General features: G+C 41.5%; 2 protein-coding genes across 5 annotated transcripts in view; both read right to left on the reverse strand.

Moving 5' to 3' along the window:
* LOC132210504 (signaling lymphocytic activation molecule-like) overlaps nucleotides 1–6,853 on the reverse strand; it is a 16,422-nt gene extending 9,569 nt beyond the window's left edge. Inside the window, exons 1-3 of the mRNA XM_059650861.1 lie at nucleotides 6,555–6,853; nucleotides 2,947–3,228; nucleotides 370–465 (exon numbers count right to left, since the gene is read on the reverse strand). Coding sequence (XP_059506844.1) covers nucleotides 370–465; nucleotides 2,947–3,228; nucleotides 6,555–6,666 — 490 coding nt within the window. The 5' untranslated portion in view covers nucleotides 6,667–6,853. The remainder of the gene's footprint in view (nucleotides 1–369; nucleotides 466–2,946; nucleotides 3,229–6,554) is intronic.
* A 27,593-nt stretch (nucleotides 6,854–34,446) lies between these two features.
* LOC125457881 (SLAM family member 5-like) lies at nucleotides 34,447–58,917 on the reverse strand. Of its 4 annotated transcripts, none has more exons than XM_059651031.1 (7): nucleotides 58,858–58,917; nucleotides 44,250–44,352; nucleotides 40,658–41,017; nucleotides 40,006–40,365; nucleotides 38,610–38,891; nucleotides 37,711–37,795; nucleotides 34,447–35,977 (listed from the first exon to the last, which is right to left on the reverse strand). In XM_059651031.1, exons 2-7 carry the CDS (start codon nucleotides 44,296–44,298, stop codon nucleotides 35,938–35,940), a joined length of 1,176 nt encoding a protein of 391 aa, XP_059507014.1. In that variant the 5' UTR covers nucleotides 44,299–44,352; nucleotides 58,858–58,917; the 3' UTR covers nucleotides 34,447–35,937. The 4 variants fall into 4 exon arrangements, with proteins under 4 accessions (XP_059507014.1, XP_059507013.1, XP_059507012.1 ...); XM_059651030.1 differs by lacking the exon at nucleotides 58,858–58,917 and adding an exon at nucleotides 47,436–47,729; XM_059651029.1 differs by lacking the exon at nucleotides 58,858–58,917 and adding an exon at nucleotides 47,378–47,729.
* Nucleotides 58,918–60,948: the final 2,031 nt, after the last annotated feature.

The raw sequence follows: 60,948 nt of genomic DNA on the forward strand, positions 1-60,948 counted from the left end.
TTAGGGTGATGGCTTTTAGTGTATCAAAGTTTTGTCAGTGTGTGTTTTCTAAAAGAAATCTTTGTTTTGAATCGATATCTGTTGTTTTGGAGCATTTAAAATGTAGTGATGTCCAGGAAATTAACACTGTCTTTGTGTGTTATTGTTTCAAAGTTAGTGGTGTAATATTGAATATTGAGGACATTGGTGAATTTGACCAATTCTGAATCTAAATAGCTCAGAAACGAACACAAATAAGAAAGGTAATTCCGCTATATGACTACACTGCCGAATAAAAGAGTTAATGAGAATATTAGAGGAGACCTTAAAATCAAGTATCAATCAGAAAACATCAAATTGATGCATGCTAACTTGTACTGTAGCACTTACCTCCTTTACAACGGTGAACATTCCAGAGGTAAACAATGGCAGAAGACAGAACTGCCATCACCACAGAAACCAGTACCATCAAATGATTTCTTTCACCTAAAATTGATTCACAGAATTTAATGAAATATGGGGAAACTATTCAGTTTGGACTTGAGACAGTTCTTTGAGAATCACTTGAGAATTATTTAATTCCACCCACCTTACACCGCTCAGTTTTAAATCCTTTTCCAACTTTTCTCCATGTCTCTTTTAAAACCACTCTGAAGTTCCCTTCCACCAGTTTCTGGTGAGACATTTTATATCCTCATGCTCCTGTTTTTACTCTTTCATGATAAGCCTATTTAATCTTTTACTGATGAATGTAAATGTTCCTTACGTAATGTAAGACGTGTGATTTATATACATATTCATACTGCTTATTTTAGTATTTGAATTTTGAACGAGAGAGCATAGAATGTGGGTTTGGTCTGTGAGCATGAGGGGTTTTATTAATTAAATTGTCAGTATTTCTGGAGCCATGAATTTTTTAAACTCGTATGAAGAGTTAATGCAAATTTGTTTTCATTTTCAGAGTTTTATGACTGGACGGTCATTGAAAAGCATAAGCTTGCTTTTGCCTTCAAAAAATGACGATAAACTTTAAATATTTATTGGAAAGGAGAATACGATGTATGCTGTAAATCTGAAATAAACAGAAAATGCCAGATAAAAGACAACAGGTTAGGGAACACCTGTGTAGAGAGAGAGAAAAAGCAACACTATGTACCGAGAGCAGGTGTGCTGTTGTCTGAAAAGAAAACTGGAACATCAAAGAAAAGGTAATAATGTGGGTCTGAGTTTATGTGCTGAATTTGTTGACCTCAAAGTGAGTCCAAAGAAAGTGAGTTTCTAAATGTTTGCTGTTCATTAGGGGAATGGCACAGGAGTTCTCTCTGACAAGAGTCCTCAATAATGCACTGCAAGAACAATAGGCATCGACATTTTTAAAACAAGCTCTTTCCTGTTACTGCTGTTACTCCAATAACTCAAGAGATTTCAAAGTTAGAAGTTTCAGTCTTCTATCTTCAGCTTTCAGAGCACCAACTCTGATGTCGTAGTCACAGCCCCATGCCAGGGTTCCTTCCAATGGGTGACCTTGTCCAATTGTCGTCCGGTTCATGACTTATCCCCTCTGCTCCTGAATGCCTGCCTTCACGAATGGGATGTGTTGCCCTCGATTGCACACTGCACTCTCTGGACCCAAAACGTTAACTCCATCTTCTCCAATCAGATACTACCAGACCTGCTGAGATTTTTCCAGCAGCGTCTAGTTTTGCTTCAGATTTCCAGAATTCACAGTTCTTTGCTTTATTGCGCTCTGCTTTTAGAGCTTTCCTTTGGGTGATTAATTGACCATAATGTTATATCTAGTGTGTTTAAAACGCAGGAGTTGGGGTCAGCAATCCATGCACTTCTGGAATGGACTCCTGCCTGTAAGTAATCCTGGGATTTAGATTTTAGTTTAAGATTTTGCTCACTTAATTTAGTAAGTTTAGAGACTTTTACACATTCATGGACTTTGCTTGTCTAACAAAGGAAAGAAATCCTGTGCTGGCACACAGCCAGAATTAACAATCCCAAAATGGTGAAAAATAAATTGAGTAACAGCCAGTAGTAAAGCACTTCAATGATACTATTTTTTACTAATCATTTGTGTATACTTGATGTATTGTTATTAATTATTACAAGTCAGTTTTAGTAACTGTAAGCATTTTAAAGTGGAGGTTTAAGTGCAAACAAACAGTCTGAGAGAATGGGAGTGACAAGCAGCACCGAGAATCTTATTAGCTAAAACTGACCTTGTGTCTGAAAGTCTTTTTTTAAAAACAGAGAAACTCAATAGGTCTGGGAGCATCTATGGAGTGAAAGCAGAATTAACATTTTGGGTCCAGTGACCCTTGATTAGAAATTAATAGGCAATTTACAAATTGAGTTTTAAGAACAACTTTTAATGAAGTGGGATGAAGAGTTCTAAGTGCCCTGTTTTGAGTAACTGCGCGTATCCTCATAGTAATTGTGGTCTTATACTAGGTTGGTTTTAGATCGATCTACAGATGAGGACAGGTGGTCAGGCTTTTTAGTCTGGATTTTATCAGCTTTCAAATGCTTAAGTCAGGGACTTTGTTAGTGTGTAAACTTAAGGTATTTCATCCCAAGAAAAGAAGAAATTTCCTGTCCAAAAGTTGGGTTTGGACTCAGTAAAAAAGTCTGTTTTGAAGTTCTGAGAAGTATAACTCTGTGTCCTTTGTAATGTATTTGCTTTAGATTGTGAGTTGAGTGACCTACTTGGTGTTGGGACACTAACCTTTCCATTGTTCAATCTGTCCTTTCTTCTATCCTCCCCATTGACATTTCCCACCCTTTGGTCAAAATCTATCATGTCTCTAACATGTTCCAGTTTTGGTGAATGATCAGTCCAAAAACATTAAGGATATTTTTCTCTTTGGGTTTTTTATATGGGTTTTTTTTCCAGCATTTTCTCTTTTTTAAAAAAAACAAAGATTTATGATAGTATCAATCATTGCTCCAATTTCTCACCCTTGGGATTGATTGCTTTGCGTTCGTTGAAAGTCACTTGGTTGCTGGTTGCATTACTGACTGGGTTTTCTGCTATGCACCTGTACTCATCTTGTTCCATTTCATTCACACAGTCTATCACAAGCACTCCTCCATCATATATTTTGCTGCAAATCCCAGACAAGGACACCTTTTCCCAGTAAATTGTGACATGTGTTCCTTTGGTGACAGAACAGCTTAAAGTGATATTTGATGAATTCTCACAGTTGTCACGAATCTCTATCACAGGCTGGGAAACTGGTTCTGAAATATACGAATGACAATTAACTTACACAACATAGTCATCACACTTCAGAGAAATTCATTGAATATTTTGTCTAATGAGCCATTCCAGAGAGCTATGATTTCCCAGAACACAAATGTAAGTCTTTCCTTTTTGTTTAGGGTCTTGTTTGAACCAATGTTAAAGACTGATGATCAAATATAACAGAGGTCATAAGATGTGTGTGTGGGAGACAATGGGCAGAACGCCGTAAGGCCCTCGACGACATGGGCTTTGGGGAGAAATTTGGGAGAATTGCTTGAGAAGTCAAATGAGACCTTTCTTGATCCCTCGCTCAGGAACAGAAAATTGTCGATTAATTGGGATTATTGTTCCTTATCATCCTCAAGAGTACCAAATCTTTCCTCATTGAGTATGCAACTTCCTACTCAACCATCTGCTTCACGGAAACAATCCATTGAGAATTGCTGACATGAAAGTCAGAGCACTTACTTCGAGGTTCCATCTTATCACCTGCTCCTGATTGCCTCCATGGACGCATGGAGTCACAACCCAGCAAAAAGATCTTTGAATCCCTAAGATTGTGCCAGTCAAAAACAACGACCTAATCATTCTATTTCTATTTTCTAGGTCTTGACTCATAGCCTTGTATGCCTTGACATCCATCTTGGACACCCAATACCAACATTTTTGGGTGCATTCTGTAGCTAGTGACTGGCTATGTCCCATGTTCTTGGATGCTGGCATCTGTCATCTGCCAGTCTCTCTGCATCACGGCCCATCTCTACATCACTTACAGACGCGCGCTTCTACACCATACAGATGCACCTTGGGGCATTGGCCACCATCATAACATAGCTGCTGGAATAATAATTTGTATCCTGGGACAGACTAGACTGCATCTCAGGTTGCTCACTTGCTCTTTGAGCACTCAATGAGCACTTAGTGGAATGCTCACAATATTCCTGCCCTGTTTTGCCCTTTAGCATGTTGTCCCCTCAGCCAGTGCTTAAAGGCTCTCATTACTGCCATCTCGACTTTCTCTTCATGCAAACACAGAGTCAGGCTGCTTTTAATGCTTGTCGATGGTGATCACTCCAGGGTTGGGGAACTGTGCAGTTGCATGGCACTGTGCAGTGTAATCTCCTGAACTGTTTCCATATGAAGAGGTCACTCTGGAGGTACATGAGGCCCTATCACTCTCAATGTCATTTCCTCCAGATAAGGGAGGCACAATATTGCTTCAAACTGAGGGTGCCCAAAGCACAGCTACTGACATATACTAATTGCTGGAGCAGGCATGCAACATGAAGGGGAAGGAGTCCATCCACTACTGGTGGCATTGAACTTTTCCAAAACGGGCTTCTTTTGAGGACCCACTAGAGACCCTTGTGGATAGTTTCAATTATTCAGCCACAAAAGTGTCAATACTGTTACTGATGCCACTTGTGCCAGATCACATTACTTTGTTTCCCCATGATAAGGTCAGCATTGTAGCTTGGCCAGTCGAGTTTGGCAGCATTGCTGGCTTTGCCAATGCCTAGTGCTTGATGCATACATGCATTGCATGGAAAATTGATCAACAGAAAAGGGATCAATGAGAAAGTTATTTGTGATGAGGAAATCTGCCGCCTTTACCATGGACTTGCTATGATGTATATTTTTGAGAATTCTCCTGTTCTAGCTGCATTTGAGGGGCCAGATGCCTTGCATGGACAGTTACTAAAGGTCATGGGATTTCCTCTGTGATCGTGTTGATGACTCTGTTACGTCACTCCCTGATTGAGGCTGAGAAGAGATACATTGCAGCCCATTCTTAGACCTGAACCCTGGTGAAAGAGATGATAGGCATCCTGAAGATCAGTTTCTGACAGTTGGATATGTCTGAGGAGGAGTTGCTTACAGTACACTCTGGCCAGAATATGCTAAATAATCCATGCATACTGTGCACTACTGGAACACATTTAGAGGGAATGTAAGAGAGGCTCATGAGCTGGGAGAGCAGGAGCAGTCAGAATTCCAAGGAGTTAGATGATGGCATGGAGGAGGAGGAGGAGGGGCATCATCTTCTGCACATAATGCAGTAGCATTAAACATTACAAACCAGACTAGATTTCATTAACACCAGGTTCTAGAAGATGAGAGCAGGGTGCAGTGATCATTCATCAAATTGTGGTGTTCAACAGGCACGCAGTTCCTTTCTGTTCCAACAGGCAAATAGGGATTTTTTTTTCTGTTAGCTTAAGCTGTTAGTGAATAATAGTGAGTGCTTTAAAGTATTTGGAAGTTTTCCTGTATGTGATGGTCCCACAATGAAGAACAGTAAGATGCTGGGCTACAGGTGGGATTGAAGAAAAAAAGAGTATTGGTGATTTAGAAAGGGTTGTAAGATGGGATGTACCCAGCTAAGGTTAGGTAAGCTGTGTGTCTTGGTGAGTAGTGTGATATTTGTGGGAAAGTGCCATTGTAGGTGTAATGATGTGGCAGTCATGTCACGTATGTGCTCTGAGAAGCACTGAGTTTTGGTTGCTGTCCCACTCTTTGAACAATGAAAGGCAACTCCACACTGCCAATTATTGACCACGTGCATGGCTAGGTTTCAAAGATGGCACCAGCCTCAGGGATTTCAGGGTATCATGGGATACCGTTAGAGGAATCATGCATTTTAATATGGTGAGTTTGGGACAATAGCATAGGAAGACATGTTAGGGCTGGTACAGACGTTCAAACTCGCCAAAAATTACACATAGTTAGTTTCTGGAAGGACTCAGCCCATAATCCAAGTTTGAGTAGGAATACCGAATTAACTTTTCTCATGAAAAATATTTTCTCTTTTCAGCTATTATGTATTTAGTAACATCAATGCTCAATGTCACTCCCGATGGAACAATAATAGATTCGTCATGCTTCTTTGTTAAATTAATGGCAATTTGCTCAAGGGATTTGTGGATTGATCATTGAAGCGTGAAGGTTCTGGCTCACAGGCAAAATTCAATAACAGCTATGCTGTCTGGTTTTGTAATTGGGACAAATTTTGGTGGGTTTGCATGAATAAGCTAAAATCCTGCTGAATCTGATTGTATGAAATAGGATATATAAAGATTCACAGGAGCATAGGCTATGAAATGACTTCTTTCTAAGTTTGTGGCAAATGATAAATTGGTTCAAATGTACATATTTCTCGACTGATATTATGTACAGCTTTTGATTCATTTCTTTAATTAGTAAAGAAATAGGTTTTTAAACATCAGTACAGTTTACGTCATGAACCCTTCAAGGTTTCAATGAAAAGACAACATTTCTAAAATGATCAAATTTAGCAGACAATCAAACATTAAACACTTACCAAATACTTGGATCCTGAAAGTACTTTGATCACGGTTTTTCAGTTCTGTTCCAAAGTAGTCAATGTGGATTTCAGATGCACCAGTGCCATTAACTTGGACATTATAAAGCATCACAAAGCCTTTGTGGATTTTAACTCTGTACTTATGCAGTGGGTGCACAATGTGCAATTTCTCCGGATTACTGGACTTCCATGTGAAAATTTTAAAATTTAGTGGGAATTTCAAACCAAAAGTTACGTCATACTGATCACTGCCTTGGTACTGTATGAGGAAACAGGAGTATTTCTCCAGCAGTGGCATTAGAGATTATATCAGGTCTGGTGAGCAAAGATTCACACAGTACGAACAATTGGACCACTGTAAAACATAAACATAGATTGCGCAAATCATTTTTTGATGGTAATCTAAGAACAATAAAATGCACTATCAAATCCTGACGAGAGAGGGTGGAGGAACAGGCAGGAATATAGGTTTATTTTAGCAAGATTTTGCTTTAAAATGGAATATTACGATGGAATATTAGCATACGCTAACTCTCTTATGAGAGATACTGTAATTTAGCAACTAAACCAAGGGGATGCTTGATGAGAGTTGGAAGGATTTGCTGGTTGATGGAATCTAAATGTAGCTCTGGTACTGGTGAGCAACAACATTGGAGTAGTTTTGATTCTAGTTGCAATGCTATGGATATTTGTGAAATAAGTGGAAGGGATGTGAGTATGACAGGTAATCTCCGAGTTTTCCATTCAGCAGCCACATTTTACTGGCTCAGTTAAATACTTATATTTGTATTGACAGATTATTGGGTTAAGCTCCCTTGAGATGAGCATTGTAAACCGTAGGATGGGTTGTCACCATTAAAACTATCTGAGGCAAGTTTGAAGTTGTGAAGATTCAATAAATCTGAAGGTTTCATTTTCCACTTCTGCATCATGTCAGTTTGTACTTTTCTTCATCGAGGAAGGCTGATCCTATAAAAGAAGAATATATAACTATCGTCCCTCATTCTGCTCCACTATCAGTAAGATCCAGATGACTATTCAATTGCAACACCAGTTCCCCATCCTCCAGATTCAGATCTCTCAATCGCCTTTGTGTCCAATTATCGAACAATCTCATACCTGAAAGTATTAATTAGCTGAGCAAAGAAGCATCTGTGTTAGAGAACTTTTAAGTATTCACAAACCTTTGACAATATTTCTCACTATCTCAGTCTTGGTTATTAATCCCCTATGCTGAAACTCTTCCCCCTCACCCCTGTGCTGAGGTTATTCTCTCGCTCTACAATACTGAGTCTATTTTCCTTGTCTATACTTTCCAGGACGGAGGGACACCCTCTCACATTTTGTCTACAAAAGTGATAACCTCTCGCTCTTCGAAATTCCAGCACAAACATAACAATTCAACTAAATTTTATTTATAGCAAGTCTTATTAACGAAAGAATCGATTTAGTGCATCTTGCATTCCTTCAGGTAAGGAAACGGTAATTACACACAGTACTCCAGAACTGGTCACACTAAAAACCACTGGGATCTAGATATAATTTCTGTCACAACCCGACCCACCTTCAAAACAGAATAACATGGCATTTTCTTTCTTCTTTGTGTGCAGCATTTACACACTGTATTTCTGCAGTTCCCAGAACTTGGGAGCAGTTTAAGTTGTTATGGGCGAATGCAGCTGCCTTGCTGCTGTTTGCAAAATCCAGCCCATTCACGTCTGAATGAGGTGCAGCTCCCACTGACATGTTGCCACATGGAAAAACGAACATTTGGAATTAACTTCTGGTGTGTGACTCACCGGCAAAGCAAAAATCGAAAAATGCTGCTGATGTTTGTCCCTTCACCAGAAAGGTCATGTTTTGGAGCTATGGCTCAGTTGGTGACACTCTCACTTTTCCATCAGAAGGTTCTGGCATCAGTGGCTGGAGGACAAAAATCAAAGTTTTCACATTCACACACTTGCATCATCACACACATTTACATGCTCAAACTCTCATTTTACAGTCTTACACAAATTACCGCTCTCATTCTGGCATGCTGTCTCTCACACACACAGCAAGGCGTATATGGTTGATTACTGGAGAATGCAGGTTTAGGCTCACAGTCAATTAGTTACGCTGACACAAACTGTACATTCAACAAACTGTTGATGAAAGAAAAACAATTGCTGTATTTGTTTGATTGTATCAGGTTTATTGAACAATGCTCCACACACTGCACATTCAACAAACATTTTAACAATTTCTTGCATAGAATGGGACACAGAACTCTCCAACAACCAAGCCGTGGAATAGCTCTATATGGAAATTTGACACAGGAATCTTATTCTGATGGAAACAACAACAGTCATATCATCGAGACAGTTTGATGTTGTATTTTCTGCTTGGGTTATGAGACCTTGTGCCCCCAGCCAACATCATCCATCAAAGACCATAAAGAACATGTTGCTAAATATTTATAGTTCAAGGTGAAGGGGAATCAGTTCATTGTCTTTGCAGCCTCTTAAAAATACTTCAGACAAATGCATAAACATTGCTAAGAGAAAATTATTAATGCACTGATCCAATCAACACTTCTCTGGCTCTCACTAAACTTACATGATACCAGATCTTACCCATAACATCTCACTTTATTGTTTTATGTTTTCCCTTCCTTCTTTGCTCATACAACCTACATATCACTCATATTATCCAATTTCACACATAAGCATTGAGGAACATGTCCACTCTAAAAACCACATTTATTTCTATTTTTCAGGAAACAAATATTCTGTCTGACTACAGCCAGTGACATCTGTTGATTACAAATGAATTCACCCTGTACTATGAAAAGACCTAATTAATATAATTGAAATGACTTGATTGAGTATTACTCTGCTTATTTCTTTAATAATTAATCTACCATCAACAAGCATTCTTTTGCCTTGATTATAGCTGTGTGGGTCCAGGCTAGTTTGAAAAAAAAAGCTAGTGTTCTTCATACCACAGTGCATTCGTATTTCACTTTTAAACATTCATTGTGTCAACAAATACTAAATGCTTTTGAAGATTACCTAAACCATTCTTAGAGCTTCTATTATCCCACCTTGCTTTCCATTGCCTCATCATTTTTGTTGACCCTGCTTTTTTTTCTCGTGCTTGTGAATTCCTTAATTCCTGAGTAGTATGATCTGCACAAACTTTGCACTTAACAAAATACCAATGTCCAATACATGACATAAATAATAAAAGCCCATTATTATTCTTCATTACAACAGAACTGCAAATCATGTCAGTCAAGCACATCCTTTATCCATGATCAGAGCACTGTCAATTCTCAAGCTATTAACATGCAAGCAGATACAAATAAAACAAATTATATGTTTATTTGTTCTTTGCCTTAAATAGTGTAACATTTTAGGAGTTAGCCTATGAAATCATTCTAACAGTTTCCAATAAATCATCCCAACTTTAAGTAATAGTATTGTTGCCTGACAATTGTTCAATTTATTTTTCCTCAAAATAAATATTCTATCTTGATACTCAGAAACCCGTAAACCATACAAGACTGTTTGTAACTAATTCATTCTTTGAAATTAAACATCGTATCTATCACATTATAACTCAAATAAATTATTTCTCTTTTTAGTGCATGGAAAGCAGTTAATATCAATTATCAATTTAAATATCAGAAACAATGATCAGACTTGGTGTTTATTTTTATGACATAAACTTGTCAAAGACAGAAGTGTCTATAGTTGTAGGGAATTGAAATGCAACTAATTTACAAACACTTCAAATCTCGAAAGATAATGAGTAAAATGCCTGATATCCCACATCTGAAGATAACTTTTTGTTTGAAAGGCAAAGCTTTCAGTCCAAACTATTATAATGAAATAAAGTTTTTTGACTCTTAAATCTGTTCAGGACCTGCTTGTTGTGCTGCAATAGCATATTCCTCCTATTAAAACAAACAAACTTTATTTGGTTCAAAACCAAATCATTTTGTTCAGTTGTAAAGATAGGTGGAGCTGTTCAACTGAAACAAAGAAACTACATGGTTTGCTCTTAATCAAAAAAGCTTCTTTTCCAAATTACAAGCATTTTTTAAAAAAAATCTATATTTCCAAATTGTCTTTTTCATACCAACTTTTAAATCCTTTTCACCCTAATTATCCTTTTCTTCCTCTCAATCTAAGCTTCAAAACAGATTGGATGTTTTGAAATAACATTTAACAGCATACAGATTGAAAACTAACTCTATGTGTGAATTTATATTCAGATTAGAATTCCCATATGCCTAATGAAGCAAAATTTCATTTGAATAGTCGTTTTGAGCAGAAAATTCAACTTGAATTTATCGTTTAAATTATTTTCTCTGTTTCAATTATAGCTTAAGCTAAAATTTTGATTGTGAAATTTCATTTAAACTCAAGAGTACTAACACTCATGACTAGAAAATCACATTTTCAGAATACAAAAATTTAACAGCATCCACACACAATATTCATTAAGCATTCTCCTGTTTGAGGATGTTCTCCAATCTCAATCTGCACAGCATTCATTTAACTTCTTAAATGAAATCTTCAAGCCTTCAGAAGCAGCTAATCTAAAAGTAAACTCAAGCCGTTCTTTCTTCATGGTCCCATTTCTAACAGCTATGGGTAAAAATGCAAGAAACAAATGTGAATTTTCATACTAAATCCATTTTAATTTGACAAGAAAAAGTTGTAAAACCTGTTCAGTCCAAAAACAAGCACAGTCCTCACACTGTAGGGAAGATTCAGTACTGAGGTACATTTGTGCCTAAGGTGGTGCCATAAGTGGTGACTTGTAAACTTTGAACTGCACTCATGTGTACATGTGACAATAAAGCTAAACCTAACACTGAGAGTGTTTGACTGGTTTGGTTGTTTACAGATTAATCAAAGTGGCAAAATTTACTATCAAAGCAATACAGTCTTGTTCATTAACCTCCAAAAAGACACCTCCATCTTTCTCTCATTCATTCAACCAGAAAAGCATAATGGTGTTTTTAACAATTCACTTCCTTTCTATTACAACTTTAACACACAGGTCACTGTCTTAAAAATGCACAAAATCAAATAAAATACTCTCATAAAATTTGCAAACTAAACCTACTCCATTCATACACAGCTCTGGTTACTTCCAATGGTTTTTATCTATTGTCTTTAACTTCAAAGATTATTTTATCTCTCTCTCTTTTATGTGTACACAGTAAATAACTACAGCTGCCAAGCGTTGTCACTGTAAACTGACTTTTAATCCTTTCTGCTGATCGGGTGTGTTGCCAAGAAATGCAAATTCCCTCGATACCACCTGAGGCTTTTTAGGATTCATTTTCAGCTCTATCTTCTCTAATAAGCCCAAAAGTTCATTTAAATGTTAATATATTCTTCCACTGGCAAAATAACTGATAATAACTGATTTATATCCTCCAATACTGCTTCTGGCTTAGAGAAGGCTTTCATTGGCAGTGCCAGATGGTGGAATTTCAGAAAGGTGTTGTAAAAACCCTCATTGGCAAAGGTCCAAGTCTGTCCTTCACTTTCAAACATAAAGGCAAATCTACATTGGTCTTTTTCTACTACTAACATCAGAAGGTATATCAATTGTGGAAAGGCAATGTGTGACCATGTTATGGCTTTAAGATAAAAAGGTATGGAGCTGGATGAACACAGCAATGAATTTCTGAAGAAGGGCCCAGACTCGAAACGTCAGCTTTCCTGCTCCTTTGATGCTGTCTGGCCTGCTGTGTTCATCCAGCTCCACACTTTATCTCAGACTCCAGCATTGGCAGTTCGTACTATCTCTGATTGAGTTATGGCTTTAAGAGTTGTATTTTGTCCTTTTTTTGTGAGAAAGACTGAGTCAGAGCATACAGCAGTCTGTTCAAAGCCAATAAAGTAAGCAGTTTGAGAGACCTTGTTTTATTTTAAAGTTGGAACAGTAGAAGCAGCCTGAATAGGCGAGATCTAGCTCCCACAGAACCAGAATTTCCAGTTTTTGCTTTCTGCATTTGCAGGGGTCTTGAAGCTTGATGTGGCAGCTCTTATACCTCTCTCTGTTACAATTAAAAGCTGGAGTTCTCTTCCTGCATCCACAATTACAAGTGAGACAATCTATTTTACTGAATTTGCCTTTGCCGAGGATAGGTTTATGGGGTGGTACTATATTGGAACAGTTAATTATTAGTAATCAACATATACAATTTTGTTAAGCTTTTCGATAGAGTTACTGTGAAGACAATTCTTTTAATTTTATTTTATCTGCATTTTGACAGTAATAGAAAAATAAAGTGTGTTTTGCTTAAAGTTGAGTAGTTTGACCAATCAAATGACGTCTGAAACACAATGCCTTATACTTAGCTTTAAAATAAGAAAAAAAGTTAAGGTCTAGGCTATCTCCTTAATATTTTGAAGAAGGTCTGGCCTCGTCCACAACAAGTATCATGGGATGGAACAACTGACAGTGGGACTCTGTTTAACTGTGACCCTATTAAGAACCATATAACAGTCAATCGCCAAGTACCATCCACCTTCCAAACAGCCCAAACAGGGGATAATGGGAACTGCAGATGCTGGAGAATCCAAGATAACAAAGTGTGAAGCTGGATGAACACAGCAGGCCAAGCAGCATCTCAGGAGCACAAAAGCTGACGTTTTGGGCTTAGACCCTTCATCCCGAAATGTCAGCTTTTGTGCTCCTGAGATACTGCTTGGCCTGCTGCGTTCATCCAGCTTCACACTTTGTTATCTTAGCCCAAACCGGGCAGCTGACTATTTTTAAAAAATTCTCCTTAAAACCCCTTAGTATATTAGTGAAGCAGTCACTGCCTGGAGGCAGGGGGTATTTTCCCTTAAGAAAGGATATTACTTACAGTAACAGGCCAGTGTGGGTCCCTTTTAATTTGTATTACGGAATTAAATCATCCTCAATCATATTTAGAGACCGTAATAACTTAGGTATTTGGCTCGATCACTCCCATGCTTTTAATTCTGGTAAGATTGTGTGTGACAGTGTTTCAAACTTCTTAACCACATTATAAGCTGAATGAACATGTAGTGACTGGAACCATGTGGACCATATTCACTATGACATCCTTGACTGGGGTTGTTAACCTGGGCCAACCAGGAAAGAGAAACAACAACAACAGATAATAAAGTGTGAGGCTGGATGAACACAGCAGGCCCAGCAGCATCTCAGGAGCACAAAAGCTGACGTTTCGGGCCTAGACCCATCTCTGATGAAGGGTCTAGGCCCGAAACGTCAGCTTTTGTGCTCCTGAGATGCTGCTTGGCCTGCTGTGTTCATCCAGCCTCACATTTTATCTTGGAATCTCCAGCATCTGCAGTTCCCATTATCACTGATACAACAACAACAGGCCAGGGGAAGGGTCACTGGACGGGAAATGTTAACTCTGTCATTTCCATCACAGATGCTGCCAGACCTGCTGAGCTTTTCCAGCAACTTTGTTTTTGTTCCTGATTTACAGCATCCACAGTTCTTTTGTTTAGTTTTACAATCAGGAAAACCCTGACTGACCAATATTAATAGGAGATTTTGAGGGCAGACTCCAAGCTGGCTGACCACATCCAGTGTGCTGTGTACAAGTAATAAAGGGTGACCTGATGACAGAATACCAGCTTCTGTGCAGTTATTTCAGTGGCGACAAGAGAAAACAGCACCTGCCTGAAGAACTTTTGCTTACAACAGTCATCTTGGAGTTAGGGTAAGCATTTCTGCCATGATGTATTTATTTGGGAAGCATGACTTGTTTTATCCTGCTGTCAAAGACTGGACCCAGTATGTGGAAAGAATACAATATTTTTTCCAGGCTAATGACATTGGGGCAGATGAAAAGCAACAACGGCTTGTGGACCGTCAGCATTTTTGGTAATAAGGGGCTTAATGTTCCCAGAGGCACCAAACACTAAAACATTCTAAGAGTTGTTAAGACATATTACGACCCCAAACCTCCTCTAATTCTGAGACATTATCGTTTTTTTTTTCTGGCAGTTGGAGAACCAGGGGAATCTGTGTCGGGATTTTTGGCAAGATTGAGACATTGGCACACTGCAGGAAGGATGTAATTTTACAACAGAAGGTGCAGTGGGGATTCACCAGAATGTTACATAGGTTAGAGTGATTTAGTTTCAAAGAGAAGCTAATTAGGTTGGGGCGGTTTTCCTCAGAGGAGAGGAGACTGAAGGGGATCTGATTGAGATGTACAAAGTACTGAGGTGCATAGATAGACTGAAACTATTCTCCTTAGTAGGGAGGTCAATAACTTGGGGCACTGTTTTAAGAGAAGGAGCAGGAGGATATGCGGGGCTTAGAGCAGCTTTTCCACATAGACAATGCTGGCTATCTGGAACTCTGCCTGTAAAGGTGGCAGAAGTGGGAACCTTCAAGACATTTAAGAACTATCTACAGTCATACAGCACAGAAACAGACCATTTGGTCTAATCAGTCCATGTTGCCCATAATTCCAACCTAAACCAGTGCTACTTGCGTGTGCCTGCCTGCCTGCCCTGGTCGACCCATCGTCTCAGCCTGCTCCTGCCCCACCGAACTCATCTCCACCTATCTGGACTCCATTTTCTCCCCTTTGGTCCAGGAACTCCCCACCTATGTCCGTGACACCACCCACGCCCTCCACCTCCTCCAGGACTTCCAATTCCCTGGCCCCCAACACCTCATATTCACCATGGACGTCCAGTCCCTGTACACCTGCATTCCGCATGGAGATGGCCTCAAGGCCCTCTGCTTCTTCCTGTCCCGCAGGCCCGACCAGGCCCCCTCCACCGACACTCTCATCCGCCTAGCGGAACTCGTCCTCACACTCAACAACTTCTCTTTTGACTCCTCCCACTTCCTACAGACTAAGGGGGTGGCCATGGGCACCCGCATGGGCCCCAGCTATGCCTGCCTCTTTGTAGGTTACGTGGAACAGTCCATCTTCCGCACCTACACAGGCCCCAAACCCCACCTCTTCCTCCGGTACATTGATGACTGTATCGGCGCCGCCTCTTGCTCCCCAGAGGAGCTCGAACAGTTCATCCACTTCACCAACACCTTCCACCCCAACCTTCAGTTCACCTGGGCCATCTCCAGCACATCCCTCACCTTCCTGGACCTCTCAGTCTCCATCTCAGGCAATCAGCTTGTAACTGATGTCCATTACAAGCCCACCGACTCCCACAGCTACCTAGAATACACCTCCTCCCACCCACCCTCCTGCAAAAATTCCATCCCCTATTCCCAATTCCTCCGCCTCCGCCGCATCTGCTCCCACGATAAGACATTCCACTCCTGCACATCCCAGATGTCCAAGTTCTTTAAGGACCGCAACTTCCCCCCCACGGTGATTGAGAACGCCCTTGACCGTGTCTCCCGCATTTCCCGCGACACATCCCTCACACCCCGCCCCCGCCACAACCGCCCCAAGAGGATCCCCCTCGTTCTCACACACCACCCTACCAACCTCCGGATACAACGCATTATCCTCCGACACTTCCGCCATTTACAATCCGACCCCACCACCCAAGACATTTTTCCATCCCCACCCCTGTCTGCTTTCCGGAGAGACCACTCTCTCCGTGACTCCCTTGTTCGCTCCACACTGCCCTCCAACCCCACCACACCCGGCACCTTCCCCTGCAACCGCAGGAAATGCTACACTTGTCCCCACACCTCCTCCCTCACCCCCATCCCAGGCCCCAAGATGACATTCCACATTAAGCAGAGGTTCACCTGCACATCTGCCAATGTGGTATACTGCATCCACTGTACCCGGTGCGGCTTTCTCTACATTGGGGAAACCAAGCGGAGGCTTGGGGACCGCTTTGCAGAACACCTCCGCTCAGTTCGCAACAAACAACTGCACCTCCCAGTCGCAAACCATTTCCACTCCCCCTCCCATTCTCTTGATGACATGTCCATCATGGGCCTCCTGCACTGCCACAATGATGCCACCCGAAGGTTGCAGGAACAGCAACTCATATTCCGCCTGGGAACCCTGCAGCCATATGGTATCAATGTGGACTTCACCAGTTTCAAAATCTCCCCTTCCCCCACTGCATCCCTCAACCAGCCCAGTTCATCCCCTCCCCCCACTGCACCACACAACCAGCCCAGCTCTTCCCCTCTACCCACTGCATCCCAAAACCAGTCCAACCTGTCTCTGCCTCCCTAACCGGTTCTTCCTCTCACCCATCCCTTCCTCCCACCCCAAGCCGCACCCCCAGCTACCTACTAACCTCATCCCACCTCCTTGACCTGTCCGTCTTCCCTGGACTGACCTATCCCCTCCCTACCTCCCCACCTACACCCTCTCCACCTATCTTCTTTACTCTCCATCTTCGGTCCGCCTCCCCCTCTCTCCCTATTTATTCCAGTTCCCTCCCCCCATCCCCCTCTCTGATGAAGGGTCTAGGCCCGAAACGTCAGCTTTTGTGCTCCTGAGATGCTGCTTGGCCTGCTGTGTTCATCCAGCCTCACATTTTATTATCTTGGAATCTCCAGCATCTGCAGTTCCCATTATCTCTGCTACTTGCGTGTGCTTGGTTCGTATCCCTCCAAACCTTTCTTCCCATGTACTTATCCAAAGGTTTTTTAAGTGTTGTAACTGACAAAGGCTGGGAAGCAGGTCTGAAACACATAACTAATAATTAAATGACATAACAAGTAACTGACCTGCATCATCATAAAGAGACATGATAAACAAGACAATGCTGCAAGCCTACTTTTCACGTTTTGTGTTTTAGAGGCATACAACCACACAGCATAGAAACAGATCCTTTGGTCCAACTGGTTCATGCTGACCATAATTCCAAACTAAACTAATCCCAACCACCTGCGCTTGGCCCATATCCCTCCAAACATTTCGTATTCATGAAATTATCTGAATGTGTTTTAAATGTTGTAACTGTACCAGCACCCACCACTTCTTCTGGAAGTTCATCCCACACACAATCCACACTCTGCGTAAAAAAGTTGCCCCCATGTCCTTTTTTAAATCTATCTCCTCTCACTTTAAAAATATGCCCCCAGTCTTGAAATCCCTCACCCTAGTGAAAAGACACCTGTCATTCACATTATTTGTGCCCCTTATGAATTCATAAACCTCTCAGGTCACCCTCAACCCCCTCACTCCGGTGAAGAAAGTCCCAGCCTATCCAGCTTCTCCCTACAATTCAAACCCTCCGTTCCCAGCAACATCCGGCCAAATATTTTCTGAACCCTCTTCAGCTTGATAATATTCCTCCTGTAAGTGCTTGTCACAGTACTTCAGAAGTGGCCTCACCAATGTCATGTTTAATGTCAACATAATATCCCAACTGCAATACTTAAAGGTCTGAGCAATGAAGGCAAGCATGCTAAATGCCTTCTTAGCCAGCCTCTCTACATGTAACACAAGCTTCAAAGAATTAAGTACCCAAACCCTGAGGTCTCTCTCTGTTCCATAACATTTCTGCCACTTTCTGGACTTCATTCCCCACACTGCCCGGTCTCTTGTAGGACCTTGTACACGCTGGCTTCAAAAGCCCCCAGGTCACTTTTTAAGATTTCCGCCTCCTCTAAGCCTTAAATACTTTATCTATCCCATTTAATAATAAGGAAGTTGATATGGCATAATTCTTAGGGACATGCAGTGTCAAAGCTGCAGCTTTTCAATACCTTTGAATTGTTGTGGGTGTGCCCTGCAATGCAGCTCTGTGCCTGCTGAGTGCCCTGCCAGTGTATTGGAAAGGTGCCATGACAGCCGTGAGCAGTTGGCAGGTGCCAGATGCCAATATCCGTGCAACTAATGCCTGTGGATTGTCCCCTAAACTGTTTGATTGAAAACAACAATGAGGTCATTCAGAGAAATCAGCAAACTGAATCCACCCGATTCTGTTTTCCACGTCACGTTTTCTTGATGTCTCACTTGTTAGACAAATTTGATAAGATAGTACGATGAATATTAATAGGGTTTATTGTGGCACGAATAAGTTGCTAAAAAGCAATATTCCTCCTTAATTGGCAATTTGTTACTGACAGTGAGAAACTCAGCACATTGCTTGTGTAAACATAAAAGATGGAGCAAGATATTGGACATGACCTTATAGAAGTTTATAAAATCAAGAGGAGCATGGATAGAGTGAATAGTCAAGGGTAGGGATGTATGAAACTAGAGGGCATGGTTTTAAGGTGAGAGAGGAAGATTTAAAAAGGACCTGAGAGGTAACTTTTTCATGCAGAGCATGGTGCTTGTATGGAATGAGCTGCCAGAGGAAATGGTGGAGCTGGGTACAATTACAACATTTAAAAGGCATCTGGATAGGTATATGAATAAGACGGGGTAAGAGAGAATGGGCCAAATGCTGGCAAATAGGATTGGGTCAGATTGGGATTGCTGGTCAGTTTGGACAGGTTGGACTGAAGGATCTGTTTCCATGCTGTATGATTCTATGACTCTATGTTCCCAATGTTGTGATGCATCTCACTGGACTTGTCAACCAATGCTGCTATAACTTTCACCATAGCCCACATTGCTCAGACCTTTACAGGATTCCAAGATAATAAAATGTGAGGCTGGATGAACACAGCAGGCCCAGCAGCATCTCAGGAGCACAAAAGCTGACGTTTCGGGCCTAGATCTTTCATCACCACCTTTACAAGATTCCGCCACCTTCACTGAGTCTGCCCTACACAACTCTTTATAAAGCAGAATCTACCTCTCCCAAAAGGCTGCAGGGAAACCATCCAATCAGGTGGTTTGGCATTTGGGGACCCCTGCCAAATGAATTAAGTTCTGGGAGGGAACACTGTTTTGTCAATCTTCCTGCCCTATCACCAACTGAGCCCCTGAAGTAGCCAGTTAATGACCACAAGAACCTGTTCACCACACGTCTGTGATGGACACCATTTCCAAGTTGGAGATAGCAGGCTTTCCAACTGGTAAAACAATGCTGCCTCCCTTTGAGTTTGGGAGGCCTTGATCTACCACAATCTTGGAATGATCAGAAATGTGGATCATGGCAGGTGGAATGGGCTGTGCCTGTCACACCATGCTATTGATCCCAACCTGCCTGAATCACCTCTCCCCATAATCCTCCCCAAATGGTGTATCTCCCATGTCCGCCATCCCAGGGCCGTTTGGTTGCCATGGTGCTGCAGCTGAAAGCCTGGGATTAGCCAGCAGCTTCAGGCATGGCAGGACAGTCCTGGGACAGGATCCCATCAGAAAGCTTGACAAATGACCATTCAATGCCAGAAGACCACTATCTGGTTAAGCCTCAGTTTTCATTCCTTGCAGCAGATAATGATGCCACCTTCCTCCACATTCAGATGTCTCTCAAACAGCATTTGGCTTTGTACTTGGGACAGACATTAACCTAGACCAATGACAAATTATCCCATGGCTCATTTTATTACAGCTGTAATGGTTGAGGTGTCAGAAAGCAACCCATTGGATGTTTCTTAGTGGTGTAGGTACATACCAACAACAATGTGTTTTTACACAGCAACTTCGATAACGTATCTCATAGCATGGAACTGATTGTGGCTAATTAAGATCGAGATGCTAATTCAGCAAGTGAAGAAATTACATGTGGTGACTGAAATTTTGGACAGACAGATTGATTTTGATTGATTAGTTCAATGATGGAGCTGTGGGCCCGAAACAGCATGTAAGGGACAAGAAGATGGACAGCAAGCTAGGCTTACAATAACGTAGAACAGAAAGGACAAGCTTGAGTTCTGTTAAGTAAGTAATTGAGAAAGAAAATAGAGTCATTGGTAAGGAAGTTGAGATTATAATCGTGATTTAAAAAAAGTATTCTGCTTTCTTGACGTTGAACTGAAGCATTTTGTCACTTGTTAGTTTTGAAGATCAGTTTGACAGCATACAGACAGATGATGTGAGATACTGTATGAAAGGTCTTCTTACCAACCCGCTCACAAGCACTCTATATTTACTAATACCACATTCTCATTCATTCATAAGTATTTTACTAACCACTCACCAGCACGCTATGGTCACTCTACCACATTTCATTCATTCATTCATAAAACCATGGTTTTGTAGTACATTTTATGATTACAATAAAGACTAAGTTAAAACTTCCCATCCAACTTATTACTGCTTCTTTACACCTTCAATCCTTAGCAGCACCATGCAGCAAGCAGTGTTTAGACCTGTTTCTATATCAAAGGTTACCCCTGAATAAGTGTTAATATTGTAATCTGTTCAGAGCAATACCATTCCTGCCATCATGTCTCCATGACTCACCCACAACTATGGAAAGATTATAATATTAATCAGCCCCTTAGCAACCATCTACCAGGACTTGAACAGGTTGCAGAACATCAGACAAGTTTCCTCCACTAGCATGTACCTGTTAAATACAAATTAATAGGGCCGGTACCCCCTTTAAGAAAGTTACCATCAAAACAGAGCTTCTGTGAAGCTGCATGAATTAATGTGTAAGAACTGTCAAAACTGGTAGTAGTAAATAAAATCTCACAGCCCAGCTGTGGTAATCAGTTTAATATCCTCTATATTTTTATTAAATACACATTTATAATTTCTAACTTACTTAGATCATATAGGTCCAGTATTTTTCATAGCACTTGGTAACTTAAAGGACAAAAGGACTAACCCCTGTTAATTATGCATGTAGACCAGAAAGGCAATCTAATCCCATCAGGAGTTAACAGCCAGCATTTAGCGAATGTTTAAAACTATCTTCTGCTTCCCCAGACAGATGTCACACGAATCTTTATGTGCAATAGATACAATTATGTAACACTTGACCATGAGGATCAAAACAGGCTGATTCAATTAAGAGTGTAGGAGACCACATGACACCAAGCACTTGGCATATCTCAAAATGTGATGCTAACCTGATGAAATTAGAACACAAACAGTTGAATCAGAATGTGTGACACATTGCATAATACTCAAACGCCAAAGCTTCACATCAAAGTTCTGTTACTGCCTCCATCAGTGAAGATTCACAATTCTGACATTTTCATGGAAGAAAGGTCATTGACACAGCTGAAGACAGTTGGGCTGAGTCCACTGGGCTGAGGAACTCCAGCAGTAAGCTCCTGGGACTAAGACGATTGGGCTCCAGCAACACAGCCTTCTTTTTTTGTTGAGGATATATTCTGTAAGCAGTCTCTCATCCCCTCCCATGTACTGGCCTTCAACCACAGTTTCTTAATTTAAACTCATCACCAGGAAATAATGAAACGTACAGAAATAATTTGAAATTGCCATTAGGGTGAGTGGTTGATTACCGAATGTGTATGGAATCAGGAAGAGGGATTTATTCATATGGAATTTACTTTATCAACGATTCATTAACGTAATCAATTATTGCACATAAATTGAAACAAACATTTAAATAAACTCTGATATGGTAAAAACCGAAAGAACTACAGATGCTGTAAATCAGAAACAAAAGCAGAAATTGCTGGAATAGCTCAGCAGCCTGGCAGTCTCTGTGGAGAGAAATCAGAGTTAACATTTCGGGTCAAGCGACCCTTCCTCAGAACTACTGAGCTTTTCCAGCAATTTCTGATATCATGGTTGTGGGTTTGATGAGAGGTCACTTCCTGGGTGAGTACCTAGAGATACTATGACACTAAGCTTTTGGTAAGATTACATTTTCTCAGTTAACATTCTGCTAATTATTTATCCCTCGTCCGCTCCATGCTCCTCACTGTCCCGTCCATCCCCGGCACCTTTCCCTGCAACCGCAGGAAGTGCTACACCTGCCCCTTGCACCTCCCCCCTGACCTCCATTCAAGGCACCAAATCAACCTTCCACATCAGACAGATGTTCACCTACACATCCGTCAATGTGGTCTATTGCATCCGCTGCTCCTGATGTGGCCTCCTCTACTTCGGTGAGACCAAGTGGAGGCTTGGAGACCACTTTGTAGAGCACCTGCACTCTGTTTGCAACAAACAATAACACCTTCCAGTCACGAACCATTTCAACTTCCTCCTCCCACTCCCTGGGCAACTTGTCCATCCTGAGCTTCCTCCAGAGTCAAAGTGATGCCACCTGGAAACTGAAGGAGCAGCATCTCATAGTCTGCCTCGGGAGCCTACAACCCCATGGTCTCAATGTGGACTTTACCAATTTCAAAATCTCCACACCCCCAGCCGCATCCCATGACAACTCTCCCTCTCATCCCTGCCTCCTTAACCTGACACAACCCGTCCATCTTCTCTCCCACCTCTCCACTCCTCCCACCTCAGTGACCAATTCCCACCACTCCCCCCGTGCACTCACCTATTACCATTCCATCTACCTACCTCCACATTTCTGACGAAGGCTCCCAACATGAAACGTCAACTTTCCTGCTCCTCTGATGCTGCCTGGCCTGCTGTGTTCTTCTAGCTCCACTCTGTGTTATTCAGACTCCAGCATTGGCAATTTTAACTATCTCTCAGCAATTTTGTACATTTTGTGTTACAGTAATCAGATACAACGTAGTCATCATCCTTTCCCTTACTTCAAACACCCAATACTGTGGGACACCTAATCGGCAATAGGCAGTTCCATGGACAGCCCTGTGATCCCATGAACTTATGGTATTAGCTAGACATTGTAATCTCTAGGCCTTGGGATCTTTCTATGCATCGTAGTCATTCACTTTCTGAATGTGTACAGCCATACCCCTTCGAGTCTTTCTCAGGTTTGTTTATCTGTAAGGACAGCTCCGAATCTGTTACCCATTGTGTTCTGCAGCTATCTTTTGTCACATTCAGTTACTCCTTTTATTTTCCCACTGTCCCAGTTACATAATGTAAAAGTAAAAAGTTGGTTATTTTGAACTAATTGCGATAAGGTTAACTTCTGTTATGAAGTTACTTATAAGTGTAACATTATCTAACTACTTTCAGTGTCAGCATTTTGTACTTTCTGGGTTGTGATCAATCTACCTTGCTCAGGGCATAAGAGAAGGTTTCTTCAAATGCTGATTAATCTTTACATGTATGTACAACACTCTTTTCTGATAAGTGCACATGTTCCTCCTTTCTTGGCTAAAATCATGTTGAGGATAGTTCAGAGATAATGGGAACTGCAGATGCTGGAGAATCCAGGATTACAAAGTGTGAAGCTGGATGAACACAGCAGGCCAAGCAGCATCTCAGGAGCACAAAAGCTGACGTTTCGGGCCTAGACCCTTCATCAGAGAGGGGGATGGGGAGAGGGTTCTGGAATAAATAGGGAGAGAGGGGAAGGCGGACCGAAGATGGAGAGAAAAGAAGATAGGTGGAGAGGAGAGTATAGGTGGGGAGGTAGGGAGGGATAGGTCAGTCCAGGAAGGATGGACAGTCAAGGAGGCGGGATGAGGTGAGTAGGTAGGAAATGGAGGTACGGCTTGAGGTGGGTGGAGGGGATGGGTGAGAGGAAGAACAGGTTAGGGAGGCGGGGACAAGCTGCGCTGGTTTTGGGATGCAGTGGGGGGAGGGGACAAACTGGGCTGGTTTTGGGATGCAGTGGGGGAAGAGGAGAGTTTGAAGCTTGTGAAGTCCACATTGATACCATTGGGCTGCAGGGTTCCCAAGCGGAATATGAGTTGCTGTTCCTGCAACCTTCGGGTGGCATCATTGTGGCACTGCAGGAGGCCCATGATGGACATGTCGTCTAAGGAATGGGAGGGGGTGTTAAAATAGTTCGCGACTGGGAGGCGCAGTTGTTTACTGCGAACCGAACGGAGGGGTTCTGCAAAGCGGTCACCAAGCCTCCGCTTGGTTTCCACAACGTAGAGGAAGCCACACCGGGTACAGAGTATACAGTATACCACATTGGCAGAGGTGCAGGTGAACATCTGCTTAATATGGAAAGTCATCTTGGGGCATGGGATGGGGGTGAGGGAGGAGGTGTGGGGGCAAGCGTAGCACTGTCTGCGGTTGCAGGGGAAGATGCCGGGTGTGGTGGGGTTGGAGGGGAGTGTGGAGCGGACAAGGGAGTCGTGGAGAGAGTGGTCTCTCCGGGAGGCAGACAAGGGTGGGGATGGAAAAATGTCTTGGGTGGTGTGGTCGGATTGTAAATGGTGGAAGTGTCGGAGGATGGTGCGTTGTATTCGGAGGTTGGTGGGGTGGTATGTGGTAACGAGAATGAGGATAGTTCAGTTCTGTTATGTTGTGGTTCGTAAGGAGACCATTTCTACATTTATTTTGCTCAAAGCTGGTGAGGTGTTGTTGGCCATTTGCTCTAAGGCTTTAGCCGAATGGATAGATTCTCTAGAGCACTTGTCCATGCTGTACCAGGGTAAGAATATAGAGAGGAGCCTATTTGCTCCTGAAATTACACATTTGTGTTGCCCTGGCATCAACAGCAAGAGGGACATTATGTGGCGCGTGAATGGTACCACATTGGCCAAATAACATGACCCTTTCCTGGTTGGAGGTAGCCAGGCATAGACTCTGTGTCCGCAAACAAGGTAGGTACTGTTGTAAGGGACGAATTGGGTAATCCCATGGGTGTTCCTTCTTCTGGGTTTTAAATTCTCGTCAGGAAGATCAAGCCATCCGGTCTCCCTATCCCTGATGCGTTAGTCAATGTGATGAAGGGTGATGGTTGTGCGATAGTGTGGTTGAGTTGGTACCATTCTGCAAGAGTGTTCAGGTTATACCCTGTTGATTTCCATTGTGCCTTATCTTTGTCAGTATTTACTAAGTACTTTCCATTATTGGTAGGATGCTTGTCTCTTTCTCCCCGTTTGGATCTATTCTGTCTTAACACCCATTCAGCTAATTCTGAGGTATTAAAGGGGATGGGTTGCACTGGTATTCCTCCATTAGAGTGTGTGGGGACATGGATGCAGACACAGCAATTGGAAACAATATGCTCTCTAGCGTATACATGATAAATACAAAAATGTATTAACATTCAAATTTGTCTTCACCACTCACCCATCAGCCTCTGATGGGATCAAAATTAAGACGAACCCACAGAGGATTAGCATTTTCATACTCATCTTAATGTCAGCATTGTACTTAATTACAGTCTTTACTGCGCAACCGCGCCACATACATTTACTTGCAACCGCAATCTGTTCCAGGTGTTGACCCGCAGTTCAGGATCATGTTCCTGCTGCTTGTTGGTGCACAGATGAGGATCTTTTCAAACCTGCAAGAAGGAGCGGGAGAGAGAGAGAGAGAGAGAGAGAGAGAGAGAGAGAGAGAGCATGAGAGAGAGAGAGCATACCAGACTAGCTAGACAGTCACTCCATTAAATTATATATTTTGAACTGTGTAGGATATCTCCATTTACGAATTCCATTTCCATGAATAAATGAATTTCTGTCATCTATTAATATTACCTCATGAAGTCCGTCCACCCAGGGGGACAAGGCTCCCTTGTTTGGGATCATTTTTACCAGGACCTTTGATCTTGGGGCTGACGTTTCTGTTTGTTCTGAGTGTCCATGACACTCCCAGTCCTTGACAAGCTGCTGGTCTTGTGCCTGTCCATGAAGTATATGGTAGATGCTTACAGAGGGGTTTCATGTAATCCCAGACTCGTCCCTTGCTGTTATGCAATTCTGCTCCCCGTGTGATTCAGTCCTGGGGAAGAGTCATTGCTCAGCCTGTCATCTGTTCAAAGGGTGATAGTCCATTGGCCCTTGAGGGTGTTGGCCTCTGGGCAATCAGAGTGGCTGACACGGAAAGAGCCCATTTAACCCCTTCTCTTATTGTTGCCTTGGTCAAAACATTTTTCTGTATTCTATTCAATATCTCTACCATCCCCAAGCTCTGTGCATGGTGGGGGATATGATACCTTTGTGTTACTCCCAGTAATTTACATGCTTCCTTCAGGCACTTGACAGTGAAGTGGGTCCCTTGATCTGAAGCTATTTGTTGTCCCCCCTCTCCCCCAACCTATGTATTATTTCCGCTGCCAGCATTTTGTCCACTGAGGCTGCAGTATAGTCTTTTGTGGGGAAATCTTCCACCCATCTGGTAAACAGGTCAACCATGACCAGACAGAATCCCTTATTCTGATTTTGTGGGAGTGACCCTATGAAGTCCATTCGAATGTGTTCCCACGGCCCCCTTGATGGCACATTTTTAATTCCTTGTCCTGGTTCTGTCTGTGCACAGGAAGAGCATCTTTGACAAAATTTGACTGTGCTTCTTACCATTTCTTTCCACCCAGCCACCACCGGCATTTAGACATCAGCTGTATCATTTTATTTCTCTGCATGTGTGCTAATTCTTGGTAAACATTGCATAATGTCTGCTGGCAGAATGTGGGAGCTATCCCTTTGCCTCCTTTTCTCCAAATATTGTCTGATCCTAACATTACCCAGTCTTTTATCTGTTCTGCTTTTTCTTCTAAACTGGCTACTGCTTGTAAATTTAAAATGTTCCAATCATCTCTGGCTTCATGCTGTCTCGTAGTTGTTATTGTTATCACTTCCTGTTCTAACATTGCTTTTGCTGCATTATCTGCATAACTATTCCCTGTCTGCTCTGGCGTTTGAATTTTGCTGTATGATTTTATTTTAATTCCTGCTGCATCTTTTGGTTCACTAGCTGAAGCCAAAAGGTCCATGGCTAGGTTCTCATGCAGGATTACACCACCATTCAAAGTAATCGAGCCTCACCTTACCCATGCCATCATGTAGTCGTGGACTACGCTGAAGACATCCCTACTGTCTGTGCAGATGTTAACCCTTTATCCCCTTCCTAGCCTCAGGTCTACAATGAGTGCCTTTAGTTCAGCCCCTGTCTGGAATGACTTCCTTCTATTGTCTCTCTTGTTAAAAGCTCCCCTTTCAAATTAAGCACCACCACCAACCCCCCAACTCCCCCCCCGCCCCCCCCCCCCCCCCCACCCCCCCTCACCGGCTGGGCCTGACCATGATAATATATCTGCTCTCATCTACAAGCATACATTTCACAACTAGCCCCTCTAATGCCCCTTCCTGGACTCAACCTTGTCCTTCTTTTTCCTGCTCCAAACAGAGGGATACAAACATGTCTCTCTCCTTGTTTCTCCAAAGCTTTCACAATTCCTTTAACTGCCTCCAAAGCTTCAGGTCTGATGGGATATTGCCTTTTAGATAGGTGTACATTTCCAGGTACTTCAGTCGGTTTTATATCTCATCACCCGAACTTGGTTTTAGTGGTTATCCATAATTTGGGGCGCATCATTGCTAATTTATGGTAGGCACTCTCAGGCTCCCATTCCCACTCAACTGTGACAGCAGTTAGCTCTTAAGGAAGCATGCAATCCTTGACCTTCTAATATTTCGAAGGAAGTATCCATCTATTTCATGTCAAGCAGTATAGGTTAATTAGTATTGAACCACCTCTTCTGTTAAGTTTGCCTTTTCTAATTTGTCTAACAGCTTTCTCAAATTTTAGAAAATATGAGAATTTTGTTCAAAGACAATTGCATTTCCAAGATTCCAAATTTCCTATTATTTGCATACTTTTACATCACAGTACCTATACAATGAGCAAATCCTGTCATTCGGAGTTAAAGATTCACTCGTGTTAAAACAGTTTTTGTAAGTTCATTTCTGGCCAGTAAATGAAATTTCAAACATGATAATTTCCAAAATTAAAACTTACCCAACGTCCAAACATAATACAAAGCCAATTCGAAAAGATGATTTTTTTACTGAGCTTTACAAACTAACCTTTTAAATCAACATTTCGTTACAGACTTCTGCTACACACAACCACTTAAAGATTTTTAAGTAGACATCATATTAACCATACATGTCCCATATTTATACAGCCACACCAGATACTTAAATCACCACACATTCCCATAGTACAAACTAACTTCAAAGCATCCCCAAATCTCTAGCTCTCAGGAGCAAAAGCATACAAAATGCACAAGACAACATTTAGCAATCAATAAACATAGGTGCATTCAGACCACACCACAAAGAATAAACACCTCTTACAAGATTCAGTGAACTAGCACAGAAAGCTGTCTCTTTCTTTGTTACATATGATCACTGTAGCTATTTCAGCATGTTTCTATGCTTGTTTTTATACACACTGTGCAGAATGGACTGATCAGGACCCCAGCCTGTTTTTCCACAAACCTCCGCTGCTACTTCCCCAGGCTCTCCCAGCTGTGGGTGCTTCTATTTCACTGTTTGATTATTTCCCAGACCCTTGTTCTTTTCCTACCTCGCACTTCTTTCCAGAGATTTCTGGCCTTTTTTGTGTTTTGCTGTTTTCCTCTCTTATTTCACTTAATTTTTCCTCTTCTTTTGTTTTTCTTTTACTACTTCATTCACCTGTTATTTTGCTTTTTTCTCTCTTATTTCAATTCATTTTTCTTCTAATTTCACCATTTCTTTTTTATTTGTGTGCTTGATAGTGCCTGGACTTACAATGCACATCTTTTCTTTTATTTTGGAATATGTAGTGCTGGGACTCGCAAACCTGCCCCTCCATTCTCTTATTTTGCTTGCCAGGACCCTCAACCCCTTCTTCCTTGTTTCATGTTCTCACATTATTTCACACGTTCTTGCATTATTTCATGCGCTCTTGAGCCAGGCGCCCACTTTCTGATCCTGCATCTCATCTTCACTCCAATCTCAAAGTTTGTTTTCTGCCATGACTTACAGAAGATCCCCCCACCCCCCACCAAGTGGCACACTAGCTAGAAAAGGTGGTAAATGAACATACTCACCCAGACGATGGCCCAAGGTGTACCAGCTTCAGGCAGGGCATCCTGCTTGCAGTGCTGATCTGTACAAGAGTTTATCCCAACGCGGGACAAAGATGCAGGAGACAGGCAGGCTTTAGCCAAGTGGAAGATGTTTATTTAAGCAGAAACCAGTTTATGCTGGGAGAGGGCCAAAGAATCTTCCCTGAATTTAGCTTTGGAAGATATATCGATGACACATCCTCTGCTTTTACCAAGAAATACAGCATTTTTAGACATTTTGTGTTACAGTAATCACATACAACGTAGCCATCATCCTTTCCCTTAATTCAAACACCCAATCCTGTGGGATACCTAATTTGCAATGGGCACTTCTATGGACAGCCCCAGGTTCCCACCGTCTTATTGTATTAGCTAGACTTTGTAATCTCTAGGCCTTGGGATTTTCCTATGCATCATATTCATTCATATTCGAAACGTTTAATGGCTATACTCCTTCGGTCTTTCTCAGGGCTGTTCATCTGTAAGGAGCTCCAATTCTGTTAACCATTGTGTTTTGCTGTTGTCTTTTATCACATTCAGTTACTCCTTTTATTTTCCCACTGTCCGTTATATAAAGTAAAAATAAAAAGAGTTAGTTTGAACTAATTGCTATAAGGTTAACTTCTGTTATGAAATTAATTATAAGTGTAATGTTATCCAACCACTTTTAGTGTCAGCATTTTGTACTTTGCGGGTTGTGATCAATCTATCTTGTTCAGAGCATAAGAGAAAGTGTCTTCTAAGGCAGGTTAATCTTTACATCTAAGCGTACATTTCTTTTAAGGCTTGTATTATATCCTGGTTATGCATTGAAACCAGCTTCTATGATTAAAGCATTTTTAGCAAGAAGCTATTTAATACTGCTGGTGCTTCAAACAGGCAACTATTTATGACAAAATAACTTTAGCTGTTAGCCTTGCAGCTGCTGGAGACGTAGCCTAACACCAAATGTTATTAATTTACTGGGGCACTTACCCTTTCCTTAATAAAGCTGGAATTGGTTATTTATCTGTCCTAAGGCATCCTTTTCTCAGGACTGCCTCAGACGAGAACATACAGTGTTCCTTTACTGACCTTCTAGCAGTTTTGTTCAAAGGTACCATTGTATTTCACTGTGTTAGCAGGTTGCTTAGTTTTGCTTAGCTTCTGTCTGTAATCTTGTAAACGGGCATGAGCTGCTTAGTGTGTTCAGGTACAAGCCAACTTACATGGTCAAGTACAGGTCACCCCTACTCGTTGTATGCTGTAAGTATCAAGTGTTCATCAAGATGTTGCATTTTGGTAATACAAATAAGGGCAGGACTTATACAATTAAAAGTGGGGCCATGGGCAGTGTTTATAGAACAGAGAAACCTAGGGGTTTGTGTATATAATTCTTTGAGATTTGTGTCACATGTAGAGAGGGTGGTTAAGAAGACATTTAGCAAGTTTGCCTTCATTGCTCAGATCTTTAAGTGTTGGAATTGTGACATTATGTTGACGCTAAACAGGACATTGGTGAGGCCGCTGCTTAAGTAATGTGTCAAGCACTGGTCATCCTGTTACAGGACGAATATTATCAAGCTGAAGAGGGTTCAGAAAATATTTGCCAGGATGTTGGCAGGAGTGGAGAGTTTGAATTGTAGGGAGAAGCTGGATAGGCTGGGACTTTCTTCACTGGAGTGTGGGGGTTGAGGGTGACCTGACAGAAGTTTATAAAGTCATAAGGGGCACAGATAAGGTGAACGTCAGGTGTCTTTTCACTAGGGTGGAGGATTTCAAGACTGGGCGGCATATTTTTAAAGTGAGAGGAGAAAGATTTTATAAAAAGGGACGAGAGCTAACATTTTACACAAAGTGTGGATTGTGTGCGGAATGAACGTCCAGAGGAAGTGGTGGATGCGGGTATAGTTACAGCATCTAAAAGATATTTAGAAAAGTACATGAATAAGAAATGTTTGGAGGGATGTGGGCCAAGTACAGACTGGTGGGACTAGTTTAGTTTGGAATGATGGTCAGCATGAACCAGTTGGACCAAAGGATCTGTTTCTATGCCGTATGGCTGTATGCCTCTAAAACACAAAACAAACAAAGTAGACTTGCAACATTGTCTTGTTTATCATGTCTTTTTATGATGGTACAGTTCAATTACAGTGTTATGTAAATTTCAGAACCAGCTTCCCAGCCTTTGTCAGTTACAACACTTAAAAAAATCTTTGGATAAGTTTTTTTTAAAAATATTCAGAGGATGAGGGTGTCGCTGGCCAGGTGGCATTTATTACCCATTCCTAATTTCCCAGAGGGCAGTTAAGAGTCAACCACATTGCTGTGGGTCTGGAGTCACATGTAGGCCGGACCAGGTAAGGATGACAGTTCCCTTCCCTAAAGGACGTAAGTGAACCAGACGGGTTTTGCTGACAATCGCCAATAGATTCACAGTCATCATTAGATTCTTAATTCCAGATATTTATTGAATTCAAATTCCACCATTTGCTATGGTGGGATTCAAACCCAGGTCCCAGAACATTATCTGGGACTCTGAATTAATAGTCCAGCGATAATACCACTAGGCCACCACCTCCCAGTACATGGAGAAGAAAGGTTTGGAAGGATATGAGCCAAGCGCAGACAAATGGCACTGGTTTTGGTTGGAATTATGGGTGGTATGGAATGGTTGGACAGAATGGTCTGTTTCTATGCTGTATGAATGTAGGTAGTTCTTAAATGTCTTGAAGGTTCCCACTTCTACCACCTTTACAGGCAGTTGGTTCCAGATGTCCAGCATCATCTATGTGGAAAAGCTGCTCTAATCCCCACTCATCCTCATGCTCCTCTATTAAACAGTACGCCCCCCCGTTACTGACCTCTCTGCTAAGGGGAACAGCTTCACTCTATCTATGCACCTCAGTACTATGTATAACTCAATCAGATCTCCTTCAGCCACCTCCACACTGAGGAAAACAACCCAACCTAGTTAGAGATAATACGGTGTACAGCTGGATGAACATGGCGGCCAAGCAGCATTGGAGGAGCAGGAAAGCTGATTTCAGGCCTAGACCATTAATCGGAAATGGGGGAGGGGAAGTGGGTTCTGAAATAAATAGGGAGAGAGGGGAGGCGGATCGAAGATGGATAGAGGAGGAGATAGGTGGAGAGGAGGCAGACAAGTCAGAAGGGCAAGGATGGAGCCTGTGTAGGTGGGGATGTCGGGAGGAGATAGACAGGTGGGCCGCCCCCCTAACCTGTTCTTCCTCTCATCTATCCCCTCTTCTCACCTCAAACCGCACCGCCATTTCCTACCTACTAACCTCATCCTGCCCCCATGACCTATCCCCTCCCTACCTCCCCACCTACTCTCACCTTTACTGGCTCCATCCCTGCCCTTTTGACTTGTCTGTCTCCTCTCCACCTATCTTCTCCTCTATTCATCTTCGATCTTCCTCCCCCTCTCTCCCTATTTAATTCTGAAACCCCTTCCCTTCCTCCATTTCTGATGAAGGGTCAAGGCCCAAAACGTCAGCTTTCCTGCTCCTCTGATACTGCTTGGCCTGCTGTATTCACCCAGCTCTGCACCTTGTTCTCTCAGATTCTCCAGTATTTGCAGTTCCTATTATCCCCAACCTAATTACCTTCTCTTTGAAATTAAATCACTCCAGCCTGTGTAACATTCTGGTGAATCTCCACTGCACCTTCTGTTGTACAAGTGCACCCTTCCTGTAGTGTGGCAATGCACAAAGCACGCAGTACCAACTATCATGCTATACCGCCCCACCATAATGTGCCAGCTCTTATGTTCACTGCCTTGATTAAAAAGGCAAGTAGCTAGGTCCTTCTGAACTACCTGTTCTTCTGCCTTCATGATTTATAAACAAGATCCCTCTGATTCCAGGGTTACTGCATTCATTATGTACTCTTCTGCCTTGTTAGTCCTCTTAAAATGCACCACCTCTCACTTTTCAAGATTAAATTCCAATTGCCACTGTTCAGCCCGTCTGACCAGCCCATGTATATTGACCTATAGTCTATGGATTTCCTCCTATTTACCATGCCACTAATGTTTGTGTCGTCTGAAATTCACTGATCATATCACCCACAATGCTGTGGCAATTTTTAATGGCAGTGCCTGATAGTACCTCCATTTCTGAAGAAACGTTCTATTGGATTTGAAATATTAATTCTTTTTCTCTTTCCACACATGCTATCAGACCTGCTGAGTTTCTGCAGCAAATTGTTTTTATTTCTGATTTTTAACTGATCATGAACAGGAATAAAATCTGGAGACGGCGTGATGATGCAGCAGAGGGCAGGGCTGTTATTGCTGGATCTCATGTATCGGCCACTATCGAAGTAAAAGTTGACAAATTGCTTAATTGTTGTCCCCTCATTTGAAAGAATATGTATCTGTCCTGATCTACATTGCCAGTAAATCCCTGCAAAATATTACTATCGTCAAAGAGCTTTAATGGTGTTTTTCCTTCCTCATCATCATCCCCCATTGTCCAACATCCTCCTGCTTCTCTCTTTCTGTTCTATTGACTATGCTGTGGAAGTTCAGTTGAAATTTTTTTCTAAAAGCCTGCCCTTCCAATAGTTGTTCTCTGACAGCTCCTTTGTGCTAAATCTGAGTGTGATTGGTAATTCCTGAGCAGTGTCTCAGTGACAGTCAGTCTGCATTCACTCCCATTCATCGATATCGGTTCAAACCTCACCCCCAGCTGTGAGCAGGAGGTGATCTCAATGCCCGTATGCTCACCTACTTTTCCATTTTGATCCAAATGAACTTAAAACTTTTCAAACATCAACTCTTTCATTTCAACTTCAAACCAATTGAAAGAAGAAATCACTCGCAATATTTGAAATTCAAATCTGAAAACAAGTTATGGGTGATATGTTTGACTTCTGGGTTCACCATCTGATTTGGCACTCGTTCTAAATCAGGAATTATCAAACATTTTTGGTGTGAAAGGCCACATTTCAATGTTTCTGAGTGTGAAACGATAATGGAGCTGGTGAGCAAATTTCAGAAAAGGTTTGAGATTACAGAAAAGGGAAGTTTGAGAATCCATTAACAATTCCAAATCAATAAATTTACCATTTAAATGAGTAATTCATACAAATTGCCAATTAAAAGTGCCAAGCAGCAGAGTTAACTAAGAGATAACACAGTGTGGAGCTGGAGGAACACAGCCAGCCAGGCAGCATTATAGGAGTAGGAAAGTTGGCATTTCAGGTCAGGATCCTTCTTCAGAGTTAACTAGTTATTTTGCCTTTTCTCTTAAGAAGCAGTTCTACAGAGACAGAGATGAAGCACACAGTCCTGGCCATTGGGGAAAGGGAGGAACCCAGGACTGAACTGGGGGAGGGGAAGGGAAAGGTGTATTTAATGCGCAGTCACAAGATTTACTCACAAATGGCCATATGTTTTAAATACACATTTAAATTGTCAATGTGTTGATTGGATTTGTTCATGCATTCTCAAAATCTCCTTTTCTTAAACCTTATTGAAATTTGCCCACTAGTTCCATGAGCAAGAGAAAAATTGAAACATAATTAGGAATAATTAGGAATCTACATATTTTCTCTCATTATACTCTCTTCCCGTCCCTCACATACTCACTTTCTCTTCCTCTTTCTACAACTCTCTTCAGCCTTCCCTTGTACTCTTTCTCTTCTTCCTCGCTCACACTCACCCTCTCTCCTTCACTCACATTAAGATAGAACAGTTGTACACTATAGTATGAGAGCGTGTTCATGACAAACAAAATTCATAAAATCCAAAATTCCAAGTCATATTTTCACAAAACTATTAATTTATAAAAAATGTAAAATTACATTACAAAACAATTAAACTTAAAAATCACAGACAATCAAATAAAGTATTAAAATATCTATTCCATCTTTGGTTGCAGTAGTCACCTCATTATTGCCAGTCTGGTTCTGCACAGCTTTGGTATTGAATCAGAGGACATTATAGTCTGAGTTAGTCAGTATCCCACTAAGCTATTCAGTAACAGTCACAGGAAATCTACTGTCTTCATTTTGAAAAGTCTTATCAAATGCCCACAAATTATTAAAGGAAACAAACAGACGATCGACCTGTTATTCCTTTGAATATTGAACAAATTCATGTTGTTAAATTGTAGATCGTAAAAAACTCAAATCTCTCATCTGCACAAGTAAGAAAAGGTTGCATTCAATACACATATTTCACAGTGTTCAAACAGTATTCTAATATAAAAATGGCAGTGGTTTTAAGATGGTCTTAAATCTAGAAATTTATGTATATTTATTAATCCGCAAAATTTCTTATTGACAATAATTAGTATAAACGTCAAGGAAAAAATTTCAGAAAAAAAAGTTTCATTCTAGCAACAAATTTTAAAATTGTGCTGAAGATTCATTTTTACAAAATAGAGCCTTCATCCTTACAATGAAAACTCCAGGTGATGTATTCAATGGTAGAAAGTAATGCATAGGGCATTTAAGCAGCTATTAGATAGACATATCGATGATAGTATAACGTAGGGGTAGACGTTAGATAGACCTTAGGTTTAGGGTAAAAGTTCGGCACAACATTGTGGGCCGAAGGGCCTGTACTGTGCTGTACTGTTCTATGTTCTACAGTGTTAATCCAGGCCTGTTTGATAGTGTTGAACAACAACAAATACAGGTATCCTTCCAGCAATGGGATATGCGATCAACCTTTAATTTCCAATTGCTATTTCTTGTTCAGAATCTGGCTTTCTGAAAGATGAAAGTAACAAAAAAAACTCATTTTAATTTAAGGGTTACAATTAAATCAGTGATTCTGGTAGTACAGTTCTTACATAGAGAGACCACATGCTTGTGTACATTTACAGGGGTTTAGCAGCTACTTTGTTCAGGCTACAAGCACCAAACAGATTACTCAAGAAGTAATCCTGCAATGAATGTTCACACAAATTGTACAATTCTGCCAAAAATAACTAGAATTAAACACTTAATCTGACACAAGTAATTGTGTACAGTAATATTAAGGGTTACAAAGTCTAACCTGCAGTGGATGAGATTGATATGTGATGTCTTTAAGTATAGAGAATCTTTATTTGTACACGTTGTGAACACAGGCATTACTGTTCTCCATTCCCAATGCTCTGAGCACATCAAATTGTAAAGCCAATCAGAACAGAACCGATGTATTTTACATTAACTCTAACTAGTCACCATCACCATCAAATTACTTGCCTTCCCCATGCTATCCCATTCACTCCAGACTCCTTCAAATCTCATTAAATTCACAAGGGATTCATTATTTGCTGATCTGGTTCTGAAACTCTGTCTCAAAGACTGCACCAGTTCTGGTTGACCACTTTCATGTCTGTGTCCGTGGTCCGCTAGACTCAGAAACTGTACTTTCTTGCAGCTCCAGCTCTTCACAGACAGTGAGCTTCAAAACAACATTACTGCTCTTGGATATATCCTTCCTGAACTTCAATCTTGCTTAATTGCATCAAGCAAATGCTGTTTTTTTTATCACCACTGTCAGCGGTGCTCAACTATTAAATAAGTGCTTGCTTCACTGCTATTTGGACTTTCCCAAGACCCCAAAGAACTGTATCTGACTAACAATGGAATTGTGAAACAAACAAATACAGAAATTGCTGGAGAAACTCAGCAGGTCTGGCAGCATCTGTAGAGAGAAAAAAAGTTAACATGTCTTCAGGTAACTGGACTCAAATTGTTTTCTCAAATTTCTCACTACAGATGCTGCCAGGTCTGCTGAGTTTCTCCAGCATTTTATTTTTGTTTGTTTCAGATTTCCAGCAGCTGCAATTCTTTGATTTATTTGCGTGAAATTGTTGTTTTGTAATGATAAAAGCACTGAAAATTAACTTTTATATTTAATAGAGAATGAATTCGATGCTTGAAAAAATTGCACCCTCTTATTGCTGATTGTCATTCGTTAATATATGGACAAAAATTAATATTTTACAGCATTATTTGTATGATATAATTGCTACCTTGTCAAAGTATTTATTTCACTGAGATTTCCCTGTTAATGTTTCTGGTCTTTTTAAATGGAATGGGTTGTTTTCCTTGTTCCTACAAAGCTGTTTTATTGTCATGTGAAAATCTCCACCTTACAAATCATTAAACACATTTAGGCTGTTCTGTAATTACAGAACTCAAAATACTGGAAACTGAGCAGAGTTCTGCTTTACTATGTTCATCAAACAGCAAATTGCTGAATTGCTCATAGGGTTGAGGTTCATGTTAAAAAAAAACTTGACCAGACTATTGGAAGTAAAAATTGCTGATAAGTTAACCTTTGCATGTTTTCTTTTAATTGGCCAATAATCACTCCTTTTATTAGTAATTTTTTTTACAATAAATCACATTGTTTTACCAAGAACCATGTTCATAATGAAGTAGAACATTGTTGAATAACGATTCCACGATTTTCTGCAGTTTATACCAATTTGAACTGAGGTACCTACCTTTTTATACTCCAGAGGAACACACTAGCAGAAACTACAACAATGAACGCCAGAGGGACCAGAACGATCAAACATGTTCTTTGACCTAAAATAGACATGTCACAATTTATGAAACTGGAGGAGACCATCTAACTGATCACAGTCATCCTAGCTCTCAGAGAGAACTATCCACTTATTCCATTCTCTTACCCTTTCTGCAATCACTAATAAATATTTACTTATCCACCTCTCTTTGAAAAGCAAGTCTTGATTCAGCTTCTGCCAGAGTTTCCAATGAGGTTTGCCATATCAAAACAAAACTTCTAACATCTCCTTTATTCTGTTCATAATTATATTAAACATTATCTATTCATGGTGTTATATTAAAGATGCAACTCATTTGCAGAGATTGACAGATTTGGCAGCTGTATCAGTCTTGGTGTTAGAGGAATGCATTAACTAAGCCATCATCACTGCACACCGTCAGTTGAATTCCTATGAAGGAAAACTGTAAATAACAAAGGTTCCTGTTACAGTGTAGATTGTTTTCTAATTTTTTGATTATTTCATAAGAAATGAATATTGCTGGCTAGGGGTGGCATTTATTGTCCATCCCTTATTACCTGGAGGGCAGTTAAGAATCAAACACATTGCTGTGGAGTCACTTGTAGACAAGACTGGATAAGGGCAGCAGATTTGCTTCCCTACACAACAGTAAAACTGTTTCAGTTTGATGACAATCAATTATAGTTACATGATCACCAGCAAGCAAGATTTCATTCCAGTTTTTTTCTAGAGACAGAATTCAAATTCCACCATATGCCATGATGGGATTCAAAGCCATGTCCCCAGAACATGAGCCTGAAGTTCTCACGTAGCAGTCTTGCAATTTTATCACTACACCACCTCCACTTTCGTACCTTTTGTATTGGTCCTGTAATATGGGCCAATAGTCACTAGGTTGCTGGTTGCGTTACTAACTGGATTTTCTACAAAGCATCTGTATTCATATTGTTCTTCTTCATTTCCACAGTCTACCACAAGCATGCTCCCGTTATAGATCTCACTGAGAACTCCAGAAACAGACACCTTCTCCCAGTGAATCGTGATATTTGATTCTTTGGAGACAGAGCAGCCCAAGGTGATATTTGTTGAATTCACACAGTTACCATAAATTGCTGTCATAGGATGGGAAACTGGTTCTGAAAGACACAGATGATATAGCAGAGTAATTAATTTGATATGTTGTTCTGAAAGACATTTCTGATATTCATATCAAACAGAATACAAATGCCAAACTTTCCACTTTTAATGTAGTTTATACAGCTTAGTTTAAAGCCTGAATTTCAAGTATGATACAAGTTCCGATATTGATGCATGCATTGATTTCCCAGATGCACTCAGTTTAAGGATTACGCAAGAAAACATTGGTACTTTTGGTGGCATGCTCTTAGGACTGTCATATGCATCTGGCATTTTTATGTTACTGGAAAAGAAAATAGCAATCCAAATTGCTTTTCTGTTTTCCTTTAATTAGCCATGTTCTGATGGTATATTTTGTATCAGCAATGTTTTACATCAACAAGTAGGCAATGCAGCTTGTCTGAAGTTGAAAAATTGAGTTAATGAAGTTTCTGAAGTCCCAAAAAGTTATGTACAAACAGTAACCCAACTTAAGTTTTCCAAAAGCGGTGGCAGAAAATGACATGCCTGTTATCTAGCCTACATTTGATTAGGGAGTAGTTGAAGTGGCTGTGCATTATTTTGTCGCTTTACCTAAATGTACAAGTCTATAATACTACCCTCAGTGACATTAGTTTTAGTTGCAGCTAACTCATGTGGTTACATGTGTTGTTTATATTGATTACAGGTTTTCACTTAATGATGCTTCAATATGATCACTGGAGTTATTAACTAACTAATAATTTGAGTCAGCTGTTAGTTGAATAATAGTCATTATTTCTACATGTAGCAGACTCTTATTCAGGTTTACTTGGTGGCTGTGTCAATACTTATTTTGCACTAAAGTCTGGCATATCTTTTCTGATAGGGAAACCTAGTTGGATCAATGAATTCAGAAGTACACAAATGATGAAGCTAGTTCTTTTACAAATGCGCAAATGATAAGTTGGCACAAATGCATATTAAATAAAGGTTTGATACGGTTCTTTATGTAACACAGAAGCTATTTAAAAACAATCAATACAATTGATGAAATGAGTCCTTGTAGGCTTTACTGAAAAGAACTGATTTTGTAATGTTACTTTGTTGCTACGATTAATAAAGTTAACAGAAGTTCCAGTGTTAAACACTTACCAATTACATGTAATGTGAACATACTGTGACCACGGTTTTTCAGTACTGTTCCGTAATAGTCAACATATATTTCATATACACCTGTGTCAATCACTTGTACATCATTCAGCACCACATAATCTCTCTGAATTCCAACTCTGTGTCGGTACAGTGGGTGCACAATGTGCAGTTTCTCTGGATTACTGGATTTCCATGTTAAGATCTTAAAAGCCCGTGGAAGTTTCAATCCAAATGTTACATCATACGAATCATTGCCTTCGGGCTGCATAGGGAACCGAACCTGTGCCCCTTTTCTAGCATTAGTAATGGTGTCAGGTCTGGCCAGGAGTGCATCATTACACACCACAAACAAGTGATATACTGGAAAACATAAACATGGATTGATACATTAATTTTGATTCATCAGTTGGTGTTATAAGTGAGTTAGGAGGGGAAAATGGGTAGAAGGATTTATTTTATAGTTCAGTTTTCTTCAAAATGTCAGGTCAGGATGTTTCAACATTGTCAGACACAGCAATTTGTCCATTATGTCATGGGTGTTTGGTGAAAGCTGGGAAGGTTAATTAGATATTGGAGGCAGATTTCTTCCTGAGCTGGTACACTATGAGATTTGAGACGTTTCAGCTCAAACAGTAATACTGTGTACACTTACCAAAAACGTGCTTCCTGTAACTACTTCTGTCATGTCTTTTCAACTTTGTTCCACAATCAATGCGCATTTCATATTCCCCACTGTCATTAACCTGTACATCATATAAAATGACAGAATTTCTGTAGATTCCAACTCTGTGTTGATACAGTGGGTACACAATGTGAAGCTTCTCTGGATTATTTGACTTCAGTTCTAAAATCTCAAAGGTCTGTGGAAATCTTGATTTGAATGTGATGTTGCACTGATCTTCTCTGCCTTGAGACTGAATAGGGAACAGTACCTCCTCTCCTGCTGCGACATTTGTGATGGTATCTGGTCTGGCAAATAATTCTCCTCCATGCACTACACACAGATGGAACACTGGAAAACACAAAGACAGATTGGACACATGAACTTATTTGCTACTGGTTTAAGAACAATATAATGCATCAGTTCATAGTGAACAAAGGAGGAGGTGTCTTTTTTTAAAATAGTTGAATATTTTTCCAGATAAAATAGTGTGAGATGGGAAACCAAAATGGGGCCTCTCCTTTAAGGCAGACTCTGCAATCTGTCACTACACCAAATGATTCACTTGTCAGTGCAGTGTGAAATTCTCTTCGTGCTCATAGGCATAATGACTGTGAGTTGGGACGATTTCTCATTCTTTGAGGAAATCGTACAGGAGTCAGAGGGACGTGGGCAATGGTGAGCATTTGGCAGAGTTGGATGAAATATCAGGAGTGGCATCTCCTTCCACATTCTTTGCTTTTGGTCTGAGTTTCTCTATTGGTAAAGCCATGATGCCAATTAATAGGAATCATTGTTTGTTAAAAGCTCAACTGGCCTCATTACTAGTCAGCTTGCTATCTTACCCTGGACTCAGCAAATAAACCTGGCTTGGAGTGCAGGTTCATAGTTCCTTGAAAGTGGAGTTGCAGGTAGATAGGACAATGAAGAAGGTGTTTGGTATGCTTGTCTCTATTGGTCAGTGCATTGGGTGTAGGAGTTGGGAGGTTATTTTGCAGCAATACAGAACATTGATTAGGCCACTTTCAGAATACTGTGTGCAATTCTGATTTCCCTGCTGTGGGAAGGATGTTGTGAAATTTGAAAGGGTTCAGAAAAGATTTACAAGGATGTTGCCAGGGTTGGACGGCTTGTGCTATAGGGAAGAGGCTGAATAGGCTGGGGTTATTTTCCCTGGAGCATCGGAGGCTGAGGGGTGACCTTATAGATGTTTAAAAAACTATGAAGGGCATGGATAGAGTGAGTAGCCAATGTCTTTTCCCCAGGGTGTAGGAGTCCAAAACTAGAGGGCATAGGTTTGAGGTGAAAGGGGAAAGATTTAAATGGGACCCAAGGGCAAATTTTTAACACAAAGGGTGGTGAGTATATGGAATGAGCTGCCATAGGAAGTGGTGAAGGCTGGTACAATAACAACAGTTAAAAGCCACCTGGATGAGTATATAAATAGGAAGAATTCAGAGAGATATAGACCAAATGCTGGTAAGTAGGACTAGATTCATTCAGGATATCTGGTCAGCATGGACACAAGTTGAACCGAAGGGTCTGTTTCCATGCTGTACAACTCTATGACTCTATGATTTGGAGAAATATCACTTGGAAATAAGAACTGATACCTGGTGACTTCAGCACATTGCTTGTTCCAAAAGACCTCCATGTTACTTGGAATCAAACAGCATCTCAGGGCATGGTCAACCAACTGTGTGCACCTCTCATCCAGGGACATCCAACCCCTCATGACCACCATGATACCCGCCCTATACATTTGCAGGCCAATTGGAAAACACAGACTCGCATTACACAGGACACCAGCAATTAGACTGAGAGGTCAAAGCAGGCACACCAAGCGGGGACCTCTTTGAAGAACACCTCCGGTCGGTTCGCAATAAACAACTGCACCTCCCAGTCGCAAACCATTTCAACTCCCCCTCCCATTCTTCAGATGACATGTCCGTCGTGGGCCTCCTGCAGTGCCACAATGATGCCATCCGAAGGTTGCAGGAACAGCAACTCATATTCCGCTTGGGAACCTGCAGCCCAATAGTATCAATGTGGACTTCACCAGCCTCAAAATCTCCCCTTCCCCCACCGCATCCCAAATCTAGCCCAGTTCGTCCCGTCCCCCCACTGCATCACACAACCAGCCTAGCTCATCCCCTCCCCCCACTGCATCCCAAAACCAGCCCAGCCTGTCTCTGCCTCCCTAACCTGTTCTTCCTCTCACCCATCCCTTCCTCCCACCTCAAGCTGCACCTCCATTTCCTACCTACTAACCTCATCCCACCTCCTTGACTTGTCTGTCTTCCCTGGACTGACCTGTCCCCTCCCTACCTCCCCACCTATACTCTCCTCTCTACCTATCTTCTTTTCTCTCCATCTTCAGTCCGCCTCCCCCTCTCTCCCTATTTATTCCAGAACTCCCACCCCATCCCCCTCTCTGATGAAGGATCTAGCCCCGAAGCGTCAGCTTTTGTGCTCCTGAGATGCTGCTTGGCCTGCTGAGTTCATCCAGCTTCACGCTTTGCAGGAATGGACAAAGGATCATGGATTGGACCAGGCTGTGTCTCAGGCTGCTCACGTAGCACCCACCTTCTGGTGTGGGCATGGCAACCTCCCACATGGCACACTGGCCTCCTGCAGCAGGGCCTCCCAGTGTGGCATGGTGACTTTCTGGCCTCCTGGCATGACGTGTTGCCAGCACAGTATGTAGCCAGGGCTGTCTACAGACTGGAAGCTAGGTGCCCCTGAGGTCTGTTGTAACTTTTATTTTGTAATGCTGGACATTTTATTTGTCTATTATCTAAGATATTGTAAACGAAGAGGCTGCACCTATGTACTTTTGTATATACGTCAGCACTGTAATTGGACACATATAAACTTTTCTTGAGACTCATTGAGTATGTGTTACAATGAAGGCTATTCTATTCTATTCCATCTGTGTACTAACAGCATCCATGCCTTACCTATTGACGCCCGAGGGTGCCAGTTTTTCGGCAGATATCTGCTGAGTGACAAATTGTTCTGGGAATGGGAAGTGTTAAATGTAGCAAGAATCAGATGTGAAGAACCCTATAGCAGTGGGGCAAGCAGTTAATGAGAAGCAGGAGGCTGAAAGAACACAGCAGGCCAGGTGGTATCTGAAGGAAAGAAACACAGTCAACATTTTGGGTATTCTCGTTCTTCAGGGTAATACCCGAAATATTGACTGTCCCTTTCCTCCAGATGCTGCCTGGCCTGCTGTGTTCGTCCAGCCTCCTGTTTGTCTTCCTTGGATTCCAGCATTTGCAGTTTGTTTCGCCTCTAAGTTAATGAGAAACATGTGACTAGATACAGTGAGAAATCTTGATAGGCTTGCAGCAGAAGTACCTCCATAAAACATGCCGTAATTCACACTTAGCCAAAAATATATAAAGATTCCACACTGTCTCTCCATTTAGCACATTTGATTTTCGGACTTCAGTAACGTAATATTCTCCTATGACAGGGAGGTTTACACTCTTTGGAGGTCAAAGTTATATTTGCATGTGAGGAGAAAGGTTCTGTCACACATTTTGTCAGATTGGTTTCCATCATGAATATGAATTACCTGAGGCAAGTTGGAAGACCTGAACAGTTAATAACCCAGAGAATTTCATTATAGCTATTTCACTATGTCCTCTTGTCCTTTTCTTTGTGAAGGCTGTTTGATCCTAAATGAGGAGAGGAAAAAAAAGGAGCAAAATTGGAGTTGTTCGTCAGACTATTGTTAAACTAAGCACATTGAATGGAAGACCCACACTTTTATATCAGCTTCCATAACTTCCCAATGTACCGTCCCATGTAGTGTTCAAGGGCTGTTAACCACGGCTGTAAGCTTATCTCTTTGTCACATCAGAATGGGGCAAATAGAAAAGAATATAGAGAGCTACTGCATTTGGTGCAGGGACTGAACTCACACTTGGTACCCATTTGAATCATCCTCTAAACGGCTAACCAAACCATTCAATGTGCTTTACATTTAATGAGAACTTCAAAGTGCTGTTTGCACTTTAACCATCTTTTCAAATACCTGTTTACTGAGAAACAAAGTCTTATTTTGTCAAAGCTTTTTGCCCTGTACAAATCAGGACAATTCACCAGAAATACCAAGGCAAAGGGGAAACAACAGTTATACTGTGTAAGACGAGAATGCAGATTCAATTGGAAAATTGAAATTATTGCTAGAGTTGCTATCTTGGAGAATGCACCCACTGCTAATGATGACTGACAATCAACTGCCATGCTTTGTTAAGCTTCCTTCTCTTTAACTACTCCTCATATCTGATCCATTTCATCGCTGGTGGCTGCTTTGGAACTGGACCACAGCAATGATTGCGGGAGGAACTTGCTAATGCAGATGGTCTACCAACCAGATTCTTTCTTCCTTTAATCTCTAGCATCATGTAAGGAGAAGTCTATTTGTTGCGTATCAGTGAAAACATTTGGAGGTCCTCATAAGTTAAGGAAAGAATTTTTGCCCAGTTCCTACAGCTAGTCCTGTTTACATAAACTTCAAAGATAAAAAGCTTCTAGTGCCACCCCTGGTCTTTCTGTCACCCTATCCTGAGCCCATCCATGCCCACCCACCACCCACCTTTCCATGGCTGCATGCCAGGACAGGAGACAGGAAGTAGGATCAGAAAGGGATGTAGGATCGGGGTAAGGGATGGACCAGCAGGTCTTTAGCACAAACAAGAGAAGGCTTAACAGTGTTGTGTATCTTTCCTACACAACTGCACGGTGTATCAAAATATAGTCAGTTTAACAATTTCTTCTCTGCAAAATTATTCTACAGTTTACTCAAATGGTCTCAAATGGTTTTGACCATTCCTGTAACCAGTTCATTTGTTGAGCAGGTCTGCAGTCTTGCTGATATTATCAGCACTCAACTTAGTGATGAGGTGTTGTCAGATGTGTTTTCTAGAGTGCAGTTTGTGAAGCCAAACTTGATTGGCATCCAGCAGGTACAGCAATAAATGTGCAGTCTCTGGAGCAGTGATTCTAACATTGCTTCATATTTGTACAGTCAAGTGAAAAGCAATGCGTAACATTCAAGGAAACAACACTCAAGCTGAATATTTTAAAATTAAGTTTGAAACTCCTTTTGTGAGGGATACTTTTGTTCACTAAGGATAACAATGGGATGGGGATGTTTCATGTACCACACAGTAGTTCGCATTTCTTCTCCATTTAACTTCTTTCCCTGCCTTGTGATGTGGGGTCGTCACAATTCTGGTTGTCCATTATTTTAAAATCCGGCAGATGATTTTACACCTGAACACAAACCCTGCCACTAACCGTTCCCATCTCTCCAGATTGTGGTTCATGACCAATACAGTGTGTCTTGGGTGCAGTGGCTAGATTAGTGTGGTTTACATCATACTCACAACTTTATTAGTTTTATATGGTTCATTTGTAATAAAAAATAAACATAATGCTATTCTTTCAAAGTCAGTGAGACCTTTTTTTTGTATTTTAATTTTGATTATACTTTGAATGGTCAGTAGTATATCAAGTTTATAAAGAATCTATACCATTATTTCTCCAGCCTTCCCCCACCCCACTGTGATCCGATTTCAACCCTTGGAAATTGAGAAAGTCGGGTGAGGAGCCTGCGAGAAGACCGATGAGATCTGGGGACAGAAAATCTGAAAGTGATGAAGGAGAAGGTACATTACAGTCACTGCTCCCCCTCAGGTTGCGACCCCACTCTGGGCTTGATCCCCAAATTTGAACGATAATGGAACGAAAGATTCGCAGAAACATTATTTGAGAGAAGCAATATATCGACATCGGGTTGGAAGCTTGCACCCACCCACTCCTTTACCGGAACAGTGCCGGGAACCTTTGTAATTTAAAGCGGGAATTACGGTTAAAAAAAACTTTGGCCTTGGCACAGTGAAAGTGTTTGCGGCTCCCGGGCCGACAATTCAGTGAATGCATAATTAGATTCAACCTCACTGAGGCCAATTTGTTGAAATATTTCATAATGAATTGTCTTTTTAGATAGTGAAGTTTGAATTCAGATCACACTGAAGCCTCAGGACGCTCGCTTGTTTGGCTGAAATATTAGTAGATTGTTGATATCAATTTAATGAAAATTAAACTTCATATTAAAATATTGTAACATAATCCCTCCCACCCTCCATGCATGCATTCATTCATTCATTCAATGGGCTCCTGAGCCCAGTACAATAAACCAGCGGAACTCAGACCATCGGCAGGAGATAGAGACTGACACACAGAGAAACAGACCCATTACACACGGGGCTACGCGGACAGACGCGGAGAGAGTCGTGCGGATATAGACATACGGCCCACGCAGACGGAGTGAGAACAGGTAAATGAAAGCGATTCATTTTCCTTTTGCACTCTTAGCTAACAAGCTCGCACAAACCCGCCTCTTCAACCCATGCCTGCCTGTGAAAATAAACTGGAATGTGGAAAGTTACTTGAACTCTTTCCTGGAATTCTGTTCTTCTAATAATTGTTCTGATTCAGCTCCTTAGCGGAAAGATTGAAGGGTTTGCGACACGCGGAATTTCCTCAAAACACCAGTGCCTGTTCAAACTCATCAACTGCTATTTCCAGGAATGAACTTTCTCCACTTGTTGGAGATGTTCACAACGTTCATGCACTCCTCGCATTCAAAACTGTTCCCTTAGAAACCGTGATAACAAAGTATGTGTAGCAAACCGTCACTGTTTGAATCCCGGCGGCAAAAACTAATGTGTTGAATTTCGATTCTGGTTACCGATACTTTCACTTTCAGACAACGGTTCCTCAGTCCAGGCTGGGAGAGGCTGACAGAGCTGACATATTAATTTTGCAGGCGAGATGTTGAGCTTGTTACTTGGTGAAATGAAATGGATGATCCTGCTACTGCTAGAACCCAGCAGCTCTCAAGGCTGAAATGGCCGCACTTATGATGGACAAGGTCGGAAATCACGCAACACCAGGCTATAAACCCCCCGGCTCTTCCTCTGTTACATTGATGACTGTATCGACGCCGCCTCTTGCTCTCAAGAGGAGGTCCAACAGTTATCCACTTCACCAACACCTTCCACCCCAACCTCAAGTTCACCTGGGCCATCTCCAACACATCCCTCACCTTCCTGGGCCTCTCTGTATCCGTCTCAGGCAACCAGCTAGAAACCGATGTCCATTTCAAGCCCACCGACTCCCACAGCTACCTGGAATATACCTCCTCTCACCCACCCTCCTGCAAAAATTCCACCCCCATTCCCAATTCCTTCGCCTCCGCCGCATTTGCTCCCAGGATGAGACATTCCACTCCCGCACATCCCAGATGTCCGCGTTCTTCAAGGACCGCAACTTCCCCCCGCAGTGGTCGAGAATGCCCTCGACCGTGTCTCCCGCATTTCCCGCTACACATTTCTCACATCCCACCCCCACAATAACCGCCCTAAGAGAATCCTCCTAGTCGTCACATACCACCCCACCAACCTCCGGATCCAACGCATCATCCACCGACACTTCCGCCATCTATAATCTGACCCCACCACCCAAGACATTTTTCCATCCCCACCCTTGTCTGCCTTCCGGAGAGACCACTCTCTCCGTGACTCCCTTTTCCGCTCCACACTCCCCTCCAACCCCACCACACCTGGCACCTTCCCCTGCAAACGCAGGAAGTGTTACACTTGCCCCCACACCTCCTCCCTCACCCCTATCCCAGGCACCAAGATAACTTTCCACATCAAGCAGATGTTCACCTGCACATCCGCCATTGCAGTATACTGCATCCCCTGTACCCGGTGTGGCCTCCTCTACATTGGGGAAACCAAGCGGAGGCTTGGGGTCCGCATTGCAGAACACCTCCGCTTAGTTCGCAACAAACAACTGCACCTCCCAGTTGCAAACCATTTTAACTTCCCCTCCCATTCCTTAGACGACATGTCCATCATGGGCCTCCTGCAGTGCCACAATGATGCCACCCGAAGGTTGCAGGAACAGCAACTCATATTCCACTTGGGAACCCTGCAGCCCAATGATATCAATGTGGACTTCACAAGCTTCAAAATCTGCCCTTCCCTCGCTGCATCCCAAAACCAGCCCAGCTCATCCCCTCCCCCCACTGCATCCCAAAACGGCTGAGCTCGTCCCTGCCTCCCTAACCTGTTTTTCCTCTCACCTATCCCCTCCTCCCACCTCAAGCCGCACTTCCATTTCCCACTTACTAACCTCATCCTGCCTCCCTGACCTGCCCGTCCTCCCCGGACTGACCTATCCCTTCCCTACCTCCCCACCTACACTCTCCTTTCCACCTATCTTCTCCTCTATCCATCTTCGGTCCGCCTCCCCCTCTCTCCTTATTTATTCCAGAACCCTCTCCCCATCCCCCTGTCTGATGAAGGTTCTAGGCCCGAAACATCAGCTTTTGTGCTCCTGAGATGCTGCTTGGCCTGCTATGTTATCCAGCTTCACACTTTGTTATCTTAACCAGGTTATAGTTCAACAGGTTTCTGTGAAAAGACAGTAAGCTTTCGGAGCTTCACTCCTTCAGGTGTTAGAAGGTGAAGAAGGAGTGAAGCTTCTGAAGCTCATGTTTTGGTGATTGGTAGAAGAGAAATCTGATCAAATTATGGTGGGTGTGATGTAACTGGAGGAACGCAGCAGGTCAGAGAGCATCAGAGGACCAGGAAAGCTGATGTTTCGGGTTGAAAAGCTTCTTCAGAGACGGGAAGGGGGAAGGGGGCTCAGAAATAAATAGAGAGGATGAGTGGGGCTGGGAAAGGTAGGCGGGTTGGTGATAGGTGAGTGCAGGAAGGCAGTGGTGGGGATTGATCAGTGAGGTGTGTGGGGGCGAATAGGCGGGAGAGAAGATGGACAGGTGATGCCAGGTCATGCAGGCTGGGATGAGAGGGAGGGTCGGTTGTGGGATGAGGCTGGGGGTGGGGAGATTTTTCAAATGGGTGAAATCCAGGTTTAGGTCATCGGATTGTAGCCTTGTGAGGCGGAAACCGCCCACAAACTCGAGGAGCAGCACTTCATATTCCACCTCAGGTGCCTACATGCAGCTACCTAAGCAGACAACAAAGCTGAACAGCACATCAACACAAGGGATACACATGGTCAGAATGTGGACATTGGGAGCAGCCCCTGGATATGTGCTGACATAATCGGAACTGCAGATGCTGGAGAATCCGAGATAACAAAGTGTAGAGCTGGATGAACACAGCAGGCCAAGCAGCATCTTGGTCAAGCAAGCTTTGTGTTCCTAAGATGCTGCTTGGCCTGCCGTGTTTATCCAGTTCCACACTTTGTTATCCTGGATATGAGCTGATGGGTTTGAACAGACTGAAATGAATGTGGGTCTGAGGTCACTGCTCAGTCATTGCCGTTCACAGATTTGTTACACATTTCACAAAGGAGCTGACGGAGAACAACTATTAGAAAGGCCAAATTTCAGGAACAAGTTCAGGTGAGCTTCCAAAACAAACTTTGTCATTTGGCTTGGAGAATGAAACACGGTAAAGCGAAACGGGGAGAGACGGAAAAGGGAGGAGAGGTTCAGGTAATCCTACTTTGTGGGCAATATTGTACAGGCATTAACTGATTGTGGGAGCAAGAAATAACTGCACTTACAGTTTGTTTGCCATGAGCCTGGGACATTTCATAGCAATTTACAACCAGTTAAGTACTTTTTGAAGCATAGACATTTTCGTAATATAGGAAATGACACAGGTATATTTGTATTCAGCAAATTACATTGTGATAGCAAACAGATACATTTTTATGAAGTCCGTTGAGTGTAAATACTGACGAATGCATCAAACCACCCTGCTCTTTTTTGAAATGGTGTCATAAGAGAATGCATTAATCCGAATAGGCAGATAGAGTCTCGCTTTACCACTGTGTCTCAGTGAGACACAATTTAGTCAGTGTGTATATATCAGAGAATGCAATTGGTTTCCTGATTGAGAGAGTGCGAGAGAACTTCATTTGTTGTGTGTTAATCGCATGAGCCTGTCTGTGACTGTGTGTGTGCGTTTGCACGCAATCCATACTTGTGTCTGAGCGATAACAAAGTGTGGAGCTGGATGAACACAGCAGGTCAAGCAGCATCTTAGGAGCACAAAAGCTGATGTTTCGGGCCTAGACCCTTTGTTTGCAGTGTGTAGAGCATTTTTCAATAAACTTGATACAATCAAACAAATAGCGATAGTTTTTCTTTGACCAACAGTTTGTTGAATGTACAGTTTGTGTCAGCGTAACTAATTGACTGTGAGCCTAAACCTGCATTCTCCAGTAATCAACCACATACACCTTGCTTGTGTGTGTGTGTCTGAGAGAAGACGGCATGCCAGAATGAGAGCGGTAATTTGTGTAAGACTATAAAATGAGAGTTTGAGCATGTAAATGTGTGTGATGATGCAAGTGTGTGAATGTGAAAACTTTGATTTTTGTCCTCCAGCCACTGATGCCAGAACCTTCTGATGGAAAAGTGAGAGTGTCACCAACTGAGCCATAGCTCCAAAACATGACCTTTCTGGTGAAGAGACAAACGTCAGCAAAATTTTTCGACTTTTGCTTTGCCAGTGAGTCACACACCAGAACTTAATTCCAAATGTTCGTTTTTCCATGTGGCAATATGTCAGTGGGAACTGCACCTCATTCAGACGTGAATGGGCTGGATTTTGCAAACAGCAGCAAGGCAGCTGCATTCGCCCATAACAACTTAAACTGTTCCCAAGTTCTGGAAACTGCAGAAATACAGCGTGTAAATGCTGCACACAAAGAAGAAAGAAAATGCCATGTTATTCTGTTTTGAAGGTGGGTCGGGTTGTGACAGAAATTATATCTAGATCCCAGTGGTTTTTGGTGTGACCAGTTCTGGAGTACTGTGTGTAATGACCGTTTCCTTACCTAAAGGAATGCAAGATGCACTAAATCGATTCTTTCGTTAATAAGACTTGCTATAAATAAAATTTAGTTGAATTGTTATGTTTGTGCTGGAATTTCGAAGAGCGAGAGGTTATCACTTTTGTAGACAAAATGTGAGAGGGTGTCCCTCCGTCCTGGAAAGTATACACAAGGAAAATAGACTCAGCATTGTAGAGAGAGAGAATAACCTCAGCACAGGGGTGAGGGGGAAGAGTTTCAGCATAGGGGATTAATCACCAAGACTGAGATAGTGAGAAATATTGTCAAAGGTTTGTGAATACTTAAAAGTTCTCTTATACAGATGCTTCTTTGCTCAGCTAATTAATACTTTCATGTATGAGATTGTTCGATACTTGGACACAAAGGGGGATGAGAGATCTGAATCTGGAGGATGGGGAACTAGTGTTGCATTTGAACAGTCATCTGGATCTTACTGATAGTGGAGCAGAATGAGGGGCTGTATTTATATATTCTTCTTTTATAGGATCAGCCTTCCTCGATGAAGAAAAGTACAAACTGACATGATGCAGAAGTGGAAAATGAAACCTTCAGATTTATTGAATCTTCACAACTTCAAACTTGCCTCAGATAGTTTTAATGGTGACAACCCATCCTACGGTTTACAATGCTCATCTCAAGGGAGCTTAACCCAATAATCTGTCAATTAACTGAGCCAGTAAAATGTGGCTGCTGAATGGAAAAGTCAGAGATTACCTGTCATACTCACATCCCTTCCACTTATTTCACAAATATCCATAGCATTGCAACTAGAATCAAAACTACTCCAATGTTGTTGCTCACCAATACCAGAGCTACATTTAGATTCCATCAACCAGCAAATCCTTCCAACTCTCATCAAGCATCCCCTTGGTTTAGTTGCTAAATTACAGTATCTCTCATAAGAGAGTTAGCGTATGCTAATATTCCATCGTAATATTCCATTTTAAAGCAAAATTTTGCTAAAACAAACCTGTATTCCTGCCTGTTCCTCCACCCTCTCTCGTCAGGATTTGATAATGCATTTTATTGTTCTTAGATTACCATCAAAAAATGATTTGCGCAATCTATGTTTATGTTTTACAGTGGTCCAATTGTTCGTACTGTGTGAATCTTTGCTCACCAGACCTGATATAATCTCTAATGCCACTGCTGGAGAAATACTCCTGTTCCCCATATAGTACCAAGGCAGTGATCAGTATGACGTAATTTTTGGTTTGAAATTCCCACCAAATTTTAAACTTTTCACATGGAAGTCCAGTAATCCGGAAAAATTGCACATTGTGCACCCACTGCATAAGTACAGAGTTAAAATCCACAAAGGCTTTGTGATGCTTTATAATGTCCAAGTTAATGGCACTGGTGCATATGAAATCCACATTGACTACTTTGGAACAGAACTGAAAAACCGTGATCAAAGTACTTTCAGGATCCAAGTATTTGGTAAGTGTTTAATGTTTGATTGTCTGCTAAATTTGATCATTTTAGAAATGTTGTCTTTTCACTGAATGGCTGAAGAGTTCATGATGTAAACTGTACTGATGTTTAAAAACCTATTTCTTTACTAATTAAAGAAATGAATCAAAAGTTGTGCATAATATCAGTTGAGAAATATGTACATTTGAACCAATTTATCATTTGCCACAAACTTAGAAAGAAGTCATTTCATAACCTATGCTCCTGTGAATCCTTATAAATCCTATTTCATACAAACAGGTTCAGCAGGATTTTAGCTTATTCACGCAAATCTACCTACATTTGGCCCAACTACAGAAACAAGCAGCACAGCAATTGTTTTTCACAGCTGTGAATTTTGCCTGTGAGCCAGACCTTCACGCTTCAGTGATCAATCCACAAGCCACTTGAGCAAGTTACCATTAATTTAACAAAGAAGCATGATGAATTTATTGTTGTTCCATTGGGAGTGACATTGAGCATTGATGTTACTAATGACATAATAGCTGAAAGGAGAGAATATTTTTCATGAGAAAAGTTAATTTGGTATCTCCTACTCAAATTTGGATTATGGGCTGAGTCCCACCAGAAATTAACTAAGTGTAATTTTTGGTGAGTTTGAACGCCTGTGCCAGCCCTAGCATGTTTTCCTATGCTATTGTCTCAAACTCACCTTATTAAAATGCATGATTCCCAATGGCATCCCACTTGTGATATTACCTCATTCGCCAAAGACTGACGTACTCCCGAGTCCAAGGATACACTGGGATCCTCCAGGCTGGTGCCATCTTTGAAATCCAGCCTTGCAATGGTCAATAATGGCACTGTTCACACAGTGGGATAGCAATCAAAACTCAATGCTTTTCTGAGCTCATATGTGACGTGACTGATACATCATTACACCTACAACGGCACCTTCCCGCTATATCACACTACTCACCAAGATACACAGCTTACCTAACTGTAGCTGGGTACATCCCATCTTACAACCCTTTCTAAATCATCAATACTCTTTCCCTGATCCTAAGTGTGTTCCAGCATCTTACTGTTCTTCAATGTAGGTACCATCACACACAGGAAAACCTCCAAATACTTTAAAGCACTCACTATTACTGACTAACAGCTAAAGCTAACAGAAAAAAGGAATTCCCATTTGTCTGTTGGAACAGAAATTAACTGCGTGCCTGTTAAACACCACAATTTGATGAATGATCACTGCACCCTGCTCTCATCTTCTAGAACCTGGTGTTAATGAAATCTAGTCTGGTTTGTAATGCTTGATGCTGCTGCACTATGTGCAGAAGATGATGTCCTTCCTCCTCTACCTCCATGTCCTCATCTAGCTCCTTGGAATTCTGACTGCTCTTGCCCTCCCAGCTCACGTGCCTTCATTACATTCCCTCTAAATGTGTCCCAGTAATGCACAGTATACAAGAATTATTTAGCATATTCTGTTCAGAATGGACTGTAGGCAACCCCCCCCCTGCCCAAAACATATCCAAGTGTCAGAAACTGATCTTCAGAATGCCCATCATCTGCTTCACCATGGTTCTGGTCTAAGAAAGGGCTGCAATATATCTATTCTCAGCCTCAATCAGGTAGTGGCATAACAGAGTCATCAACACAGTCACAGAGGAAGTGTACAAGATGATGAGAGGCATAGAAAGACTGGATTGCCAGAAACATTTTCCCAGAGTGGAAATGACTATTAAAAGGGGTCATGATTTTAAGGTGATTGCAGGAAAGTATAGGGGAGATGTTAGAGGTAGGTTCTTCACACAAAGAGTGGTGGGCATGTGTGGAATGCGCTGCCAGCAGTGGTAGTGGAGTCAGATGCTTTAGAGACTTTCAAGTGGCTCTTGGAAAGGCACGTGGACGATAGAAAAATGTAGGGTATGCAGGGTAGATTGATCCTAGTAGGATAATAGTTCGAGACAACATTGTGGGCCAAAGGACCTGTCCTGTGCTGCACTGTTCTTTGTTCTATGTTCTATGTTGCACGTTCTGCTCTAGCAACTAATATAGGACTGTGATGGGCCATGGAGCATCATCATTTTGAAGCAATACTGTGCCTCACTTGTCTGGTATTGAGAGTGATAGGGCCTCCTGTACCTCCAGATTGAAGTCTTGATGTAAAAGTTGTTCAGCACATGAGGTTACATAGCACAATGCCATGCAAAAACTTAGTTACCTGCCCTTCCATTGATCGCCAGTAACAAACATTAAAAGCAGCCCGACTCTGTGTCAGCACTGAAAAGAAAGTCAAGATGGCAGTAATGAGAGCCTATAAGCTCTGGCTGAAGGGACAAGATGCTAACGGGCACGACAGGGCAGGAATATTGTGAGCTTTCCGGTAGGTGCTAATTGAGTGAGTGCTCAAAGAGCAAGTGAACAGCCTGAGATACAGCCTGGTCTGTGCCGAGATACAATCTATAATTCCATCAGCTTTGTAATGATGGTGGCCAGTGCCCCAAAGATGACTGATGCCAGCATCCAAGGACATGGGGTGCCGCCAGTCACTGCCTGTGGAGGTGTTGGTGCCAGGAGTTCAAGATGGATGCCAAGTCATACAAGGCTATGGGCCAAGCATTTGAAAATGGAATTAGAATAGTTAAGTGGTTATTTTTGTCTGATGCATACTTATTAATCCAAAGAGCTATTTTCTGTGCAATAGTCCTGTGTGACTCCATGAGTCTATAGAGGCCTATAGGAGCAGATAGCAAGCTGAAGGTTCGAGGTACTTGCACTGAATTTCATATCATCAATTCTCAATATATCATTTCTATGAGGCAGATGGTAGAAAAAGGAAGATGCATACTTAATGAAGAAAGCCTTGGTACTCCTGAGGACGATAACAGCAATAATCCCTGTTTCTCGGCAATTCTCTGTTCTTGAACAAGAGATCAAAAAAGGTCTCACTTGACTTCTCATACAATTCTCCCAAATTTCTTGACAAAGTCCATGCTGTTCAGGGTGTTATAAGATTCTGCCCATTGTCTCCCACTCAGGATGTTCTGCAGGAAGTTAGAGAGGCCTCTTCTAGAGTATTGTATACAGATCTGGTTGCTCTGTTATAGGAAGTATATTATAAACTGGAGAGGGCTCAGAAAGGATTTACTAGGATGTTGCAGGGACTGGAGGGTTTGAGGTAAAAATAAATAGGCTGGATAGGCTGGGATGTTTTTCACTGGAGTGTAGGAGGTTCAGTGGTGACCTTATAGAGGTTTATAAAATCATGAGTGCATAGATAAAGGTGAATGGCAAGTGTCTTTTCCTTAGGGTAGGGGAATTCAAAGTGAGAGGGCATGTTTTTAAGGTGAGAGGAAAACGTTTTAAAAAGGACATGAAGGCAACTTTTTTACACAGAGTGGTTTGTATATGGAATGAATTGTCAGAGGAAGTGGTGGATGCACATACAGTTAAGACATTTCAAAGATATACAGATAAGTACATGAATAGAAAAGGTTTGGAGGGATATGGGCAAAATGTGGGCAAGTGGGACTAGCTTAGACGAGAACATGGTCAGCATGGACTAGTTGGACTGAATGTGCTGTTTCCATGCTGAATGACTCTGTGACTCTGTAACTACCAACACATTCGTACAATTTAATCTCTAGGAATTTTGTCTGGGGTTCTCAGATTGGCTGCAAAAGCTTTACCATAATTTCCAGTAAAACTCTCTGGTAACATGATAGCTGGAGTTTTTAATAAACATTTGCCAAAGATATGCTGCAAAGTGAAAGAAGCTTCAAGAAAATTCCAGGGGAATTATTCAGCCCTGACAGAATGCTCTCAAGAAATCTGTCTCTTGCACAATGCATCAACCGGATGTATTTCAGAAGCACAGGAATACTGCTTAAGTTCCATTATATTTGAACTTCAAGCTTTAATGTTACTCTCCTTAAAACACAAAAGAAAGAAGTAAATACTTTCAACATTGTCTTGTTTATCATGTGTCTTTATGATAATATGGTACAATGATTGTGTTGTGTCAGTTAACTATTACCACTGTGTTTCAGAGCCAGTTTCCCAGCCTTTGATTGTAGTCCATGGCAACTGTATGGATTCACTAAATATCACATTGAGCTGCTCTGTCTCCAGAGGAATTAACATCACGATTCACTGGGAGGAGGTGTCCATGTCTGGAGATCTCATTGAAACATATAATGGGAGCATGCTTGTCAAAGACTGTGTGAATGAAGAGGAGCAACATGTATACAGATGTACAGCAGAAAACCCAGTCAGCAAACAAGTGACTGTTAGTCAATACAGCAGAAACCATTCCAACGGTGAGAACTAAGATGGCAAATCTATTTATAGTTTTCTTTCACAAGAATTGAGCTGAGAATGTGAAATTATGCTGTTGTGGCACAAATTCCTATATGTACATGATTGACACAGTTGTGAAATCTTCCAAATCTAACAAGTGTTTACATAGAAACTTTAACGACAATACACAGCTGTGGACATTGGAGAAATGTAGTGGCATTTATGAAATGACTTTGTAAAACCATTATGTGTATGGCATGTAGATGGTGCTATGTTTAAGACTCCACATGTATAGATACTCCTTGGAGAATCTCAGCAGGTCTGACAGCATCAGTACAGACAAAACTGAGAACTGTTCTGAAGAAGGGTCACTGGATTTGACATATTCATTCTGCTTCTCTTTCCACAGATGTTGCCAGACCTACTGAGTTTCTCCAGAAATTAGCATTTTTTTACCACTGCCATCCCTGGATAAGTCCTGTCCCACCAGCAGCGGCAGTGGCACAGTGATATACAGTATTGAGGGAATTGCCCTTGTAGTCCTCAATATTGAGTTTGGATCCCATGAAGTCTCATGGCATTGGGTCAAATATCTGCAAAGAAATCTCATGTTGATTATTGCATGCCATCCTCCTTCAGTGATGAATGAGTATTCTTCAAAGTTGAACAATACTTGGAAGAAGCTGAGGGTGGCAAGGGTGCAGAATATACTATGGGAGGAGGATATCAATGTTCATCATCAAAAGTGTCCAGCACATCAGTGCATTAGGTAAGGCTGAAGCACTTACTGACAATCTTCAGGCAGAAGTGCCAAGTGGATGATTGATCTCAACCTCCATCAGAGATCCCCTGCATTACTGATGCTAGTTTTCAACCATTTCGATTCACTCCACGTAATATCAAGAAATGGTTTGAAGCACTGGATGCTGCAAAGGCTGTGGGCCCTGAAAATATTCTGGCAGCAGCACTGAAGACTGAAACGTAGTAAGTAACATTCGTGCCACACAAATGCCAGGTGCTAGCCATCTCCAACAAAAGGCAATCTAACCACCACCCCTTGATGTTCAATGACATTACCATCAATAAATCCCCCTTAATCAGCATCTTGAGAGGCTTAACATTGACCAGAAGCTCAACAAGACTTGCCATCTAAATGCATGGCTACAAGATCAGAAATACTGCAGCAGGTAATTCACCTCCTGATTTCCCAAAGTCTGTTCACAATCTTGAAGGTACAAATAAGAAGTGTGAGGAAATACTCCCCGTTTTCTTGGATGAGTCCAGCTATAACAACATTTGAAAGCTTCACACCATCCGGGACAAAGCAACCCACTTGACTGGCACCACAGACGCAAACATTCACTCCCTCCACCATTGAGCTTCAGCAGCAGTAATGTGTGCTATCTATAAGATATACTGCAGAAATTCACCAAAGACCCTTGGACAGCACCTTCCAAATAAACAACCGCTTCCATTTAGAAGGGCAACGGCAGCGAGTACATGGGAACAACAGCACCCGTATGTTCCCCACTAAACCAGTCACTAACCTGATTTGGAAAGATATTGTCATTCCTTCACTGTGGCTGGATCAAAATTCTGGAATTCCCTCGCTAATGGCATTGCAGCTGTTTCAGAAGGCAGCTCACCAGCACCTTTTCAATGGCAACGAGGAGAGGGCAATAAATGCTGGCCCAGCCAATAACGTCCAGGTCCTATGGATTAATGAGGAATAATAAGACGGGTTAGACAATCCGGAACTGTTTTCTTTTAAAAAGAGCAGAAGAAGATTTGAGAGTAAAGTTCAAAATGATGATAAGTGTTGAGAAATTGGAAATAATCATTCTTGTCATGGTATATGTTTAACATGAGAAATGGATGCATTTTGAACAATAAACTTATATAAGGGTATGGGGAAAGGGCGTGGGAATAGGCTAAGTGGAGACCTCAGATCTATAAAGATGCGGTGGATGGTCTTGTCCTATTCTATAATTTTTCATAAATCTATTTTAGGTAAAAGGAACTATTTAATGCTCCTGCTCCCTGTGGTGATATCAGTTCTAGCATCAGCCATTTTGTACCTCTTGAACTCTCTCTGCTTAAGTGGTATGTACTGCATTTCAAATTAGCATGGATGATACCAGCCAGTGATAATCTATTACTTTATTGTGTGGTGATATTTGTGGAGAAACTGGATGTTTAATTGTTAAACATTATAATAAAAGGGGCAATTAGAACATTTGTTGACTCATTAAAAGAAAATGTGACAAGATTTTCATGTTGGAGATGTTTACTTCCAGCAAATGGTCCAGAAATGAGTGCCTGTGAGACAGATCTTTCGGCTACACTTTTAAATTCTGACAATTTTTTTTTAAGAAAGCTATGTTGATGCAAGTTCTAATTTTTATACTTCTGGCTGAAATGATCTGTTAGCTGCTATTTTTTTTTAGCATGAATCACTTACTGGAAAAACAAATGTCTGTGTTTTGCTTTCTGACCGTCACCATGAAACATAGCCCTAGTCTATTCGCAGTATCCTGTTGGATGATGGAAGATTCCTGCTACATTTATCGTTTTTTAAAGATAAAGGAATGTCACATTACAAATAACTTTGACTAAGACAAAATGAATTGCCTGATTTATTTACAACATTGTAATTATCTCTTAGTGCATTAAGCAAATTGTCAGCAAGAGGTTAGTTCAACCTTCTCAATCACCAAAATTTCTCCAGTTGAAATGAATTCAGTTCAAATAAGTACTTCTTAAATGTTACTATTTGGGTTTTCTTCAGTGTTTAAAATCACAATTTCACAAAGGCTATTTTTGGTCAAATACTTATGCAGTCTTACATTTGGACCAAGTCCAAAAGACTCAGATCTTCTTGCTTTCCACTATTAAATGCATGAATAATACAACATCAGTTAGTTCTCAAAACCAATGAATTACTACAGTTAAGACAATGTAATGCAAATTAGAATATGCAGGGAAACCTACTTCTCCTCACATTGAGTGTGGGTCATACTGTATATTAATTTGGAGTGTTTTCACATGGATTGCACATCTCTTATGAAGGCAAAACTTATAAATAGGAAATATATGTCAGAAAACAGACTATTGTCAGAGTTTCGCTAATCAAAGAGTTGACTCTTACCTTTCTTAGGCAGTCAGTTTTGTCAAGTTTCATTGAGGATATCTCTCAATTAGACCTAACAAGATCTGTGCCACATGTGCCAGACATTCATCATTGACAACCTGCCCTGCCTTTCTGATTCTCCTCTTGCCCACTTCCAGCCCCATTCTACATATAATGTGCTGTTGTCACAAAGGCATTTAAAAACAGGGAATAGGCCATCTATGTCTGTGCTAGTCAATGAAGCTCTGACTACAATAATCCTATATTCTAGCTTTTAGCCCATAGCCCTAGAGGCTACGATTACGTAAGTGAATATCTAAATATTGTTTAAATGCTATGAGAGTTTCTGTTTTGGTGACTCTTTTGGGGAATGAATTCCAGACGCCACCATTCTGAGTGAAAAGGAAATCTTCAACTCTCCTCTTAGTCCGCTATCTTTTGCCTTAAATCTATGCCCCCAGTCACTCAATGTTCAAAGAAAAGACTGGCATGCTTGGTGTCCATGCCA

Source organism: Stegostoma tigrinum, chromosome 14 (genome assembly GCF_030684315.1).
Source record: "Stegostoma tigrinum isolate sSteTig4 chromosome 14, sSteTig4.hap1, whole genome shotgun sequence".
Taxonomy (NCBI): Eukaryota; Metazoa; Chordata; class Chondrichthyes; order Orectolobiformes; family Stegostomatidae; genus Stegostoma; species Stegostoma tigrinum.

What these genes read in the sequence shown, in the direction of transcription:
- LOC125457881 (XM_059651031.1), bottom strand. Translation starts at nt 44,298, where the DNA reads ATGAAATTCTCTGGGTTATTAACTGTTCAGGTCTTCCAACTTGCCTCA. An exon ending in TTACAGGAAGCACGTTTTTG is followed by an intron (nt 40,366 to 40,657) that starts GTAAGTGTACAC and finishes TATGTTTTCCAG; the next exon opens with TATATCACTTGTTTGTGGTG. An exon ending in GTTCACATTACATGTAATTG is followed by an intron (nt 38,892 to 40,005) that starts GTAAGTGTTTAA and finishes TGTGTCTTTCAG; the next exon opens with AACCAGTTTCCCATCCTATG.